The 60,948-nt window shown below is 43.9% G+C and overlaps 2 protein-coding genes across 4 annotated transcripts in view; one reads left to right on the top strand and one right to left on the bottom strand.

The window, feature by feature from the left end:
• Nucleotides 1-4,117: 4,117 nt before the first annotated feature.
• Nucleotides 4,118-40,447, top strand: LOC122925175 (oocyte zinc finger protein XlCOF22-like). 3 transcript variants are annotated; one of them, XM_044276687.1, is made up of 7 exons: nucleotides 4,118-4,154; nucleotides 10,804-10,948; nucleotides 11,069-11,248; nucleotides 36,365-36,488; nucleotides 36,567-36,631; nucleotides 37,715-38,153; nucleotides 39,085-40,447. In XM_044276687.1, the coding sequence occupies exons 2-7, from the start codon at nucleotides 10,871-10,873 to the stop codon at nucleotides 40,053-40,055; spliced, it is 1,857 nt and encodes a 618-aa protein (XP_044132622.1). In that variant the 5' UTR covers nucleotides 4,118-4,154; nucleotides 10,804-10,870; the 3' UTR covers nucleotides 40,056-40,447. The 3 variants fall into 3 exon arrangements, with proteins under 3 accessions (XP_044132622.1, XP_044132620.1, XP_044132621.1); XM_044276685.1 differs by lacking the exons at nucleotides 36,365-36,488; nucleotides 36,567-36,631; nucleotides 37,715-38,153; nucleotides 39,085-40,447 and adding exons at nucleotides 11,332-11,455; nucleotides 11,543-11,607; nucleotides 12,380-12,818; nucleotides 21,105-22,458; XM_044276686.1 differs by lacking the exons at nucleotides 4,118-4,154; nucleotides 10,804-10,948; nucleotides 11,069-11,248 and adding exons at nucleotides 30,386-30,429; nucleotides 35,827-35,974; nucleotides 36,102-36,281.
• Nucleotides 40,448-59,984: 19,537 nt separating this feature from the next.
• Nucleotides 59,985-60,948, bottom strand: part of LOC122925177 (gastrula zinc finger protein XlCGF26.1-like) — a 7,019-nt gene continuing 6,055 nt past the window's right edge. Inside the window, exon 5 of the mRNA XM_044276688.1 lies at nucleotides 59,985-60,948. This exon is cut by the window's right edge and continues 718 nt beyond it. Within this exon, the coding sequence (XP_044132623.1) occupies nucleotides 60,141-60,948 (808 nt within the window). The 3' untranslated portion in view covers nucleotides 59,985-60,140.

The following is a 60,948-nucleotide window of genomic DNA, read 5'->3' as shown; positions in this document are numbered from 1 at the left end:
GACTGGAACCCGTGCACTAGTGCTGCTGTCCACACCAACATTAAAGGACACAGCACACACCACACAGGAACCCAGGACCTCCATAGCTGCAATAGACGTGAGACAGGGGAATGTCTAGCAAACATGCTGGACACCAAACACCACCAGACATGTAACACCAAACTAGACATACAAAGACCCTGAACATAACCCACTCCATATAAATAGGGACAGGAAGGGAAGGAGACACCGGGATAACATTGATGACCACAAGGGTGGCCCTCACTGGACCGGTGGAACACCCTGGACTGGAGCAGAGCTCCAGCACCAACAACAGCTGAAGTATAACTGACTCCAGCCAGGGAACCACAGAAGATAACAGCCAAGTCAGGGAGTTAACCCTTACAGCAGCAGACAGAGGGAGACTACAACATAAAGGGGAAGTGCACACACAAGCATGCCAAACCACACGTTACCACCGGCAACAGCATGCGTGGCAACCATGTCCCGGCAATCGCCCAGAAGGCCGAGACACTGCCACCGCATGCTCTCACAGCAACACGTTGCCACGGGCAACCGCAAGTGTGGCAACAGTGTCACAGCGCAAACCAAAGGCTGTGACAGTAGCTGTGGATTAAGCTAGCTTCTGTGGTAGTGTAAATTGTTAATAAAGGGCACGGCAGATCAGATAGATGGGACTTATATTCAAAAAGTCACAATTTTATCAATTAGGCCACTTTCACACTAGCGTTATGGCTTTCCGTTTGTGAGATCCGTTCAGGGCTCTCGCACGCAGTCCAAAACGGATCAGTTTTGCCCTAATGCATTCTGAATAGAAAAGGATCCGCTCACAATGCATCAGTTCAATCACCATTCCGCTTTGGAAGCGGACACCAAAAGGCTGCTTGCAGCGTCCGCAAAAAAACCGGAACACATACGGAAATGCATCTGTATGTCTTCCGTATCCGTTCAGTTTTTTCTGAGCCATCTATTGAAGATGTTATGCCCAGCCCAATTTTTTCTATGTAATTACTGTATACTGTGCTTTACATTCAGAATAACGGAACGGAAAAACGGAACAGAAACGGAAACAAAAAACAGAAAAACGGATCCGTGAAAAATGGACCGCAAAACACTGAAAAAGCCTTACGTTCGTGTGACCTAGGCCTTAGTGTCAGGATCGGTGAAAGGTCCTCTTTAAATGTCGCATCTTGGCCTTAAAGGAGTCACAGGTTCAAAACCACTTGAGCACGGAGGCTTTGTCGCAAATAAAATTAAATGTCTCATTTTAACACTTCGTCAAATTTGTTTGTAAAATAATAGATTTTAAAAATAGCATGTATCTTTTGATCTCATCTTGTGTCCAGGCTAGAGGCCGTATTTCATCCTGTATCCAGGTTAGAGGCCATATCTCATCTTGTATCCAGGCTAGAGGCTGTATCCCATCTTGTGTCCAGGTTAGAGGCCATATCTCATCTTGTGTCCAGGCTAGAGGCTGTATCCCATCTTGTGTCCAGGTTAGAGGCCATATCTCATCTTGTGTCCAGGCTAGAGGCTGTATCCCATCTTGTGTCCAGGTTAGAGGCCATATCTCATCTTGTATCCAGGCTAGAGGCCGTATCTCATCTTGTATCCAGGCTAGAGGCCGTTTCTCATCTTGTGTCCAGGCTAGAGACCGTATCTCATCTTGTATCCAGGCTAGAGGCCGTATCTCATCTTGTATCCAGGCCAGAGGCCGTATCTCATCCTGTATCCATGCTAGAGGCCGTATCTCATCTTGTATCCAGGCTAGAGGCTGTATCCCATCTTGTGTCCAGGCTAGAGGCTGTATCTCATCTTGTATCCAGGCTAGAGACCGTATCTCATCTTGTATCCAGGCTAGAGGCCGTATCTCATCTTGTATCCAGGCTAGAGGCTGTATCCCATCTTGTGTCCAGGCTAGAGGCTGTATCTCATCTTGTATCCAGGCTAGAGACCGTATCTCATCTTGTATCCAGGCTAGAGGCCGTTTCTCATCTTGTGTCCAGGCTAGAGACCGTATCTCATCTTGTGTCCAGGTTAGAGGCCGTATCTCATCTTGTATCCAGGCCAGAGGCCGTATCTCATCCTGTATCCATGCTAGAGGCCGTATCTCATCTTGTATCCAGGCTAGAGGCTGTATCCCATCTTGTGTCCAGGCTAGAGGCTGTATCTCATCTTGTATCCAGGCTAGAGACCGTATCTCATCTTGTATCCAGGCTAGAGGCCGTATCTCATCTTGTATCCAGGCTAGAGGCTGTATCCCATCTTGTGTCCAGGCTAGAGGCTGTATCTCATCTTGTATCCAGGCTAGAGACCGTATCTCATCTTGTATCCAGGCTAGAGGCCGTTTCTCATCTTGTGTCCAGGCTAGAGACCGTATCTCATCTTGTGTCCAGGCTAGAGGCCGTATCTCATCTTGTATCCATGCTAGAGGCCGTACCTCATCTTGTATCCAGGCTAGAGACCGTATCTCATCTTGTGTCCAGGCTAGAGGCCGTATCTCATCTTGTATCCAGGCTAGAGGCCGTGTCTCATCTTGTGTCCAGGCTAGAGGCCGTATCCCATCTTGTGTCCAGGCTAGAGGCTGTATCCCATCTTGTGTCCAGGCTAGAGGCTGTATCCCATCTTGTGTCCAGGCTAGAGGCCGTATCCCATCTTGTGTCCAGGCTAGAGGCTGTATCCCATCTTGTGTCCAGGCTAGAGGCTGTATCCCATCTTGTGTCCAGGCTAGAGGCTGTATCCCATCTTGTGTCCAGGTTAGAGGCTGTATCTCATCTTGTGTCCAGGCTAGAGGCCGTATCTCATCTTGTATCCAGGCTAGAGGCCGTATCTCATCTTGTGTCCAGGCTAGAGACCGTATCTCATCTTGTATCCAGGTTAGAGACCGTATCTCATCTTGTATCCAGGCTAGAGGCTGTATCTCATCCTGTATCCATGCTAGAAGCCGTATCTCATCTTGTATCCAGGCTAGAGGCCGTATTTCATCCTGTATCCAGGCTAGAGGCCGTATCTCATCTTGTATCCAGGCTAGAGGCCGTATCTCATCTTGTATCCAGGCTAGAGACAGGATCTCATCTTGTATCCAGGCTAGAGGCCGTATCTCATCTTGTATCCATGCTAGAAGCCGTATCTCATCTTGTATCCAGGCTAGAAGCCGTATCTCATCTTGTATCCAGGCTAGAGGCCGTATTTCATCCTGTATCCAGGCTAGAGGCCGTATCTCATCTTGTATCCAGGCAAGAGGCCGTATCTCATCTTGTATCCAGGCTAGAGACCGTATCTCATCTTGTATCCAGGCTAGAGACCGTATCTCATCTTGTATCCAGGCTAGAGACCGTATCTCATCTTGTATCCAGGCTAGAGACCGTATCTCATCTTGTATCCAGGCTAGAGACCGTATCTCATCTTGTATCCAGGCTAGAGGCCGTATCTCATCTTGTATCCAGGCTAGAGGCTGTATGTCATCATTTATCCAGGCTAGAGGCCTGTATCTCATTTGTCTCCTGGTTAGAGGCCGTATCTCATTTCCACTCCTGCATTTTACACGCACACGGCTCTGCTACATTAGGAAGACACAGCTATGTTAACAGGACATTACATACATACAGCTCTGCTGCATCCACTATAACAGCTCCATATACATTAGGCAGCACTCTGCCACAGGCATAATTCAACCACACACAGCTCTAGCATTAACTGTGAATATATAGCTCTGCTATGTACACTTTACACACATGCAGCAGCAGCAGAGCTACACATATTACACAGCGTTCTGCTGCAGGCATATTACACACACACACACATACAGCTCTGCTCCTCACTAATCGCACACACAGCTCTAGCATTAACTGTGAATATATAGCTCTGTTATGTACACTTTACACACATGCAGCAGCAGAGCTACACATATTACACAGCGTTCTGCTGCAGGCATATTACACACACACACATACAGCTCTGCTCCTCACTAATCGCACACACAGCACTGCTGCATACATCCTGACACATCACTTCAGTTCAGCCTGCACAGCAGAGTCCTGTAGTCATAGAGATTGGACATGTGACCCTGACTCCTCCCACACAGATGACTGATCACATGACAGTGACATCATCCCAGGTCCTGTCACCACCACACGGCTCCTCTACAGCTGGAGGTGAGTGATTATTTTGGATGAAGTTATTTCATATCAACTTTTTCCCATCCGTTTAATGTATATGTTTAATGTATGCCATACAGTGGTGTCCGGTCACCATAGAGTTCCATTGTAAAAAAGAAAAAAAAAACAACTATACGTTTTTGTTTTTTTATACCAGACTCTGCAGGATACTAAAGTGCGTTGTGACGTGCTTGGGTATACTTTTTCCCCCCAACGTATCTGTCAAATGGATAGAAAAACGTTATGTGAACTCACCCGTAATGACACGATATGGCTGCGTTCACATGTTAGGGACGCCCCAAAAAAGGCAGAATAGAAAAGCGCAGCATGCCGCGCTGTTCTGTCCGGCAAATGCTAGTGTCACAAAGCCGGTGGACTCCATTATAGTCCATGGTGTCCTCTCATGTCCGTCATGTGATGGAATTGGCGCTCCCGTTGGCTGGTTTCTCAAAGCAGTCTATACTGGGGTAAGCCCTGTGTAGTAGTGATGTCTGATGACCCGATGGATCTTGTGGAGGAGGGGTGTCTACAAAAAATGCTAGTTTAGTTATCAATCTGGGTGCTGGTGGGGGCCGGCAGCATCGGACTCTTTTTCCAGTGGTGCCCGGGTTAAAAGGGCTGTGTGGGATCCTAAAAAAAGTAATCTACTTGTGTAAACCTCATCTGGTTTCCTACAAAGTATAGTACCGTACCTGACTCCTCTTTCCGACAACTCTTCCCGAGTCCTCTCTTCGGTCTCAATGCTTCCGTTCAGTTGTGTACAACCAGGACTTCCAGGTTGTGGGTGTAGATGAGCTGCAGCCACAACACTTCCCATAATGCAAGATCTGCCGAAAGTGTAAACGCTAACTACGCCAAAAACTCAGCCCACTACTCGCCCCCATCTTTCCCTAGCAGCTGTCCGCCTCCCCTGCGTGTGCATCAAGATCACATGACTCTGACATTACGACAATTCGGGCGGGGATTCTGACCGAGGGGATCATGAAAGACCTGGTCGTGATGTCAGAGGAAATACAACCACCACTGAGTGACCACTCGTCCGATCTCCGGAGTGAGACAGAAAAAGTTGCAGGGTCTGGCAGGTGAAAAGTATATACCCGGAAACCCCTTTATCTTTCGTTGAATTTATTGGTCATTTACTGAAGATGGTCCGACCGGGATTTTGGATTAGTTACAATGTTGGACACTCGGGAGATCTGGGACTTGAGCAGTGAGGTTTTTATGACCCTAAGATGCTGGAGCTGGAGAACAGTCATTGTCCATTACCGTCAGTAGGTTTGCTTTAAAGGTCTGGGGTCGTCCTGCTCATAAGGTCTTTCAAAACCAAGTCAGGGCTGTGGTTTCATGTGAATGGAACATGAGTTCAGGTCTGATACCATCAAGGTATGAGAACAATTCTTATGAACTGTCTAGTGGACAAGTACAAGAAATATCGTCTATGTATCTATACCAAAGATGGGAAATCGGGCAGGAAGGTTTTCACGATGCGCAAAATCTTGCCTAAAATAAACAGGCCACGTAACTATTAGGATACGGGGTGGTATGTTTAAGACTATTGCCGTCCCAGGTACCTTTACAAAAAAATCATCACCAAATTTTTTAAAAATCATAAAATACAAAGTGAAGCATTTTATGACGTCTGGAGAAAGGTTAGATTTCCTTTTTGCGGCTGTTACGCGGTGGTATACAGGTATACATTATATGCAGAGTTACTAGTATGCTATTTGGGTGTATAAGTGGCAATTTTTTTAAGTTATTAAGGACGTGATTGGTGTTCAGTAGGAATAATCTAGTGGTTTTGTTTAGTGGCATTAAAGGGGTTATCTCATCTCAAGCATTGGTTGCCCCATAGTGGCATCCATTGATTCCATTTTCTCCCCATTAGGCCTCTTGAACACAAACGTTGTGTGCCCGTGGCCCGCATACGGTGGATCCGCAATACACGGCCACCGGCCCGTGTGCACTCTGCATCACGGATGCGGAACAGAAGCACGGTTCAGAACCCCACGGAAGGACTACGGAGTGCTTCCGTGGTGTTTCTGTCCAATCCTCCGCACTGCAAAAAATAGAACTTGTTCTATTTTTTTGCTGTGCGGACGGATCACGAGCCCATTCAAGTTGCCCGTCCATTGGGGACTGCAAATTGCTCGGAACGGACCCACAACGGCCATGTGCAAGAGGTCTTATCTGTAGTGTCAGAGTTGATATTAAAGGGGTTGTGTCACCTTAGACATTGGTGGTATATGACATGGATATGCGGGTCCCACCTCTGAAACCCACACCTATCTCCATAAATGGGAACCCAGAAATCGGGAACCCCTAAAGTGAACGGAGACACCCACACATACACGTCCGGCCTCCATTCATTTCTATGGGATGTCCAAAAATAGCCCAGCACTCGCTCAGCTATTTCCAGCAGTCTTATAGAGGTGCATGGAGCGGTGGCTGCCCTTGTGCAGTGCTCGCTCAGCTATTTTTTGGATCTTCCATAGAAATTAATAGAAAGCATGCCGCGCATACATCACAAGAGCCGGTGTTCTGCCAGATTCCTATACCTTGCCAGAACGCTATACCGTAAGTGACGCGGCATCACAGAAATCAGCTGGAGGAGGGTGTGTGCGTTGCTGCGCAAGCGCACATCCACTGGATTAGCAAAAAATCATTGCAGCGCAACGGGAGATGGACTTCATGCGCGAAACCGTTCACAGCGCGTGCGCACTTAGGGGTAGGTAGATTTTCCAGCGCAAAATGTTCCATCAGATTTCCCTACCCCTGAGTGCGCACGCGCGCACAAAACATCAGGGGCAGTTCATCCTTACTGCAGAGCTGAGTGCAGAATATCGAGGTCACCACATAGCAGAGCTGAGTGCGGGATATTGGGGGACACCGCAGAGCTGAGTGCTGGATATTGGGGTACCTCGATATTGTGGTGACCTCGATATTCCGCACTCAGCTCTGCAGTAAGGATGAACTGCTCCTGATGTTTTGTGCGCGCGTGCGCACTCAGGGGTAGGGAGATCTGATGGAACATTTTGCACTGAAAAATCTACCTACCCCTAAGTGCGCATGCTTAGTGTATGGTTTGTCGCATGCGCATGAAGTTCTTCTTCCGCGCCACTGCAATGATTTTCTGCTAATCCAGTGGATGTGCGCTGCGCCGCACACACCGTCCTCCAGCTGATTCCTGTGCGGCCACGTCACTTCCGGTGTGGCCGCGTCACTTAGTAACATAGTAGTAACATGGTACATAAGGCCGAAAAAAGACATTAGTCAATCCAGTTCGGCCTGTTATCCTGCAAGTTGATCCAGAGGAAGGCAAAAGAAAAACTGTGAGGTAGAAGCCAATTTTCCCCACTTTAGGGGAGTAAAAAATTCCTTCCCGACTCCAATCAGGCATCAGAATAACTCCCTGGATCAACGACCCCTCTCTAGTAGCTATAGCCTGTAATATTATTACACTCCAGAAATACATCCAGGCCCCTCTTGAATTCCTTTATTGCACTCCCCATCACCACCTCCTCAGGCAGACAGCTCCATAGTCTCACTGCTCTTACCGTAAAGAATCCTCTTCTATGTTTGTGTACAAACCTTCTTTCCTCCAGACGCAGAGGATGTCCCCTCGTCACAGTCACAGTCCTGGATATAAATAGATGATGGGAGAGATCTCTGTACTGACCCCTGATATATTTATACATAGTAATTAGATCTCCTCTCAGTCGTCTTTTTTCTAAAGTGAATAACCCTAATGTTGATAATCTTTCAGGGTACTGTAGTCTCCCTATTCCAGTTATTACTTTAGTTGCCCTCCTCTGGACCCTCTCCAGCTCTGCTATGTCTGCCTTGTTCACAGGAGCCCAGAACTGTACACAGTACTCCATGTGTGGTCTGACTAGTGATGTGTAAAGTGGTAGGACTATGTTCTCATCCCGGGCATCTATGCCCCTTCTGATGCAACCCATTATCTTATTGGCCTTGGCAGCAGCTGCCTGACACTGGTTTTTGCAGCTTAGTTTGCTGTCTATTAAAATTCCTAGATCCTTTTCCATGTCAGTTTTACCGAGTGTTTTACCATTTAGTATGTACGGGTGACTTGCATTATTCCTTCCCATGTGCATAACCTTACATTTGTCAGTGTTAAACCTCATCTGCCACTTATCTGCCCAAGCTTCCAATCTATCCAGATCCCTCTGTAGTAGTATACTGTCCTCTTCAGTGTTAATTACTTTACACAGTTTAGTGTCATCTGCTAAAATTGATACCTTACTATGCAAGCCTTCTACAAGATCATTAATAAATATATTGAAGAGAATAGGGCCCAATACTGACCCCTGAGGTACCCCACTAGTGACAGTGACCCAATCTGAGTGTGTACCGTTAATAACCACCCTCTGTTTTCTATCACTGAGCCAGTTACTTACCCACTTACAGACGTTTTCTCCCAGTCCGAGCATTCTCATTTTATATACTAACCTTTTATGTGGTACAGTGTCAAATGCTTTGGAGAAGTCCAGATACACGACATCCATTGATTCGCCGCTGTCAAGTCTAGAACTTACCTCCTCATAGAAACTGATTAAACTAGTTTGGCATGACCGATCCCTCATGAAGCCATGCTGATATGGCGTTATTTGCTTATTTTCATTGAGGTTCTCCAAGATAGCATCTCTCAGAAAACCTTCACACAGTTTACCCACAACAGATGTTAAACTTACCGGCCTATAGTTTCCAGGCTTTGTTTTTGGACCCTTTTTGAATATTGGCACCACATTTGCCATGCGCCAATCCTGTGGGACATTCCCTGGCAGTACAGAGTCCGCAAATATCAGAAATAAGGGTCTGGCTATGACATTACTTAATTCCCTTAGGATACGGGGGTGTATGCCATCCGGTCCTGGCGATTTGTCTATTTTAATCTTTTCAAGTCGCTGTTGTACTTCTTCCTGGGTCAGACAGGACACTTTTAATGGGGAATTTATTTGTACATTCAGCATGTCATCTGACAATTTATTTTCCTCAGTGAATACATTGGAGAAAATTTTTTATAACAGCTTTGTTTTCTCATCGTCTCTCTCTTCGTCTCCCCCCTCATTACTCTTTAAAGGGCCGACACCTTCAGATTTATACTTTTTAACATTTATATAATAAAAGAACATTTTAGGGTTAGTTTTACTCTCTTTAGCAATTATTCTCTCGGTCTCTAGTTTGGCCGCATTAGTTTTTTACATGTTCTATTTTTTTCCCTATCGTTTTTCAGTGCTTCCGTGCTACCCTCCTGTTTTAGTGATTTATATGCTTTCTTTTTGTCATTTTATTGCTTTCTTTACAGTTCTATTTATCCACATTGGTTTCTTTTTGTTCCTTAACCTTTTATTCCCATACGGTATGTACCTCTCTGAGATTATAGGATGCTTTTAAAGATATCCCATTTTGTGGCTGTATTTTTATTTTTGAGGACTTTGTCCCAGTTAGTTAGGCCTATGGCCTCTCTTAGTTGGCTAAATTTAGCTTTTTTGAAGTTTTGGTATTTTTGTTCCTCCCTGTAGAAACGCTCTTTTGAATGATAATTAGAAGGTTATTACTTTATGGTCACTATTTCCCAGGTGTCCCCCAACCTGCACGTCTGTTGTTCTGTCAGGTCTATTGGTTAATACTAAGTCCAGTATGGCTGTCCCTCTAGTCGGGTCCTGAACCAGTTGGGAGAGGTAATTGTCTTTGGTTATTGCCAAGAACCTGTTTCCTTTATGGGATGTATAGGTTTCCATTTCCCAGTCTATATCTGGGTAGTTGAAGTCCCCCATAATAACCACCTCATTATGATTTGCCGCCTCGTCTATCTCGTTTAGTAGTAGATTTTCTGTGGACTCTGGTATATTAGGTAGTTTATAGTAAACTCCTATTAATAATTTATTATTGTTTTTAGCTCCATGTATTTCTACCCACAGTGACTCCACATGTTCATGTCCCTTATTTATAACTTCTCGGACTGTGGGCTTTAGACAGGACTTTACATAAAGGCAGACCCCTCCCCCTCTCCGGTTTTGACGATCCTTTCTAAACAGACTGTAACCTTGTACATTAACTGCCCAGTCATAGCTATCATCCAGCCATGTTTCTGTTATTCCCACTATGTCATAGTCCCCCTCACACATCACTAATTCAAGCTCCCCAGTTTTATTAGTCAGGTTTCTGGCATTAGTATACATACATTTGAGAGGTTTATGTATATTTTTTATCCTACATCTTTCCTTCTGAACTGTTCTAGTCCCTCCTTCCATTCCTCCCCCAGTCCCGCTACCTTGCCCCTGGTCTCTATCTGCACTGTCTTCCCCTCCTATAACGTAATTTGCCTCCCCCCAGTCCCTAGTTTAAACACTCCTCCAACCTTCTAGCCATCTTTCTCCCCAACACAGCTGCCCCTTCCTCATTGAGGTATAGCGTTCTGGCAAGGTATAGGAATCTGGCAGAACGTCGGCAGAGATTGGTCGTACTGGTCATGTGATGTTACAACTTCTTTGTGGGCAGCTTTAATTTTGAACATGGAGGAACTGATTTGACAGTATTTAGCTCATGTTCCAATCCAACCGAGACTATAATATCTGAACTGTAATATGTGGTTTATATGTTGTTTCATCTTCTTTCCATTCAGGTTTCTACAACATAGAATCCTCTGATATTTTCTTTATAAGATAATTTTCCTGATTAACCTGTCAAAGATGGATAGGAACAGAGACAAGATGGTGGAGAGGATAATAAATCTCACCCTAGAGATACTCTTCCAACTTACTGGAGAGGTGAGAGATTCTGATGATGTCACATTACATCATTCTTATCTATGGTAATAGCAGATGGATATGACTGGAGAGGTGATGGACTCAGTAGTGATATTTACTGATGTGTCTCCCCATACCCAGGATTACACAGTGGTGAAGAAGACCTCTAGTGTGCACTGTCAGGCTCCTGTGTCTGAAGGATGGGGAAGAACCCTGAGCCCAATCACGGGGCCTCCACCTCACTCCCTGATACATGAGGACATCAATGAACAGAAGATCCTAGAACTCACCCACAAGATGGTGGAGCTGCTGACTGGAGAGGTGACACTGCTGGGAATGCTGGGACATTATACAGTAACAGCACTGGAGGGGTCTGGGTGATGACAGTGTCATTGTGTTGTCAGGTTCCTATAAGGTGTCAGGATGTCACTGTCTATTTCTCCATGGAGGAGTGGGAGTATGTAGAAAGACACAAGGATCTGTACAAGGACATCTTGGTAGAGGACTATTGGCCCCTCGCATCACCAGGTAATAGACAGGACTAAATACACCCGTCCTTTAATTAATTATCTGTATGTAAAGAATGAATTCAGTCACTGTATGTGTCTCCTACAGGTAGATCCAGTAAAACAACAACACCAGAGAGATGTCCCAGTCCTCTTCTTCCACAGGATCATCAGGTAGATGGAGATATTCCCTATGATTTGTAGAAGGCTGTGAAGTCCTTGTGTTCTGTCTTGTTTTATATTTGTGTAATCACCAAGTTAGAGATGACGGGATAAAAGCTGACCATATACATAATAGGGTAGATTTACTAATACTGTCAATAAAACAGTTTAAATTTACACAAACAGTCTTAAATTTTATCAAAGTGGATGATGCTCAATGATCTTGCCCACCTTTGGACTGTGTAGTCTAACGTCAAACTGCCTATTTGTTGGCTTAGTGTTACTCCAACAACGCAACAAATATTTGGTGCAATGTTGCATTTAAGCCATGCTACTCTCCTTTGCAGCCGCGCCCCTTGTCGGACGAGGCAGAAACATTGCCTAAAAGTGTCTAAAACTGTTAAAAATTTTGCAGCCAGTTTTTGTCTAAAAGTTCTGGTGCATTTTCAATACCTCTTCCTGTCGATGTTTGGATCTCACAAGGCTCTGGCTATGCATACTGCTGGTTCAACTAAGGAACCAATAGACTGGATGTCTACCTATTTAATCCCTTATTTACCCCGAGACAAACCACATCAGATGTGTCTGGCCAAAGCTGATCTCGCTCCACTGAAACAACCTGAATCATGTCCATCTTCTAGGAGACCTGCAGCTATTTAACTCGCAACTACTGCTGTCTTGTCATTTTTGGTTATCCTGATAAGTAATGATCTCTTCTATTCCTCTAGTATATTCCATGTGATTTCTATGAGTGACGGTGACTTTTATAATGTTTATTTTGCAGCATTTTAATCAAGATAAAGATCTAAACAATTTTAAAGCTACAGAGATGTATGTGAGGGGTGATGACCAGAATAAGGTGGAAATTCCTACTGAGACCTATGTGAGAGGTGATGACCAGTATAAGGAGAACATTCTTATTGAGACCCATGTGAGAGGTGATAACCACTATAAGGAGGACATCCTAACTGACACCTATGTGAGAGGTGATGATCAGTGTAAGGAAGACATTCTTAGATACACATATGTGAAAAGTGATGACCAGTGTAAGGAAGAAATTCCTACATACACATATGTGAGAGGTGATAACCACTATAAGGAGGACATCCTTACTGAGACCTATGTGAGAGGTGATGACCAGTATAAGGAGGACATCCTTACTGAGACCTATGTGAGAGGTGATGACCAGTATAAGGAGGACATTTCTGCAGACAACTGCCCAGGTGAGTCATAACCATTAAATCAAGCAGAGAAGTGTCACAGATTCTACTTATTCATTGTCTGCAACTGTTTTGTGTTAAATTTTTAAGCTCTGCAGTTCTTTCAGTTTCTTAGCTGTATATTCCCCCATTTGGTCATAAAACATCAAAATCTGACATAGTTATAGGTGATAACACATGCTGTGCATTTAAAGTATAGAAGCAAAAATACTGCTGGAATATGGATATGAAACATACCAATGTGAACAAGGCTACTATCATTGCTAATGAGGTAAAGTCTTAATTTTGGGACAAATGAACCATTAGCTCCTATTAGACTACTATAAAGTTAATGTGTGCTAACCAAAAATAGAACATCATCAACATAGGAAAAGATTATTTACTGTAAGGAGGTTGTGATAACTCAATCACTGAAGTTCAAGCAGGTTATGGACGTCTTTCTAGATTTCTAAAGGTGGAACGTTGATCCAGGAATTGCTAGGGAAGGAATTTTTCCTTCTAACGCCTTGTAGTATGTGACATCTGAGATTCGACTTAAAATGACTTCGATGCATAAAAGTTTACTAAACTATGATAAAATATATATATATTTCCCCAGTCGTCTCCATGACAGCACATCCTGAGACTGACTTCCTCTGACAGGACAGGAAAAAACACAGAGACGTTAAAAACCCCACCCCTTCCTCTCATCGCCAATGTTTGTTTTTTCCTGTCCTGCCAGGGAATGAAGACCGGAGAGGTGCTGGGATCTCTATGGGGTTCCTGGCAGTATCGTTTTTGGCTCATCTTTGCGCATCTTCTATACAGACCAGAGGTTGGTTCCAGCGGGTTGGCTCTCCCTCCTCCTGCAAAGGTCTGTGCCCGGGCCCCTGCTGGTGTTGGTGGCCCCGGCAAAGTTCCCTCCTGTGGCGGTCCAAGGGTGTAGGGTGGCTGGAGCAAAGCTAGGATGCGCTTCCCTCCAGCCACTGGGTGATGACATCAGACGCAGAGGGGGCGTGGCTTAGCGTCATGACGTCACACCGGCACTCGTCCCTGTACATGCCTAGTGGAATAAAAAGGGCAAAATGCCGGCTGAAGATGGTGCACAGCGTTTTCACCTCTGCTTCTGCCTCTGGCGATTTTGGTGCATGGGACCTGCTGAACATGAGTGCCCCTACCACACCTGGCTCAGTATCGGAGCCTCCTTCTACCCAGGGTCCAGCGAGTAGCCTGTGTCAGGCACCCTCCTTTGTCATGTTTACCCTATGGTAGCTGACCCTTCTCTCCCTTATATGTTTCAGGGAGAAAAGGAGTCTTCCTCCTCGGTTAAGGTTAGGACCAGGAAGTGTGCTATGTGTTTTAAACGTTTGCCCTCTTCTGGTTCTAAACCTCTGTGCAAGGAATATATTGCATCTGTTGTGAAGTCCGAGTCCTTTGGCTTGTCGGAAGACATCAAGGCCATGGTTAGAGAAGAGGTTCAATCTGCCCTGGCATCCCAAAAATAGATGCGTCTCTCTCTCCCCCCAGGCCCCCTCCTCCTAGACCGAGATCTTCTAGAGATCTTATCAGTGTGGGAAGTGATTCCGATTCAGTAAATCCTGATCTGTCAGATCCTGAGATCCTGGATATACCCCAGGAATCTGATGAAGATAACGAATACAGAAGATTTGTGTTTAACCCTGCAGATATTGAAGAGTTAATTAAAGCCATAAGGGCCACAATCAGGATGGAGATTCCCAGGAAGCCCAGAACAGTTCAGGAGGAGATATTCAGGGGTCTGGGGGAAAGGCATCAGTCTGTGTTTCCAGTGCCGGATAACGTACAGAAGCTAATTAAAGCCGAATGGGATAAACCTGAAAAAGGTTCTGCCATTTCTCGCAGCATTAAGAGGAGGTATCCCTTTGACGAGTCAGATTGCACAGACTGGGAGTCCATCCCTAGAGTCGATGCTCCAGTCGCCAAAGTCGCAAAGCGCATGGTTCTTTCCTTTGAAGACGCCGCACAATTGAAAGATCTCATGGACAGGAAGGCCTTCTAAAGAAAACATGGGAAGCTACAGCAGCTCTTTTAAAACCGGGAGAAGCTGCAACATGTGTGGCCCGTACCTTAAAAGTCTGGTTGGAGCAGCTAGAGCTCCATTTAATTAATAAAACCCCCGGGAGCAAATCTTGGATAGCCTTCCCCTATTAAAGATGGCCACTAGCTTCCTAGCAGATGCCTCAGCGGAGTCCGAAAGATTATCTGCCCGTACAGCAGTCCTATCCAATACCATTAGAAGAGTCTTTTGGCTGAAGGCCTGGTCGGGTGATATGACATCCAAGAATAGGCTGCTTTCTCTTCCGCTCCATGCCTGTATGTCTTTAGCCCCGACTTGGATAGAATCATGGAACACCACCCACCGCAAAAGAGGGTTTTCCGAAGACAGATCCAAAAATAAGAGGCATTTTTTTCGGAATAGACCACAACATCAGGATTCCAAAACAGATAAAAGGAAATCAAGAAGGCTATACAAAAAGGGGCAAAGGAAGGAATTTCCTTTTCAATAGGAGATCCTCCAAACAACGATGCCATCCGGGTTGGAGGAAGCCTTATCTCTTTGATACACACCTGGTAGCAGATCATCACAGACCCCTTTATTGTCAAAATTATAAGAGAGGGTTACGTGATAGAATTGGAATCTCTTCCTCCACAAAAATTCACCTTAAAATTCACCCCATATTCACCCAGGCAGCCCCCCTGACTTGAGCATCGGAGCAGTTCATGCTCCGATGCTCTCCTTTGCCCTGCGCTAAATCGCGCAGGGCAAAGGCATTTTTAGGAGTTCCGGTGACGTCCTGGGGCTCTCCATGGGGCTGCCAGAAAGCCCGGTGACATCACCGAAGCCCGCCCATCAGAGCTGGTGACGTCACCGAACACACTGCCGGGCGGAAGCTTCTGCCCGGCAGTGTGTTATGATAAACAAAAGAGCCCGTGGGCAAGGGAGCACATCGGAGCATCAGATGCTCCGATGCTAGCCTCAGGGGGGCTGCCTGGGTGAAAATAAGGGTATGTCCGGGTTCAGCTCTGAACCCGGACAACCCCTTTAACCCGGCTCACCTTATCAAATGTCCTTTCTGTCTGACGGCATAAGAGAGTTATTATGCCTGGGAGCAGTGGAAGGTGTTCCCAACCGAGAAATAGGAAGGAGTCACTATTCGCCATTATTTTTAGTCCGGAAAGCAACTGGGAAATTCAGGACTATAATAAACCTGAAGCCACTAAACAAATTAATCACTTCTCGCAGATTCAAGATGGAGACAATAAGATCTGTCAGCGTTCTCCACGTGCTGCCGAACACCAGCCGTGCCATCCGCTCTGCTGACCATCTTCAGACTTGATAAAGGGGTCAGTGGTACCCCGAAACGCATTGTCTAAGAATAAACTGCAAACTGTTAAACAACCGGTTGTGAAAGTGTGCCTCTCACTATCCTTACGGCCGACTTACATGGTCCAGCGCCTCTTCGTTTCTACTACCCAAGTGGTGGGGTGGCTCCCACCCAAGGTGATTGGATGAGTCCAGGCTGCACCAACCAATAACCATCTTTATTTAACCTTCATTGTGGTTGCGCCCAAAGTGGTGCAACCCCAATAGGTGAACAAACCATTTCTAATTGTGGACATTCCACCTATCAGACATACTCACCCTATGAGCGCCTTTCTCTATCCTTTGGCCACTATAATTTAGACGTGAGAAGGGCCGTTCTTCATTATATTGAAGTTACTAAAGAATGGAGGATTGACAAGAACCTGTTTATACGTTTTTTTGGCCCTAACAAAGGCAAAAAAGCAGCGAAGAGCTCCATTTTGCGTTGGATAAGGAGTGCAATTACGGAGGCATATTCTGCCTCCGGTAAAGAACCTCCCCCTTCTCTTAGAGCCCATTCAGTGAGAGCAGTGTTTGCAGGGCGGCCACTTGGAAGAGGGCCCATACCTTTACTAAACATTATAGGCTGGACGTATTCGCCAATGAGGATATGGCCTTTGGACGCAAGGTCTTGGGTGCTGTAGTCCCTCCCTGAGTTGTTCACTTTGTTAGTTCTCAGGATGTGCTGTCATGGAGACGACTGGGGAAATGAGTATTACACTCACTGGTAATCCGGTTTCCTGGAAGTCTCCATGACAGCACATACAGTGGGATGCGAAAGTTTGGGCAACCTTGTTAATCGTAATGATTTTCCTGTATAAATCGTAGGTTGTTACGATAAAAAATGTCAGTTAAATATATCATATAGGAGACACACACAGTGATATTTGAGAAGTGAAATGAAGTTTATTGGATTTACAGAAAGTGCGCTATAATTGTTTAAACAAAATTAGGCAGGTGCATAAATTTGGGCACCACAAAATAGAAATGAAATCAATATTTAGTAGATCCTTCTTTTGCAGAAATCACAGCCTCTAAACGCTTCCTGTAGGTTCCAATGAGAGTCTGGATTCTGGTTGAGGGTATTTTGGACCATTCCTCTTTACAAAACATCTTTAGTTCATTCAGGTTTGATGGCTTCCGAGAATGTATAGAAAGAGTGAGGGGCAGTAACGTTTTAAAACTGAAGAGTTTATTTGAACTATTTTAAGAATAAGCCCCTACCAAACAAACAAGACAAACGACAATTAACAGTGTGGGATCCACATTAGTGAATCACCGTTGTACGAAACCGCTGGTAATATTACAGTACCGCGGGACCGAACAAAAAAAGGCAGCACCATATGCAGTCTTTTGGTGGGGTACCGCAGACTAATGAAAATGCCAGAGGCAAATAAAAGGGTGGATCTTACCGGTGGTGCCAGTTGGGACTTTGTAGTCCAAAATCCTGGAGGATGAGGGGCTTCTCGGGTCCGAAAAACACGTCCTCTTTTTGATTTCACCTGGTGCCAGGGGCTGCAGGGAGAAACTATCCCTGTTTTTGCCCTACTTGGCCTGTAAATCCCTAGGTGCCTCCTAATACGGGGTCCTTTCCCCGCAAGGGGTGGCCTCGTCCGGAACCTAACCCTAATAAGTGAACCCTAATTGGCCCTATAGGGACAGCGTAAATTGGCCCCAAAGGGTGATGATGGCTGGTAGGGTAGAAAGATAACTAAATTCTGATAGATTTATTCTGCGTCCCTACGCGTTTCATCTAATAGAGAATAAATCAGAACAAAAAAATAATAAAAAAATGTGCCTCCACTTCATAAAGAATGAGGACCCCCCGACTCATCAGGGGACAGGGGTCGTGGGTGGAGGATTAGGTCTATACCCTTGTCCTATTGTGATAAATAATGGGAAAGGGGTCAGCCAAAAAAGAATTGCGCAGACCTGACTAGACCAGTGTGGTCCCAAATCAGTCCGGATACTATTAAGGTCATGGAAACCGTGTTGCTGGTGCCATGAGAAGCGGGAGTGTGGTCTGACGCCCGCATGTGATGTCAGCGTCTGTCAGCCAGACGCTGACATCCGATGGCTTCCGAGCATGGACAGCTCTCTTTAAGTCACACCACAGATTTTCAATTATATTAAGGTCTGGGGACTGAGATGGCCATTCCAGAACGTTGTACTTGTTCCTCTGCATAAATGCCTTAGAAGATTTTGAGCAGTGTTTAGGGTCATTGTCTTGTTTAAAGATCCAGCCCCGGCGCAGCTTCAGCTTTGTCACTGATTCCTGGACATTGGTCTCCAGAATCTGCTGATACTGAGTGGAATCCATGCGTCCCTCAACATTGACAAGATTCCCAGTCCCTGCACTGGCCACACAGCCCCACAGCATGATGGAACCACCACCATATTTTACTGTAGGTAGCAGGTGTTTTTCTTGAAATGCTGTGTTCTTTTTCCTCCATGCATAACGCCCCTTGTTATGGCCAAATAACTCAATTTTAGTTTCATCAGTCCACAGCACCTTATTCCAAAATGAAGCTGGCTTGTCCAAATGTGCTTTAGCCCACCTCAAGCCGCACTTTTTGTGTTGTGGGCGGAGAAAAGGCTTCCTCTGCATCCCTCTCGCATACAGCATCTCCTTGTGTAAAGTGCGCCGAATGGTTGAACGATGCACAGTGACTCCATCTGCAGCAAGATGATGTTGTAGGTCTTTGGTGCTGGTCTGTGGGTTGACTCTGACTGTTCTCACCATTCGTCGCTTCTGTCTATCCGAGATTTTTCTTGGTCTGCCACTTTGAGCCGTAACTTGAGCTGAGCCTGTGGTCTTCCATTTCCTCAATATGTTCCTAACTGTGGAAACAGACGGCGGAAATCTCTGAGACAGCTTTCTGTATCCTTCCCCGAAACCATGATGGTGAACAATCTTTGTCTTCAGGTCATTTGAGAGTTGTTTTGAGACCCCTATGTTGCTACTCTTCAGAGAAAATTAAAAGAGGAGGGAAACTTACAATTGACCCCTTTAAATACTTTTTCTCATAATTGGATTCACCTGTGTATGTAGGTCAGGGGTCACTGAGCTTACCAAGCCAATTTGAGTTCCAATAATTAGTTCTAAAGGTTTTGGAATCAATAAAATGACAACAACAGCGACCACATGTCTGCACCTGCCTAATTTTGTTTAAACAATTATAGCACTTTCTGTAAATCCAATAAACTTCATTTCACTTCTCAGATATCACTGTGTGTGTCTCCTATATGATAGATTTATCTGACATTTTTTTATCGTAACAACCAACGATTTATACAGGAAAATCATGACGATTAACAAGGTTGCCCAAACTTTCGCATCCCACTGTATTTTCCACCCATTTTATTATTTTCAAAATTCTTAAGTTCTACCCCTTATCCTGGTTTCTGTTAAAATACACTGGCGATGAGGGGAAGGTGTGGGGTTTTTCACCTCTCTGTGTTTTTTCCTGTCCAATCAAAGGAAGTCAGTCTTAGGATGTGCTTCCAGGAAACCGGATTACCCGTGAGTGTAATACTCCTATACTCATATGCAGGTCTCATACACACGACCCTGTCTATTTTGCATTCCACAAATCCTGAAAACATGACAGGTTGAGGAACTCTGGTCTATTGCACAACTACACCCTGCTGCTGCAACAGAGCAATGGTTAACGTTTCCTGTTTTTGAGCTCTATTTTCATGCATCCATTTTCTCTTCTTAAATGTTCGTTTTGTACTCCCTGCCTTCCAGGAGCCATAGCTTTTTTATTTTTTACCTTCACGTCGCCGTATCATGGCTTGTTTTTTTGTGGGAAGTTGTTCTGTATAATGGCACCATTTAATATCTCATATGATGATGTGGGAACCTGGGAATTCATTTTTACGGTGATCACTATAAATTAAAAATGACATGTTAATTTCATTCTGGGGTTCAGTACAATTACAGTAATACCAAATTGTAATAGTTTTTCTTATGTTTTAGTACTGAAAAAATGTTTTTGGTTTTTTTAAATTTACATTGCCATCTCTGACATCCATAACTTTTTTATATTTAGATCTACAGTGCAAGCTGTAGTTGCAGAACGAGCTGTAGTTTCGATACCATTTTGGGCTGTGAATTTTTTTTATCACTTTTTATTCAGCTTTTTGGGAGGGGAAGTTACTAGAAACAATGATTCGGCCATACATGATACAGTTTAATAATTTGTGCATTTTCCAACATGGCAATGATCATTGTGATCATTCATTCCCATACAGAACAATTTTTTGCCACCAACAGATCCTTTTTACACAGTATGATCTGCTTCCATCAATTAAAGATTCTATGTGCTGCATAAAAGATCTGATAATTGCCCCAATCATTGGCCCATGTAAAAAGGCCTTTACAGTTTTACTTTTTATGTAAAAAGGATACAGATTATATAGATATACTTTTTAAAGGGAACCTGTCACCAGTTTTATGGTGTCCTAACTAAGGGCAACATAAATAAGTGACTGATTCTCTTAGCAAAATGCTATTGAAAAGCTCCAGCTGATAATGATGAGTCATGAATATTTATGAGCTCCTGACTCTCCCCGCCCACCTACTGCTGATTGACAGTTTTTTTTTCCAAATGAATCAGCAGCAGGTGGGCAGGGGAGTGGCTATATCTCTGAATTAAAAAAACGATGGACTCACTGACATCACGCTGGACTCAAATCAGCTCATTAGCATGCGGCATGTGGCATCTTTGTGTGTATATTATGAGGTAACCATCTGTCACACCAGTAAGTGAATACATCTAAGGTACTTTTTAGTAGTTAATGATTGTATATAAATAGTTAGATTATAATCAAATATCCACATGACAGGTTCCCTTTAAATTTATACTATTCTTAAATAATACAACATTTTTTTTTCTTGGCAGATGATAGTACTTGGAGCTCAGAGGGACATCTGATATCTTCATATTTTACAGCTGATGATTGTGGTATCAAACAAGACACATATGAAGATCGTGCCATTATCTCAGATATAATCTCAGCTCTATCATCTGACCCTCTTCAACATCCTCAATCTTATGATTCATCACAGACTGTTAAGAAGAATATAACTCACAGAAGATGTTTTGTACGTCAAAGTGCACACACAGGGGAGAAGCCATATTCATGTCCAGTATGTGAGAAATGTTTTACTCGGAAATCAGCTCTTGTTGAACATCAAAAAACTCACACAGGGGAGAAGCCATATTCATGTCCAGTATGTAAGAAATGTTTTACTCGGAAAGCAGCTCTTGTTGAACATCAAAAAACTCACACAGGGGAGAAGCCATATTCATGTTCAGAATGCGGGAAATGTTTTACTCGGAAAGCAGCTCTTCTCGAACATAAAAAAACTCACACGGGAGAGAAACCATTTTTATGTTCAGAATGCGGAAAAAGTTTTACTATGAAATCACATCTTGCTGAACATCAAAAAACTCACACAGGAGAGAAGCCATTTTCTTGTCCAGAATGTGGGAAATGTTTTCGCATCAAATCAATTCTTGTTACACATAAGAGAACTCACACAGGGGAGAAGCCATTTTCATGTTCCGAATGTGGGAAATGTTTTACGCAGAGATCAAATTTTTTCCAACATAAAAAAACTCACACGGGAGAGAAGCCGTTTTTATGTTCAGAGTGCGGGATGTGTTATTCTCAGAAAGCACATCTTATTGAACATCAGAAAATTCACACAGGAGAGAAGCCGTTTTCATGTCCAGAATGTGGAAAATGTTTTAGTCGGAAATCACATCTTATTGTACATCAAAGAACTCACATAGTGAAGATGCAATTTTCGTGTCCCGTATGTGGAAAGTTTTTTAGCCGCAAGTCGGCTCTAATCGCACATGAGAGAACTCATACAGAAAAAACATTTTTATGTATAGAATGTGGGAAATATTTTACCAACAAAGCATATCTTCTGAACCATCAAAGAGCTCACACAATGGAGTAGACATTTTATATTTTACTCATTTTATAGAGGAGTATAACAAAAAAATACAACAGTTAAAGTATGAATTGATGATTATGAATAGAGATGAGCGAAGTTCATAAAGATTCGATTTCGCCGCTTTGCCAAACTTTCCCAAATAATTTGCTGCATGATGAAAAACTTTGTCTCGAAGAGCATCTCTTTGTAAATAGCGGGAGCAATCAAATCCTATCATCAGGATTAGTGATGGACGACAAGTTGGCGGTGGGCCCCATTCACTTTAATGGCAGGCGAACCTGAAAAACCTTCAGCTCATATTTGCAGGCACCAAATACTTACAAGAAGTGCACAAATAGTCCCACAACATGGACAGTGACATACCAGAGGGGGATCAATGGCAAAAATTCCCACAAAAAATATGTATTTTAATCAGGGGCCATTTTTATCCATCTTAAATTGAAACTCTCAAAAATGTGCCATGCTGGAGCCTAGAACATTTTTATTTTAGGCCATGGGAGTACAGGCACTGGCATTCACCGGACAGAAAACATCAAGTGATTATGTGGCTGGAGGTATATTAGAAGATCATTAGATATCAATTTTACTGCAGGCCAGTGGAGTACAGGCCCCAAAAATTATTCATTCAATATACAGAAAAGAACAAGCTTTGTCTTCTCATTGTCTGTCGCTAGTAGAGGCCTAAGCATGGCAGGCAGGATCCCCCAGAAGTATCTTGCTGGATGAGCAGCCAATACCGCACTTGCATCAATCTTGACAGGATTCGGCTCCAGGTGTAGATAAATTGTTTTTTTGGAATGCTTTCTCCATCGCAACTCCCTCCACGTCGTTGAATAAACTGAAGACTGGCTAATTCTCTCCTAAGAAAAAAATGATATGCTATTATTAAATTTATTAAACATTTTATTATTAAATTAATTCCATATATTTTATAAAATTCGGGGTCTCCATGATCAATCTGCAGCGTAGGGGTCCCACACGGGTTCTACACACTTCCAAAATAAAGTGGGGTGAATAGATGACGGATGATCGACGCTCCATGATCTTCCCAGGAGCTGCGAAGGTTCATTTCTGAGACGTCTGTGTGGGAATCCGAAGACCATCTCCGTGCACCACAGGATGTCGTCCTCCTCCTGTGTTAGGAAAATGTAATTTTTATTATAACATTTATTAAAAAATTTATTATTAAAGGGGTTGTCCAAGTTATATTTATTGATGACCTATTCTCAGGATAGGTCATCAATATCAGATCGGCTGGGGTCCGACACCCGGCACCCCCGCCGATCAGCTGTTTGAAGAGAAGGTGCGCACTGTGCCAGCGCTGCCTCCTCTTCATTGTTTACCTGCTCGCCGTTGCATCTGCAGAGGTGAGCAGGTGTAATTACACCCAAGCCGTCCCATTCATTTCAATGGGACGGATCGCTTCTATACACTTGTATAGGAGTGATCCGTCCTATTGAAATGAATGGGACGGCTTGAGTGTAATTACACCTGCTCACCGCTGCAGATGCAATGGCGAGCAGGTAAACAATGAAGAGGACGCAGCGCTGGCACAGGGTGGTGCCGGGTATCTGACCCCAGCCGATCTGATGTTGATGACCTATCTTGAGGATAGGTCATCAATAAATATAACTTGGACAACCCCTTTACATGTATTAAATATAATAAGGTTGCTCTTCTTTCCATTCCATGATGACTGGAAACCCCTAACGAAGAGACTGGGCCCTGGTTGATTTGAATCGCGATTAGATTCGCAACTCTTCCGGGCTCCAAGCAATCTTGAAGCTTTGTCTTCTCATTGTCTGTCGCTAGTAGAGGCCTAAGCATTCCAGGCAGGTTCCCCCAGAAGTATCTTGCTGGATGAGCAGGTAATACTTCACTTGCATCAATCCTGACAGGATTCGGCTCCAGGTGGAGAGTAATATATATATTTTTTTTAATGCTTTCTCCATCGCAACACCGCGTCATTGAATAAACAGAAGACTGTCCGATTCTCTCTTGTCTTACGCAACATTTAATTTTTATTATTAAATTTATTAAATATTTTAACATTAATTTTATTAAACCAAAACTTGATTAAAATTATAAGAAAGTATACATAAATTTGCCAAACCTGGCCTAATAACTCTGTATGAACTCTGCCTTATAGGTCGATGTTAGTGTCAAGAAGAAGCGCACTCCTTTAACACCGTCGTCAGCTGATTCCACATAGATGTCTACAGACCCTGTTCTATTAAACGCTTATACAAGTATAGCCCCCCGACAGAGTGGAGAGGGTGTCAGCAGTAAGTTTGTGTTGACGTCACTGATTAATTTTCCCTTCCTCTGATCCGTCAGAACAATAACCCCCAAAAAACTAATCCTGTCTTTGGAGCATACTCCTTCACTCGGTCAGCATTTGCTCAGTATTGCTAATGCCAATAAAAACAGGAGTGGATCTAAAACAGAGATGACACGTGAATGGAATATTTGCATGTATTCTGTGTTTTGTACCCACTCCTGCTTTTGGCTACCAAATCATAAGCCAATTCTGATGGGACCATACAGGCCTTACAGCTGCTACACAGAGAGAATCTGTTGTGCGTCTCATTTTTTCCTTCCTTCTGACAGATCAGAAGAAAGGTCAAATAAATGATGATGTCAGCCAGGCCAAAAGCCCAAATAGTGGCCCAGTCATAAAGTGGGGAGGGTGTGAACAGCATGTGAAGGCCACAGAGTGGCACAATGACAGTGTGGAGGTGGCAGCAGTATGAGGAGGGCACCAAGTGGCACAATCACAGAGTATGTAGTTGGCAGCAGTATGTGGAGGCCAGCGAGTGGCCAGGTTACATAGTGTGGAGATGGCAGCAGCATGATACAACCCAGAACCACATTTTTGTGCAGGGTTAGTGCATAGTGTATTCACCTGTATTGGTGCGCCGCTCTTATGGACGTCGTCACGTAAGTGCGCAGTGTGTGAAACGTAAATACAAAATAATTCAGCCCATACTGCAAAAGGACTTTCCCACATATAACTGCAGCGCTGAACGCTGAATATAGCTTGATTTTTGTACAGAAATACGCCACTAAAGGCTTTACTTCATAATAACTGCAACAGTGAAAGCTAAATATACTGATATACGTCAATAAATGTTTTTCAAGATGTAAGTGCAGCAGCGAATGGCGAATGTATATTTCTTTTTCTACTGCAATATGCCAGTAAAGGCTTTACCAGATATAACTGCAACAGTGAACTGAGAATATATTTTTCTTGTAGTACTGAAATACGCCCCAAATGCTTTCACCAGAAATAACTGCAGAAGTGACCTGAGAATATATATTTCTTGTTGGACTCAAATAGGCCACTATACGCTTTCAACATAAATAACTGCAGAAGTGAACTGAGAATATATTTTTCTTTGTTTACTGAGATACGTCCCTATACGCTTTCAACAGAATTAACTGCAAAAGTTAACTGAAAATATATATTTCTTCTTGGACTGAAATAGGCCACTATACGCTTTCACCAGCAGTGCATATGTATTTTTTTTTTTTTTTATAAAATAAGCCCCTATACTCTTTCACCAGAAATTAATGCTACCGTGCAGTGCGTTCTAATGTTTTGTGTATTACTGAAATACCGCCCTATGCTCTTTCACAAGAAATGACTGCAAATGATTTTAGCGCAAATAACACCCCTGCTTCAATCAATTTTTTTTGGGGGGGGGGGCAACTGGTTTATCACACTAGTAGAAATGATTTGTTCCAATGGCGTTTGTCACTCTGTGTAGCTGAGGTAACGCAGCTAAACCACAAACAAATGCTGCACTACCTAAATGCACTATATAGAAAGTATATTATTGGTAAATAACACCCCTGCTTCAGTCAGTTTTTTTTTTTTGGGGGGGGGGGGGCAACTGGTTAATCACACCAGTAGCAATTATTTGTTCCAATAGCATTTGGCACTCTGGCTGCGGTATCGCAGCAGAACTGCACACAACTGCTGCACAATACACTATAATATATTTTCTATGTTAGAAAGTATATTATAAGTATATCACACCCCTCAGTATGTCACAGCTAGCGTTTTGTGTCTCTAACAGTCTGTCCCTGATCCACACAGCAACCTCTCCCTACACTGGCAAAAGACTGAATGTAAAATCGTGCCCAGATCAGGTTTATTTATAAGGTAGGGGGTATGTCCATGTGCTGAAACATCTCAATTGGCTTTCCTGTACCACCTGATGGATGTGTCATGGGTAAAAGTTCTTCACAATGTAAAAAAATATGGCGGGCACGAATATCGTTCGTATATGTTCACCCGTTCAGCGAATGAGCAAAGTTCGCCGCGAAACAAGCGCCGGGTAAACTGCAAAGCCATCTCTAATCAGGATAGATCATCAGCATCTGATTGTCGGGCGTCCAACACCAGTGACCCTTACTGATCAGATATTTGAGGAGAGCGTAACGCTCCAGTGAGTACTGCTGCCTCCTCACAGTTTACAAGCACTGTATATTGTATAATGGCTATACTTGGTACGGAGCTCAGCCCCTTTCACTTGAATGAGACTGAGCTGTGCCTAGGTCACGTGACCGTTGAACGTGATGTCACTGACCTATCATAAGCTGAGACCTTCTCAGACAGTTAACGCAAACTAGGGTGAAGTAAGGGAGAAGGTGCAGGTGAAGTGCAATGTCCGCCTTCAGACTCCTCAACTACAGTATGTTAACCTGCTCCCAACTTTTTCTCCTCGTTATAATGTTACGGAGAAAAGAAGAGCCAGCAATGACACACTACTGAAGTAATACTTGAAAAAGTGCTAGAAAAATACTGAAACGATAATACTGCAAGTTCTGCCAAAGACTTCAATGAATAAAAAGAAAAAAAAAGTATTACAACCCATGTGCTTTAAATCCCGGTCTTGTGACTTGCCTATGGCTTCTTGTGCTTTACAATAGGAAATAAATCCATCAAACAGATAGAATAAATAACAATAAATCTTTATTAGATTGCTTTTTAAACTTCATTCCAAGATTGGCAGACACTGCAAGTGAGGTTCTGCTAAGTCAAGTGAGGTTTGCAAGTGTGCAGATAGGTTATGATTTCTAACAATCTGTTTTCCCTTAGTCCTAACAATAGCACAGTAATGGGGAGTTTCTGGGCCTGTGGGCTGGTAGGACAGATGGAATTTTTCATTAAATTACAAACTAAAGTCCCTTTTCCTACATTTTAAAAGATGGACTAGCCTGTCCTATATTTTTATTTATTTATTTAGAAAGAATAAACAAAACTGTGTGGGAATCGTGTGTTGCCTAAATAAAAACTTAAGTTAAATTAGAAATCACAACTTTCCTACGTGCTACCAGCAGCACAATAATGAGGTCCTCTTGACAAACTGATAACATGGCTACCTAACTGTCCCCTCATGATTCACAAATCTACATCTACCCAAGTACCACTACCACCATCACCACAACCATGTCTACAAATGTCACTGCTACTACCAACACACCTATACATTTCACTCATGATGTCCTTCTCCTCTGCCTTAATCTTCATAGCAGTCCAAACACTGACTGTTCTCATGCAACTCATCAACAGCAACAGTATCTGGAATATCCTTCTTAGCAGTCGGAGTGTTGTCTTTTATAAGATGAGAGGGCACCCTACTAAGGTAACATCAACATCATTCTGCTGGACTATCGGAGGCAAAGAATAATGGAGACAGGGTCCATTACCAAATAGATACATTTGTGTGTTGTTATAGAAGTGATACTGAAAGCCATGGGACTCTATGAGCTGTCTCAGTCTGAAGGTATAGATGGAGAAGAGCAGAGGCCCTAGAACAGAGGTGTTGTGTAAGTGAAAGACACTAAGGCGGTCTTCGTCTCTCCTTCTCTGGTGGTTCATTCGCCTAAGTTATGTAGAGGCGCCAGCCTCTACTTAACTTTGGTGGACTTTACACTTGTCTAAATCTATGCCAGCTCACTTGCTGGTGTAGATTAAGACAGTTTTTTATGCCCAAAACAGGCATAGAAGATGATAAATGAGATGGGCCGGCCCACCCACACTACACTCCCTTTTTTAGACCTGGCATGAGTGACGGAAAAGGGGGGGGGGGAATCGCAGATTGCTGCACAAATAACCTTTTAGATGAAAAGGTCATGAATGTTGGGAAGTTTGTTGCAGACAGAATAAACATTCTATAATATTCCTGCAAAAGGAACAGGTGGAGCAGGGACCAGATGAACTGTGTTCTAAAAGTTTGTGGAAGGAGATAGATAGTGGGAGGGATTCATCCAAGACCTTCCAGACCCTTGAGGGAATGATTCCAGAATGCTTCTAAGAATTGTACACAGTTATGTGGTAGTGGATGATTGTGTTCCCACAGTGAACATGTGCAGGCCAAAGCTTGAGATGATAATGATTAAAGTCACTTTAGCTTTCTCACAGGTGAAATTATCAGGAAGTAGCTCAAAATAGATTGAATATTGACAGTAATTATCTGCAGTTTTTGGGGTCTCCATTGAACTAGAGAGAGTTTGAGATATAGAGATGGAAATTCACGTGTAGAGAAGGTAGAGAAACTGCGGGGCTCAGGGAAGAACAGCAGAGGGATGTGTGTTCTCTGCTCAGAACACACAGAGTCACAACCAGAGACAGAGATGTCCGACAAGCTGAGGGTGAAGTGTATGGGCTCCTTGGGGGGTCTGATGTCATGCTCCTCTGACTGCTTTTCTGCTCATGTTGTGCAAGTTAATGAAGGAGAAAAAAAAGCAAAAAGTCAAAACCAAAAGTGATGCACAATGGGGCGGATTTATTATGGGCGGTGTTTCATAAGCCAGCCTTCACCCACCTTTCTTTATAAAGAGGTGAAGAAAGTCACACATTTGAGTGCAAATATGCTGTGCGCATCAGCCCTGTACCTCACATGGATCCAGAGATCTCCAAATGTATTGCTCTGCTAGATTTATATCAAGCTGGCAGCTCAGGGGGAGTGTCTTCTCTGCTGCAGCTAAGGGGGCGTGTCTCAGCTCTCCCTATCACAGCTCAGGGGGAGTGTCTTCTCTGCTGCAGCTCAGAAGGCAGTTTAAAGATGATACTGAGCATGTGCGGCCTTCTTCATGAGCAGGTCAAATAAATAAGAAATGAAGTGGCTCTATAAAGATACATTTTATTGAACAACTTAGTAGCTATGCAACATTTTTAATTAAATGCAATTAGAAAAGTATTCAGACCCAGGTGCTGGTTTGAAAACTGTAGAATATTTTTCGTGGGACAGCCCCTTTAATACATTTCCTCTTAATATATATTTTAAAATGAATCAGTTCCAGAACGTTCTTATCTGTATCTTAAAGATACAGCTTACATTAATTCATTAGACACACGTAAGGGGAAGACATGGGGCCAGATTTATCATTAGCTCAGGTCAGAATAATGGAGTGAAAAAGTCCCCCAAAAATGCGCAAATGCTAAAACTGCGCACAAATTTCTGCTCTGCACTATGCTCGCCAGTTTTCTGAAAGTGGGCGTGTTTTCTTATGTAAATGAATCTCTAGACAGATTTACTATTGGGACTATTTAAAAAGTCGCAAAATAGTCGCAATTTCACTCCAGTGAGGACCATGCTTATCTTGAGACTTTTTAATAGAACATGCGACTTTTTTATAAAAACTTGCAACTTTTTTATAAAAACGTGCGACTTTTTCATAAAGCTGCTTACTGACGGATAAACTGCTACCGTCAAACCACATTTATTACAGTCTTAAAGGGCCGATCATAAATCTGACTTGGCTAAAACTGACTTTAGCCATATGTGAAAGTGGAGTCAGCTGTCAGAGTCATGATAAATCCGGCCCATGGACTGTAAACTGCTTTATGGACTGTAAATGTGTTTAATGTAATTGAAAAAGAATATGCGCCCCCATATTGGGGGGCTGAAGGATGTACACGTGTTGTCCACGAGACTTGAAGTATTTATTATGTTTTTAAAAGTTTTAAATGTCTCTATCAGCCTGCAGTTTACACGTACGCAGCTCTGCTACATTAGGAAGACACTTGGGCATTACACATCTGCACACGTCCAGCTCTCTCCATGCACATTACACACAGGCATACTTCATGCACACAACTTCAGCTCATTCAGCGCAGAGTCCAGCCCTTTATGCACAGAGACCTGGCCATGTGACACCTGACTCCACCCACACACATGTGACTGATCACATGACTGTGACATCATCACAGGTCCTGTAAGCACACAGCTCCTCTACAGCTGGAGGTAAGGGTGTATTTTGGTCCACGATTATGAAGCTTTATTCCATAACGTATTCACCCATCAGTGTTGTTGTACGAGGGCTTGTTGTATTTGCCGAACAAATTATATTCCTTAAAGGGGTTATCTGGAAAATAATATTGATGACCTATCCACAGGATAGAGTAGAAATATCACATCGCCGGGGTCCGAGTCCTGGCACCCCCACTGTTTAGCTGTTTCGGGAAGCCACTGCGCTCACTGGAGCTCTGGGGTGTGCGGCGGTCTTCTGGGGCTCACGAAGCACATCCTTCATAAAGCGGCTATGCTTGGTATTGCAGCTCAAGCCCATTAAAGGTGAAACAGTGAAAGTATAGTAAGTAATGGTCCCTTCACACGGGACGACCATCTAGCAGATTGTCGGGCAGGAAGCGTTCCTTCCCGACAATCTGCTAATCGGTAGCTGAGGTCACCGGTGCATTTATATCCAGTTCCTCACTCGTCCTCCAGCTCTTCACTCGTTCATCAGGTAATCGGTGGTGCGTTTACACTGCCAGATCATCGCTAACAAGCGTTACTAGTAAAGCTGGTTAGCGATGATCTGTTCAGTTGTCGGGCCATGTAAAGTGCCCTTAATGGAAGGGTAAGCCCGGTTGAGTTTATACAACCCTGCCTTTAGGGGAAAAAGAGAAAGGTCTATAGTTAGATAATTTCAGGGTCAAGTAAACCATGAAAACATAAAAAGAGATAACAAGTAATAACACTAGACTATATAGGGAAATTGTACAGAAAAGTGATCCTAAGAGAGAATATGACATTCACAATTCATTCTCCCCTTTGGGTTAATGGTCTGCAAAGTTGGAATCCAAAAGGTTATTGCTATCTGAGTAGGAGGCTGTTACCCCCTGTCCCGAGAGTCGAGACCAGCATGATTATTTTGAATTTGAGTCGAAAATAATGTTTGGCTATGATAAATTGGTCCAGAACGGAGGCCACATTTTTACTGCACCTTGCGGTCGATATATGACTAAAAAACTGTATTGTGGATATGTTACATAGCTTCCCCTACATATATGAGTCCACATGGGCATGAAGTGCTAAAGATCAGATTGTTGGATTCACATGTGAAGAAGCCCCTGACTGGGTCAGTGCTCCAGACTAAAAAAAATAACCAGGTGCCATTGGCTCCTAAACTGAAAAATTTAGGAGCCAAATAAAATTTTTAGTCGCCAAATTTAAAATGCATATAATTATTTTTAGTCGCCAAATTTAAAATGCATATAAACACGCGCGTTTGTGTGATTGACTGCAGTGTTGTCCAATGAGTCTATAGGCCAAAACGTGCGACAAACGCCCAAGAAAAAGCTCAAGAACTTGTTTATGCGTCGGGCGTTTTACAGCGCGTTCAAACGCGCTGTAAAACGCTCAAGTGTGAACCAGGGCCAAAAGGAAGCATTGGTTTTCACGTGTTGAGCGTTTTACAGCGCGTTTGAACGCGCTGTAAAACGCTCAGGTGTGAACTTAGGGTTATTCTTTCAGCCGCATCTCATCTCTACACAGTTACGTTAGATTTCCCAATTTTCCATCAACATCCCCATCCTGGTGCCCCGACAGTGTCATCTTGCTGCCACTCCGAATACTGTGCTCATTGTGCTCCCCAATGCCCTAGGTAGTATACTGCTGAAAAAATAGTGGCCCCAGTCGAAAAAATTTCCCTATAGTGTCTACAGATATTATAAATGCCCCCTAGAGTGCCCCCACTAATAATAATAAAACCATAGATTGTGCTCCAGGTAATAATGCCTGTATAGTGTCCCCAAAAATAATGTCCCCTAATATGTCCCTGTAATAAAAATGTCCCTACAGTGCCTTCCCAATAGTAATTTCCCCCCACATTGCCCCCACAGTAGTAACTTCCCCCTTCACTGCCCAACAGTAGTAATATGCCCCACACTGCCTCCACAGTAGTAACTTCCCCCTTCACTGCCCAACAGTAGTAATATGCCCCACACTGCCTGCACATAGTAATTTTCTCCCACACTGCCTCCACAGTAGTAATATGCCCCAAAGTTGTAATTTCCACCCACACTGTCCTCCATTGCCCTTCTTCTGGCCAGTAAAGTCCGCCAGTGCCACCCCTCTGCCAGTAATGTCCCCCAGTGCCCCCCCCCTCTGGCCAGTAATGTCCGCTAGTGTCAACCTTCTGGCCAGTAATGTCAGCCAGTGTCAACCTTCTGGCCAGTGATGTCTGCCAGTGCCACCATTCTGGCCAGTAAGGTCCCCCAATGCCCCCTTTCCGGACAGTAATGTTTCCCAGTGTCACCCTTCTGGCTAGTAATGTCCCCCAGTGCCACCCTTCTGGCCAGTAATGTCCCCCATGCCCCCCTTCTGGCCAGTAATGTCCCTCATGCCCCCCCTTTCTGGCTGGTAATGTCCCCCATGCCCCCCTTCTGGCCAGTAATGTACCACAGTGCCCCATTCTGGCCATTAATGTCCCCCAGTGCCCCCCTCTGGCCAGTAATGTGCCCCCCTTCCCCTTCCTTTTACTTACCTGTGTCCTTTCTCTGGCGCTCACTTGCTGCTGGTACAGCCCGGGATGGTGCGACACAGATGCGCACACGTCAGTGCTCTGCGTCCCGGCACAGGCGGGCACGATGATGCCATCGTGCCCGTCTGCTCTGGGCTTTTACTACCACATAGTCCTTAGGCCTTCTAGGCTTGAAGCCTACGACGGCGTCGGAGCAAGGAATTATGGGCTCCTATGCTCCGCCGCAATATTCAGCTGCAGCGCTGCGGTCCACTCGCAAATGGCGACAAGACTAAAAAGTCGCCATCTGGAGCGCTGTGGGTATGAGTATTATGTAGTCTAACTTGGTAGTTTCCTGCAAAGTTGCTACAGTTTTTGTTTGTCTGGCCGTGTACCATCTCTGCCTGTTTTACGGATATGACCCTTTGCTGCCTGATCTTACTTCTGCCTGACCTTCATATTGACTGGATGCTGCCTGCCCTGATCTTGGATTCATTATCGTATTGCACATACTCTGGCTGCTCTGACCTCAGCCTGTCCTTGATTACGGTTTTGCCTGATCCCTCAGCGCTCCGCACAGGTTTCTCTTCACCCCCATGGGTCAGCATTTGACCAAACAGAGACTACTCCAGGAGGTAAGAACTCCTGAACATAGATGCCCAATGGCATAGGTAGGTTTAACATAGGACCTGCCTGACCTGAGACCACTTTGGAGGGGGTAGGTGGGCACAGATGTGTTTTGATCAAAATATATTGGCTAAGAGTCTCAGATTTTATTACATCAGTATGAGGGCTTAGTCCATATATAATTCTTGCATCTATTTTGTTAGTGCATTATTATCATTTTTTTCAGTGATTTTTTTTCATAAATGTAGCCATGGACATCGGCATATTTACTTATCATATCGTGCAGGATGTTTTTATCTTTGTTTTTTATCCTTTTTCTGTGATTTTTGTTTATGTTGTAGTATATGCTTGAGGGAGTCGCACCTTCAAGTGTGAATGCGCTCCTATTTTATCTTGGGAGTAGCATTCCTCTGCACTTCCTATCAAACAGACCGCCTTCATTAAGTGGTACATATAGCTGTGCTTGCTTCTCCTCTCATCGGTTGCTGGATGCACATAGAGGTGACCAGGAGCAGCACACTATATGTGCAGAGTCTGCGCTCCTTTAACTATAATGCCCTTTGTCCAGGAGACTTCTTATTTTCTGTCATGATTGGTGTAGGGTCAGCATTAACTTAAAGGAATTGTCCTAGAATTACACTGTATTATTTTTTTACCTAATGACCTATCTTCTGGATAAGTCACCAATATCAGATCAGTAGGGGCCTGACTCCGAGGACCCCAGGTGATCATCTGTTAAAAGAGGCTGGGCCCTGCATGAGTGCCATGACCTATTTCTAGGCCATGTGACATCACGATACATAAGTCACACCGCCTAGTTACAGCTCATCCCCATTCAAGTCAATTGGGCTGAGCTGCAATGCTAATCACAGCCGCTATATGATCTTTGGCGCTGTGCTTGGAAAGCTGCTGGGAGTCTACAGCGCTCATCAGAGCTCTGGTGAGCAAAGTGTCTCCCTGACAGAGATGATCGGCAGGGGTGCCAGGACTTGGACCTCTGCTGATATGATAATGATGACATATCCTGAGGATAGGTTATTATTATCTTTACCCAGATAACCCCTTTAATATATGTGGAGAAATCCGCAAGTTGTTGCTAGAGTCCCTCCATGTAGTGTTTCTGGTCTATGAACACAATAGCCCTTCTTTTTGTCTGTAGGCTTGATTATGATGTCTTGGGATTTGAGGCTGGAAGGACAATAATCTATCAAGGAATTTACACGGCTAGACGTTCTGGCCGTTTATAGCTTACCTATGAATTCTCGTTCTTGATAATCGCCCTGTCTAAAGATGGCGCAGATCACCCGATGAACGAGCAAAATAGTCATTTATCGGGTGAAACAGTTGTTCATTCAGACAGCTACCGGTAAATGATCATTCCTGGACGGCAGATCGTGTTTGTGCCATTGCTTGTCCTCATACTGTGGAGGTGATTGATGCAGCTCTTCATTTCCACTAACGAGCAGGCAGTTACCGGGAAGGAACACTTCCTTTCTAATGCCAGGGCCTGTTTTATATATGAAGTCCAAATGGTGGGGCTAATTAGATAAACAAGGCAATTAATGTCAAGGAGATCATGAAATGAACTGTCCAGCATCTTCTGTAGCTCAGAGATGAGTGGCTTCCTGTGATGCAGAAGTTTAATTGGTTCAAACAGGTAATCTTCAGTGTTATGGAGGAACTTCTCTCTCTTGCGCCAATTTGTGATATTCCGACAGGACCTTTACAGTGTTCAGTCCTTCCAAATATCAAGCTGTGGTGTTGATCAAAGTTGTGACTCAATATCTACTATTTTCTGTTTGATCTCTTTGATAGATTTTTTTTTAAAGAAAAATCAATGGTTAGTACAATTAGGACCAAGTAGCACTTAGAAGGCTTTGGAATTTATCGCAGTATTCCAAATTGTTGCTGAACAGTGTAGGTTTTTGGGTACATCATAGTCCTCTTAGGATCCATTTCAGTTGTTGATATTGAGGAGGTGTTGTACGATAAGGTTTGAGTTTCAGGTATTTGTTGGATTCTTCATCACAGTCTTGAGTATGTGGTTCCTGATATGGGATATACAGAAAATCTCCGGAGGTAGTTTCTTGTTGATAAGATGTTAGATGCTGCTTTGACATCATACGAGAACATACAATGAAATATAACAATAACATGCAGTAGTTCAGAAACTGACCTGGCAGCGTGCCTACAGTATTTACCTCATTCATAAAATGTTGTACATCAGATTTTGTGTTCTCTTCACGTCGTTTCATCTTCTTTCCATTTAGGTTTCTGCATCATAGAATCCTCTATTGATATCTTCTGCATAAGATAATTTTCCTGATTGATCTGTCAAAGATGAAAAGGGATGTAGACAAGATGGTGGAGAGAATATTAAATCTCACTCTAGAGATACTGTATTGGCTTACGGGAGAGGTGAGAGATTCTGATGTCACATTACATGATTCATATCTATGGTTTTATCAGATGGATATGACTGGAAAGGTGATGGACTTTTGAAATTTCAGTAGTGATATTTATTACTGTGTCTCCCTATAAATAGGATTACACAGTGGTGAAGAAGACCTCTAGTGAGCGCTGTCAGGGTCCTGTGTCTGAAGGATGGGAAAGAACCCTGAGCCCAATCACAGGGCCTCCAACTAATTCCCTAAAACATGAAGACATCAATGAACAGAAGATCCTAGAACTCACCCACAAGATGATGGAGCTGCTGACTGGAGAGGTGACACTGCTGGGAATGCTGGGACATTATACAGTAACAGCACTGGAGGGGTCTGGGTGATGACTGTGTCATTGTGTTGTCAGGTTCCTATAAGGTGTCAGGATGTCGCTGTCTATTTCTCCATGGAGGAGTGGGAGTATTTAGAAGGGCACCAGGATCTGTACAAGGACATCCTGATGGAGGACCACCAGCCCCTCACATCACCAGGTGATAGACAGGACTAAATACTCATGCCCTTTAAGTATTTGTATATAAAGAAAAAGTCACTGCATATGTCTCCTACAGATAGATCCAGTAAGAAAACAACACCAAAGAGATATCCCAGTCCTCTTCATCCACAAGATCATCAGGTAGATCTGTAGAAGGCTATGAAGTTATTGTGTTCGATCTTGGTTTATTTTTGTATAATCAGAAAGGTGGAGATGGCTGGATTAAAGCTGACCATGGACATAATGATTTACTAATAATAAGACAGTGTAAATCTTCCATATCCGTAGACTGTCTAGTCTTACTTTACACAACCAATTTTTTAGCTTAGTTTCACTCCAAAAACGCACCAACTTTTTGGTGCATTGTTTGCATTTAAGTCACACCAGTTTTCTGTGAAGTTGCCTGTAGATGTTGTCTGGATCTCACAGTGCTCTGATTATGGAGACTGCTGGTTGGAAGGCCGACCCCTGAAAACCACTCCATAGCATTATCCCACCTCCACCAGACTCTTCAGCTGGCACAATGCAGTCAGGCAGGCAGCTTTCTCCTGGCATTTCCCACACCCAGACCTGACCATCAGACTGCCAGATAGAGAAGTGTGATCCCTCACTCCAAAGAAGACGGTTCCCTTCTCCAGTGTCCAGTGGAGGCCCCACTCAATCCCATGCCTGACATTGTGCTTGGTGATGTAAGGCTTACATGCAGCTGCCCGGCACAGTGCTGTGGTTCTTTCCATTCTACAATAATACCGCTGATGGTGGAATGTTTAGGAGGGATGACATTTTTCCATCTGGTAGTCCGATTTCAGGAAGTGACTTATGTCAGGGGTGGCATCCATTTACAGGACCATGCTGGTATTTAGAGAGCACTTTAAAGTGAGCCATTATTTCACAAATGTTTGTGAAGGTGACTGCGTGGCCAGGGGCTGGATGTTATACAGACGTGGCAATGGCACTGAGTGAAATACCTGAATTCAATGATTGAGGTGTAGCTCAATACTTTTGTCCATATAGTTTCCATATTTATGAGGCTCTTGTCACTGAGTCTTCTTCTAATATCTATCCATCCTCTTGGAGACCAGGAGCCATTTAGCTCAGATAACTACCTCTGTCATGTTGCCATGTCATTTTTGTTCATCATGATGACAGATGATTGTTTTTCTGCTATGACATTTGCTGTGGCTTCTCCAACTGTCCGTGACTTTTACTATATTTGTTTCACAGGTTTTTAATCAGGATAAAGATCTGAATGATATTACTTCTTCAAATACATATGTGAGGAGTGATGACCAGTATAAGAAAGGCATTTCTACAAAGACATATGTTAGAGATGATGTCCAGTGTAAGGAGGAAATTACTACAGAGACATACGTGAGAGGTGATGACCAGTGTAAGGAGGAAATTACTACAGAGACATATGTGAGGGGTAATAACCAGTGTAAAGAAGAAATTACTACAGAGACATATGTGAGAGGTGATGACCAATGTAAGGAGAACATTTCTACAGAGTCATATGTTATAGACGATGACCAGTGTGAGGAGGAAATTCCTACAGAGACATATGTGAGGGGCGATAACCAGTGTAAGATGGACATTTCTAAAGATACATATATGTGGGGTAATGAACAGCATGAGGAGGACATTCCTACAGATAATCAGTCAGGTGAGTGTTAACCACCAATAAAGTAGAGAAGAGTCACATATTCTATTTATTCACTGCCTACAACTGTTTTGTGTAAATTTTTAAAGCCCTATTGTGTATATTCCTGCTTTCTGCCATAAAACTAATTCAATATAAATGAAAATATGATACGATTATGGCCTCATGCACACGACCGTTGTTGTGTTCCGTGTTCGTTGTGCCGTTTTTCGTGATTTTCTGCAGACCCATTGACTTTCAATGGGTCCATTGAAAACTCGGCTAATGCACCGTTTGCCATCCGCGTCCGTGATCCGTGGTTCCAGTCCGGCAAAAAAATATAACCTGTCATTATTTTCGCGGAAAACAGTTTGCGGACCCATTCAAGTCAATGGGACCGTTAAAAAATGCGGAGGCACACAAAATTGTCGTCCGCGTCCGTTTTTTTCCTATCATTTGCATGGCAAACCTGTCTTAGACTTTTTTTCACTTTCCGTTATGTCTGGTGATCCTCCATAAATAAAGGAAGACACACGGAAACAAAAATGGAAATGGCTCACGGAACAACGGAACCCCATTTTGCGGAACGGAACACAACAACGATCGTGTGCATGAGGCCTAAAGGTGATAACACATGCTATGTATTATGGATAAATATGGATACAAAAAATACACATGGACATGAAATATACCAGTGTGAATGGTGATTTCTTTGTGATCTACTGTCTGTGCTGATGAGGCTAAAGTCCCTTTTATCCAGTTACTCTGTAATATGGATCCTTTACTTTAAAAGGGTATTCCCATCTTGGACATTGGGGCCATATCTCTAGGATGTATGGGTATCGGAACCCCACCGATCAGATGCGATTCAAAGGATAGATCATAAGTAAGAAAAATGTGGAAACCCCCTTTAAGGTTATAATTTCCTAAAATTAAACATTTTTTTTCTTCACAGATGACTATACCGAGAGCACAGAGGGTCATGAGATATGTTCAGATTTTAAAGAAGGTGATTGTGGTACTGCACAAGATACATATGAAGAGCATGCCATTATCCCAGATATACCCTCAGACCTTCACAGCCAAGATCTATCATCTGATCCTTTTCAACATGTCCTATTGTCTGATAAATCAAATACTGTTAATCAGAATAAAAATCACACAGGGGAGAAGCTCTTTTCATGCTCTGAATGTGGCAAATGTTTTTTCCGCAAATCGTGTCTCCATAGACATCAGGAAATTCATACAGGGGAGAAGCCATTTTCATGTTCAGAATGTGGGAAATGTTTTACTCGGAAATCACATGTTGTTGAACACCAAAAAATTCACACAGGAGAGAAGCCGTTTGTCTGTTCAGAATGCGGGAAGTGTTTTTCCATGAAGTCACATCTTGTTGAACATCAAAAAACCCATACAGGAGAGAAGCCATTTTCATGTCCAGAATGTGGGAAATGTTTTACTCGGAAATCATATCTTGTTATACATAAGAAAATTCACACAGGGGAGAAGCCATATTCATGTTCAGAATGTGGGAAATGTTTTACTCAAAAATCAAATCTTCTTAAGCATCAAAGAATTCACACAGGGGAGAAGCCCTTTTTATGTTCAGAGTGCGGAACGTGTTGCTTTCAGAGAGCACATCTCATTGATCACCAGAGAATTCACACAGGGGAGAAACCATTTTCATGTCCAGAATGTGGCAAATGTTTTAGTCGGAAATCATATGTTGTTGACCATCAAAGAATTCACACAGGGGAGAAACCATTTTCATGTCCTGTATGTGGAAAGTGTTTTAACTACAAGTCAGCTCTAATGGCACATCAGAGAACACATGGAGAAAAAAGATTTTCATGTCCAGAGTGTGGGAAATATTTTTCCAGCAAAGCATATCTTCTGAAACATCAAAGAATCCACACAGGGAAGTAGACATTTGGGGGGATATTTATCAAACTGGTGTAAAGAAGAACTGGCTTAGTTGCCCATAGCAACCAATCAGATTCCTCCTTTCATTTTTCTCAGCTCCTTTGGACACACAGGGAACGGCAAAACGTATAGGTAAACGAGACTTCCTGGACATTGACAGCTGATTGCCAGCTACTTTTAAACTAGGGTGAAGTAAGGCAGAAAGTGCAGGTGAGGTGCATTGTGCGCCTTCAGACTCCTCAACTACAGTATGTTAATCTGCTCCCAACTTTCTCTACTCGTTATGACGTTATGGAGGAAAGAAGAGCCAGCAATGGCACACTACGGAAGAGATACTTGAGAAAGTGCTGGAAAACTAGTGAAACAATGACGCTTGAGTAAGTTCTGCCAAAGACTTTAATAAAAGAATAAGAAAAAACAGCTTATCACAATCCATCTGTTTTACATTTTCCTAACTTGCCTATGACTTGGTGTTTTAAGTGATGGCTTATTCTCAGGATAGGCTAGAACTAGCTGAAAGGTAGGGGTCCAACCACCCCCTGCCAATCAGCTGGTCTGAGTAGCTCCATCAATGGAAGTCAAAGCTGTAGCTACAAAGTACCAGCAATATTGTAGTGGTGGGAGCTCACTACTACAGCAAGGCTCCCTATGGCCATCGCATAAAACACCCTGGACAACCATAACTTTCCTCACATCTTACTGACAGCACAATAGTGGTGTCCTCTTGGCAAACTAATTCAGAATAGAACGCCCAGGGGTTGTCCTTCTAAAAAATCTGTCTGCCCAACCTATAGTAGTTGACAAACGTATTATGCAGTCTCCAAGAAGCTGCATTATAGATTGAAAGAGCTGTTTACAAATACCAGTAGCATGGAACCCTAGGACATCCTACTGGCCACCTCCTTGCAATGCATGGCTTCACAGCTTTGATTCTCAACCTTTTTGACTGACTTATTTCTAGACAAATAGATTTTAATGTATCTAGAAATGTATAGATTACATTCACTGGAATCTTCCTTTAAAGGATGGGTTGGGACAAAGCACCAGAAGTGAGAGAACCTGATCAGTATTTTGAAACAAATTGACCCTAGGCAAGAAAGAGAAGCACCCCGTCTCAAAGAAAAATGAGAAAAGGGTCCTTTTAGGAGATGTTCTGCATCTCACCGATTCTTTTGCCAGTTGTAATGGCCAACATGAAAAAGACTGTTGGGCTGCACTCTATGTCCCTTTAGTGAGGTGCAAAGTGGAGTGGGTATAATCCCAAGTCCAATAATAAACAAGATACCACTGCACTGTCAAATTTGCATGCAAGTAAAATATTTCTTTATTCTTTTCAATATCCTCCAAATAAATTGGCAAAAAGGATGTGACAAATGCGTCTCAGATGTGTTCTTTATTTCTCCCAATAGTGACTCTGTGACCAAGGTCACATTTGTCACATATATCCTAGACATCCTTTTTTGCCAATTTATTTGGAGGATATTGAAAACAATCTCTCCTGGTGTTGTGGAAATTTTATTATATGGAATTATGCAGACATTTTATCTTAGGAACACTCTAGCAGAGGGTACTTGGGTTGAATCGGGACCAGCGGTAAAACCGTCAGTATGAAAACCTTTTCATGGGCTTGGAGATGTGTTCTCAGTGTGTAGGGAGACATTTGCCAGTTTGTGAGCACTAAGTGCAATGCACTGGGCTTCTTCCCTTCAAATGTCTATACACATTAGAGAAGTGAAGTCTGCATAATGAGAGATACATTTTATACATCTGCTGTGGCTTTGCTATCCCTTTTATAGATACATATCTGCTTTTAAGACATGCATATCTGCCTTGTCGGTATACTCGTACCGTATACTGACAATAGCCATAGCAATGTTCCGCTGATAGTCCCAAATCTATAAGAACCAGTAGAATGATTTTCACTAGATACTTGTCACTTTGAGCAGTATTAAATGGGGTCCATGCTGACAGTGATGGGGGATGGGCGGCCACCTGGCTGATCAGACAATGGATATGACTCATCCTTCTTTATACAGGTATGAGGTGTGTGCATTGCACTGTTCGGCCATGTTGATGCCCTCCCCTGTCCTTTGATATGTACCTGTACTTTCTCGGCTGACTGGTGAAATTGTAAAGCCATCTCCTACTGGGCGTCGTTCTATTGCCTTAATAAAGAAGGAGTCTGGAGCCGATTGGGGAGCTTTTTTACACGGACTCCTCCAGCTTGAACCAGCATTCTGTCTGACTCTTCCTGGGCTAGAGAAGTACTTCATCCCTTATACAGAAAGAACTGAATAATAGCTACGGAATTGTTTGTGCTGGGCGCACTTTAATACTGAAGTGCATCAGAGATTTTTGCGCAAAGTTCAACCAAATTATCCATATCATCGGGCACCGCTCCATTAGCTCCTGAAACGTATCAGAGGCATTACTCAGTCCGAAAGGCATTCTCAGAAACTTATCCAATCCCATAGGTGTGATAAATGCTGTCTTCTCCCTGTCCTTTTCTGCAACTGGCACTTGCCAATACCCACTGGCCAGATTAAGGGTGGAGACGTAGTGGGCCTGTCCCAATGCTGCCAAGGACTCTTTGATTCAGGGAAGTGGATATGCATCCTGCATGGTACAAGCATTCAGGTGCTGATAATCAACACAAAATCGTATAGTCACATCCTTCTTCTTCACCAATATAATCAGAGACGCCCAAGGACTTTTACTGGGCCAAACCACTTAACTCTCCTGCACCTGCTTGGGTAGAGTTTTCACTTCTTGATATAGCATCGGTGGGATCTGCTGATAGTGTTGTCAGATAGGTGTTGACTCCCCTGATGGGATTTCATTCTCCAGTGTCACCCCAAAATCAGCTTTATGCTGGGAGAAGGCATTAGCGTGCGCATCTAGAACCCAAGCCAACTGTTTCCATTCTTTCAGAGACATTTGGGTTTCTTCCATGCACACTTTTTCCAACAGCTGCTTATCGGTCATTGGCATCACAATCCTCTACTCGACACAGTGTGAGGGTGACCACATTACATTAGCTTCAGTAGATTCGCTACAGACCAGCATGGTTCCTGGGCATCCGGCACCTCCTGGATAGAATATATGTTAGCAATCAGTTCCCTAGGGGCCAGAGTCACATAAAAACTATTAAGATTCATACATCTCACCAGGCCCCCACCCCCCCTGAGATTGTGCACAGCGTTTGACCTACTTCTACCCCCTGGCAACATTGGTTTGAGCATAACGTCAGCACCCTGTATCTCAAAGGTAGTACCTACCGGGAGGGGTATTAAAACTTTATGGCCTGTACTACTAAGGATACGGAGGGAGGAACATTTACTGAGCCCACTATCCCCATCAGTCCCGAAAGGATGGCCTGCACTCTATGCTGTTCTGCAGGGCTATCTGTCGGGGTTTCTGGTTTGGGACCCTCTTCCAGTACTTGGGTCCCAGCTCTTGCACGATCAACCCATCGAGCTCCCGCAACAAGTTCATGCCCAAGATTACAGGTACATCTTTCATGGTCCTTCCCCAAACCTCAATGTCTGCACACATAACCCCAGTTTGTCGAATGGAAAGGTTATTGGCACCCTTTAACCTCAACCAGTGCGCATTCCCTTAACAAACAGCAGCTGGGAAATGGACCTCAAAAGGCGGGCCGAGTAATAGTGGTGACCTGAGACCCAGTATCAATCAAACATTGCAGTTCAACTCCATTTAACTTAGCTTTTATGGCTGGGCACTCTCCTACCAAATCCATAGCTTCGATGTTGGGGCACATATAGCAACATAGTTTATAAGGCTGAAAAAAGACATCTGTCCATCCAGTTCAGCCTGTTATCCTGCTTAGTTGATCCAGAGTAAGGCAAACAAAAAAACAAAAAAAACTGTGAGGTAGAAGCCAATTTTCCTCACTTTAGGGGAAAAAAATTCCTTCCCGACTCCATTCAGGCAATCAGAATAACTCGCTGGATCAACGACCCCCCTCTAGTAGCTATAGCCTGTAATATTATTACACTCCAGAAATACATCCAGGCCCCTCTTGAACTCTTTTAGTGAATTCACCATCACCACCTCCTCAGGCAGAGAGCTCCATAGTCTCACTGCTCTTACCGCAAAGAATCCTCTTCTAAGTTGGTGTAAAAACCTTCTTAGATGATGGGAGAGATCTCTGTACTGACCCCTGATATATTTATACATAGTTATTAGATCTCCCTTTAGTCATCTTTTTCCACTAGATTTCATCATGTTAGTCCTTGAGTCAATTGTGCTTTCTACGATTCGCCCGTCAATCAAAGGCGATGTGACTTTAAATCCTCCTGATGTGTTACAGAAACCCAGTGCAGACAGTTTCTAGCTCGGTGACCTTCCTGGTGGCAAATCCAACATCCTCTCTCTGAAGATCGAGGTCTCCAGCTGAACTGTTGTCTTCTCAGTCTGCGTGGCTCGTTGTTTTGGATCTAACCACCTGTTCCGATTATTTACTCAATGTGACAAGTATCCCTTTTACTGCTTCCTCTAGTGAAGCCATCCTAACCTCTAAGTTGCTCCTTTTATCAGGAGCGGTCTCTGTCCGCAAGGCCGCCATCAATGTTTCAGTCTGCTCCTCCTTTTCTAGGATAATGGCCTCTCTATTCCATGTAAGGTCAGCTGCTGCTCCAATTTCAGTCTTTCTCTAAGGGTCCTTCTCAATGGATGGCTTCTGAGACTCAGAATAAATTGATCACTGTTTCAGCATTGGTGAAGGACACAACCTGCTGTTCTTCCTTTTTCTGTAGTGAAGCCATCAGCTCCTGCAGTCCATTTGCATATTGTGCTAAAGTCTCATCCTCTTTCTGCAGCCTGGTAAAGAACTTCTTTCTTAACACTGCTTCAGAAGATATATAACCATAATCATCCTCTAGTAAACCGAGAATCTGTTCAAAGGTCTGTCTATGTCTGGGCGGCTGTAATATCAAAGTTTTCCTAGCGTCACCTTCTAGCGAGTTCCGTCTTTAAAGGAGTTGTCTCATCATGGACAATGAGGGCATATCACTAGGATCCGCACCTATAAGGCCCCTTGCAGACGAGCGTGTCCGGATTATGTCAGGATGCGTTGCGTCTGCGATCAGGTAAAATCGTGCTAGTTTTGACTGCGATTGCGTTCCGATGTTCAGTTTTTATTGCGCGTTTTGCTCGTGCGTGATAAAAAACTCACTTTGGTACCCAGACCCGAACCCGGACTTCTTCACTGAAGTTCGGGTTTGGGTAAGGTGTTCTGTATATTTTATTATTTTCCCTTATAGCATGGTTATAAGGGAAAATAATAGCTTTCTTAATACAGAATGCTTACTAAAATGTGGCTTTAGGGGTTAAAAAATAGGTCCTAAAGAATGAAGAAAGAAATCTTCTATCTTCATTCAGCAGGACCTGCGCTGACGTCACCACACTCACCACGTCGTGAGCGCAATTACGTCATCAAAGGTCCTTGGGCAGGTCCTGAAAGAAGAAGAAAGAAGACTATGCCGCCTGCGCGAACAACAGGAAGAGGTGAGTTATTTTTTAACCCCTAAAGCCACATCTTAGTAAGCAATCTGTATTCAGAATGCTATTATTTTCCCTTATAACCATGTTATAAGGGAAAATAATACAGTAAATTGACTTTTATCAATTTACTTACATCATCTCCTAGCAACCATGCGTGAAAATTGCACCGCATCAGCACTTGCTTGTGGATGCTTGACCCACACAGACCCATTCATTTCTATGGGGCCTGCGTTGCGTGAAAAACGCAGAATATAGAGCATGCTGTGATTTTCACGCAACGCACAAGTGATGCGTGAAAATCACCGTTCATCTGAACAGACCAGACCATTGAAGTGAATGGGTCCGGATTCAGTGCGGGTGCTATGCGTTCACCTCAGTGAGAAGCTAGTTCCTTCACCAGAGAAGGAACTGGTTGTCTCTGCCCTGTCATTATCTTTAGAAACATAGAATTTGTCGGCAGAAAAGAACCATTTGGCCCATCTAGTCTGCCCAATATACTGAATACTATGAATAGCCCCTGGCCCTATCTTATATGAAGGATGGCCTTATGCCTATCCCATGCATGCTTAAACTTCTTCAAACTCCTTTAGGGCACCTGAGGGTTACCAGAGTTTTCCAGGTTCCTGTGTATGGGCATCTCTACCATAGAGAGGTGCCCATACGGATAGAAGTTAGGGCCAGGAGCAGGGTTTTATAGGCAGTGGCGTCTCTATCTTTCAAATTTTGGGGGGGCACACTGGGGGCCAGGACAAAAGTAGGGGGGGCAGCTATAACAACGATACATTTACACAAGTACGCTTAGAAATGCTGCGATACTTTACCCAATACCTAAAACCGCAACAGGGAAGAAAAGTCCAGCTGTCTGTGGATGACACTTTTATAGAGAGGGGGATCTGTGGATGACACTGCTATGGGGGGGGGATCTGTGAATGCCACATACCGTGTATAGCATCTTATGTGTCATCCACAGATCCACCCCATGACAGTGTCATCCCCATTTCCCCCTCCATAACAGTGTCATCCACAGATCCTCCTCCCTATAACAGTGTCATCCACAGATCCTCCTCCCTATAACAGTGTCATCCACAGATCCCCCTCCCCGCCTCTCACAGGAGTGTACATTTGACATTTCTAAACCGTAATCCATATCCTGCAGTAACTTTAACTTTAAATCAGGATTAAGCGGCTGTTCATCTCTACTAGTACCTTAACCTTACACCACTCGGCTAACTTCGGTAACAGGGCCAGGCTACAGCCTACAGGTCCTGCCTGTTAGTTGTTACCGAGCGAGTGCTGATTTCTGCAGGTCAGAGGATACGGATTACAGTTTAGAAGAAATGTACACTCCTGGGAGCGGTCCAGACCAGTGGCGGATCCAGAGCCTGGTCTCGGGAGGGGCACTTCCAGATTATTTTCTGTCCGCCGCCACAGAACAAGGGTGCTTATAGAACAGACTACACAGTGTAGAGGTATACTGTGTGGCACAGTGTAGAGGTATACTGTGTGGCACAGTGTAGAGGTATACTGTGTGGCACAGTGTAGAGGTATACTGTGTGACACAGTGTAGAGGTATACTGTGTGGCACAGTGTAGAGGTATACTGTGTGGCACAGTGTAGAGGTATACTGTGTGGCACAGTGTAGAGGTATACTGTATATTGTGGGGCACAGTGTAGAGGTATACTGTATATTGTGGGGCACAGTGTAGCGGTATACTGTATATTGTGTGGCAGAGTGTAGCGGTATACTGTATATTGTGGGGCACAGTGTATGCTATATGTCTATAACATAAACATATTCCACATGAACACTTACAGTTACTTGGCTTGGCCCTTGGGGGTCTCGGAGAAGGAGCAGAGGGATAGCAGAGCAGGGAGAGGCTGGTGCTGCTACTAGGGGGGGTCATCCAATGGGGGAGTAATAAAGCCCACCATAATGCCCCCCCAGTAGAAATTATTCTCCTTATAATGTGACAATGCAAAAAATACCCCCTTATGCCCCCAGTTGAGCTAATGTCCCCCATAATGTGCCAGTATAAAATACCCCTATATAGTGCCCCAGTAAATGCCCCCATAGTGCTCCTCTCCCCCTTCTTCCTAGTGCCCCCCATAATGTACCAGTATAAAATGCCCCAGTAGATGCCCTCAGTGTCCCCCATAATTTTGCAAGTATAAATTACCCCTTCTCAGTGCCCCAGTAGATGACTCCATAGTGCTCCTCTCCCCCCTTCCCCATAGTACCCACCATAATGTGTCCCAGTATAAAATGCTACTGTACAGAGCTCCCCATATAAAACACCCCTTCTTTGTGTTGCCTCAGTAGATGCCCCTATAGTGCCCACCAATGTGCCAGTAATAAGACCCCCATTACGTGCCAGTAATAAGACCCCCCATTACGTGCCAGTAATAAGCCCCCCATTACGTGCCAGTAATAAGCCCCCCCATCATGTGCCAGTATTAGGTCCCCCCCATCATGTGCCATTATTAAGTAAGTCCCCCCCATCATGTGCCATTATTAAGTAAGTCCCCCCCATCATGTGCCATTATTAAGTAAGTCCCTCCCCATCATGTGCCATTATTAAGTAAGTCCCCCCCATCATGTGCCATTATTAAGTAAGCCCCTCCCCATCATGTGCCATTATTAAGTAAGTCCCCCCCATCATGTGCCATTATTAAGTAAGTCCCCCCCCATCATGTGCCATTATTAAGTAAGTCCCCCCCCTCATCATGTGCCATTATTAAGTAAGTCCCCCCCCATCATGTGCCCTTATTAAGTAAGCCCCCCCCATCATGTGCCCTTATTAAGTAAGTCCCCCCCATCATGTGCCCTTATTAAGTAAGTCCCCCCCATCATGTGCCATTATTAAGTAAGTCCCCCCCCCATCATGTGCCATTATTAAGTAAGCCCCCCCATCATGTGCCATTATTAAGTAAGTCCCCCCCCCCCCAGTATCACTATTGTAAAAAAAAAATATAGAACACTTATACTTACCTCAGTGTCAGCGATGCGATGCAGGCCTCTTCTGGCCTGTGTCCCACGCTGTATGGCTCAGGCGGCGCGATGACGTCATCGCACCGCCTGCGCCGGCCTCTGATAGGCTGCAGGCACTAGGCCAGCAGCCTATCAGAGCAAGGGGAAGGGACACACCTCTCCCTCCCCTGCACCGCCGCTGGCACAGGCAGAGTACTAAGGAGATGAGCGCAATGGAAGCGCTCATCTCCCTGTGCCCGGCGGCGGCGGCGGCTCACTTGGGGGGAAGGGGCGCATTTTAGTTGGGGGGGCACAGCATGATGTAGGGGGGGCCGTGGCCCCCTCTGGCCCCCCCCTGGCGACGCCACTGTTTATAGGTGGGTACCCTTTTCCTTCCCTAGCGGCGAGGCCTAGTGTCTTTCTTCTTCCTTCTTGTTGTCCTTTGGTGTTCTCCCCTACTACATCCGTGACAATACCACCACCATGGCTACAAGTGTCACTACTACCACCACCTACCCAGCTATACATTTCAGTCACCATGTCTTCCTCCTCCTCCACCTGAACCTACTCATAGCAGTCCATATGCTGACTGTTCTCTTACTACTTATAAACAGGAAAAAAACTATTTTAGCGTTTAGAGCAAAGTCATAGCTAGTGGAGGGCAGAGGGGGTGGCCGCCACAGGTCCACTGGGAAGGGGGGGGAAGGGGGCCACCATGGACACAGATGCCAATGCTGGGCTCCCTGCAAGGCAGGTCCTAGGGATGCAGATACAGGTATGGAAAAATAGGGAACCACTGTATTATCTGTGTTTATGTTACATAGGACTGCTGGTGATATTTTCTACACTATTCTCAGATAGTTATCATTGTGTTAACACAGGACTGCAGCTGGCATATTGTACATTATCTGTACAGAGAATGATCACTGTGTTATCTTTGGTGTTACATAGGACTGTAGGTGACATTTACTATATGCTGTTAAATAGTCCACAGCACCCAGCCTCTTATTTGGCACCATCAAAAAATTGTAAGTTCTCTATAGTGGTCTGGGAAATAGGACCTGGAAAATGTCTGCTCTTATGGGAACAGGCACTTCTTGGCAGCTACCATTTGACTGAAGCCTCCTTTCCTGAGTCAGGTGGTTGGCATGAAAACTGACCATGGTCTTCTACTAGGCTTCTGGTGTTTGTGTAGACCAGATCTTCAAGGGACCCCAGCAAACTCCTCACAAACCATCTTAGGTAGGTCAGTGAGGGCCAAAGTGGTGTTTTATATGGAGTGTCCCACTAATCAGAGGGCTTTTGTTAGTTTTTTGCAATATTCTAAATTGGGTGCCAGATTTATGTGCCTATGTTTTGCTCAGTGTCCAGGCCAGCACCATGGTGCACCTTTAAAACTACCATTACAGGGAACTTCATTAAACAATCATTCTATGATAATAAAAAAAAAAAGTTTAGACAATATGCAGGTCTATAAGATGCATTTGTAATTGGATTTGCTTAGTTTGTACAAGCTATTGTACTTCCCTGATAGGCTAGAGAAATTTCCCACGTGCATGTCCAGCTTCATGTGCCAAATACATACAAACACAATCTAAGGGCCCATTTAGACGGCCGTAGTGCTTTGCGTATCCGCAATTGCAGACAAGAATAGGACTTGTTCTATCTTTTCCACGGAGCCGTGTGCTGTCCGCATCTTTTGCGGCCACATTGAAATGAATGGGTCTGCACCCGTTCGGCAAAATTGGGGAACGGATGCGGACTCATTCATACAGCCGTCTGAATGAGCCATTATTATGAGAAGACAAACTCACTTACTATTGTAATAGCAAAAAATGTAGGCTCCTAGTAGCAGCTTAAAACGGTTTTCTGATATTTAAATACTGATGACCTATCCTCTGGATAGGTCATCAGTATCTGATCGGTGGGGGTCTGACACCCGGGAACCCCTGCCGATCAGCTGTTTGAGAAGGCAGCGGCGCTCCTGTGAGCACAGCCTGGTACATAGTATAGCGGCTGGCCTTGGTGTCACAGCTCAGCCCTTTTCAGTTCTATGGGGCTCAGCTACACTCAGGCCATGTGACTATTGAACGTTTCTAGGGGTGCTTTTAGAGGTGCCATTTTGGGTCTGTATTTTATTGTTCTGTAATATTTACTCCGGGGGTGCCATTTGACAGAGGATTTCTATGTTTTAACCATTTCCCCAATTCAATGGATTTCGGGTTTGCTTGTGTACATCTGACCCTAATGTGACACAATCTATATGTACGGCATACATATTAGGACATCGTCAGACATCATCCACAACTCCATCCTCCGTCAGGCAAAACTCAATCAGCCCTCAGACATCACACAAAACTCCGTCCTCCGTCACCCAAAACTCCATCAGACCTCAGACATCAGACAAAACTCTGTCCTCCCTAACTCAAAATACGCCCTACTACACTCACTCTTCACCTGACGGAGCTGCTCGAGTCACGTGTGTGGGAGGGGTCAGATGTGCACAGCAGCTGGTAGAGTGTACAGAACAGTAGCCATCAAATAGAGCTCTGTACTAGAGATGTGTGTGTAACCTGCATGTAGCAGAGCTGTGTACTGTGTTACAGAGATGTATGTGTAACCTGCATGTAGCAGAGCTGTGTACTGTGTTACAGAGATGTATGTGTAACCTGCATGTAGCAGAGCTGTGTACTGTGTTACAGAGATGTGTGTGTAACCTGCATGTAGCAGAGCTGTGTACTGTGTTACAGAGATGTATGTGTAACCTGCATGTAGCAGAGCTGTGTACTGTGTTACAGAGATGTATGTGTAACCTGCATGTAGCAGAGCTGTGTACTGTGTTACAGAGATGTATGTGTAACCTGCATGTAGCAGAGCTGTGTACTGTGTTACAGAGATGTGTGTGTAACCTGCATGTAGCAGAGCTGTGTACTGTGTTACAGAGATGTATGTGTAACCTGCATGTAGCAGAGCTGTGTACTGTGTTACAGAGATGTATGTGTAACCTGCATGTAGCAGAGCTGTGTACTGTGTTACAGAGATGTATGTGTAACCTGCAGGTAGCAGATCTGTATGTGTAACCTGCATGTAGCAGAGCTGTGTACTGTGTTACAGAGATGTATGTGTAACCTGCATGTAGCAGAGCTGTGTACTGTGTTACAGAGATGTATGTGTAACCTGAATGTAGCAGAGCTGTGTACTGTGTTACAGAGATGTATGTGTAACCTGCATGTAGCAGAGCTGTGTACTGTGTTACAGAGATGTATGTGTAACCTGCATGTAGCAGAGCTGTGTACTGTGTTACAGAGATGTATGTGTAACCTGCATGTAGCAGAGCTGTGTACTGTGTTACAGAGATGTATGTGTAACCTGCAGGTAGCAGATCTGTATGTGTAACCTGCAGGTAGCAGAGCTGTGTACTGTGTAGCAGATCTGTATGTGTAACCTGCAGGTAGCAGAGCTGTGTACTGTGTTGCAGATCTGTATGTGTAACCTGCATGTAGCAGAGCTGTGTACTGTGTTACAGAGATGTATGTGTAACCTGCAGGTAGCAGATCTGTATGTGTAACCTGCAGGTAGCAGAGCTGTGTACTGTGTAGCAGATCTGTATGTGTAACCTGCAGGTAGCAGAGCTGTGTACTGTGTAGTAGATCTGTATGTGAAACCTGCATGTAGCAGAGCTGTGTACTGTGTTACAGAGATGTATGTGTAACCTGCAGGTAGCAGAGCTGTGTACTGTGTAGCAGATCTGTATGTGTAACCTGCAGGTAGCAGAGCTGTGTACTCTGTAGCAGATCTGTATGTGTAACCTGCATGTAGCAGAGCTGTGTACTGTGTAGCAGAGCTGTATGTGTAACCTGCATGTAGCAGAGCTGTGTACTGTGTTACAGAGATGTATGTGTAACCTGCATGTAGCAGAGCTGTGTACTGTGTAGCAGAGCTGTATGTGTAACCTGCATGTAGCAGAGCTGTGTACTGTGTAGCAGTGCTGTATGTGTAACCTGCATGTAGCAGAGCTGTGTACTGTGTAGCAGAGCTGTATGTGTAACCTGCATGTAGCAGAGATGTGTACTGTGTAGCAGAGCTGTATGTGTAACCTGCATGTAGCAGAGCTGTGTACTGTGTTACAGAGATGTATGTGTAACCTGCATGTAGCAGAGCTGTGTACTGTGTTACAGAGATGTATGTGTAACCTGGATGTAGCAGAGCTGTGTACTGTGTTACAGAGATGTATGTGTAACCTGCAGGTAGCAGAGCTGTGTACTGTGTAGCAGAACTGTATGTGTAACCTGCAGGTAGCAGAGCTGTGTACTGTGTTGCAGATCTGTATGTGTAACCTGCATGTAGCAGAGATGTGTACTGTGTAGCAGAGATGTATGTGTAACCTGCAGGTAGCAGATCTGTATGTGTAACCTGCAGGTAGCAGAGCTGTGTACTGTGTAGCAGATCTGTATGTGTAACCTGCAGGTAGCAGAGCTGTGTACTGTGTAGTAGATCTGTATGTGAAACCTGCATGTAGCAGAGCTGTGTACTGTGTTACAGAGATGTATGTGTAACCTGTAGGTAGCAGAGCTGTGTACTGTGTAGCAGATCTGTATGTGTAACCTGCAGGTAGCAGAGCTGTATGTGTAACCTGCAGGTAGCAGAGCTGTGTACTGTGTAGCAGATCTGTATGTGTAACCTGCAGGTAGCAGAGCTGTGTACTGTGTAGTAGATCTGTATGTGAAACCTGCATGTAGCAGAGCTGTGTACTGTGTTACAGAGATGTATGTGTAACCTGTAGGTAGCAGAGCTGTGTACTGTGTAGCAGATCTGTATGTGTAACCTGCAGGTAGCAGAGCTGTGTACTGTGTAGCAGATCTGTATGTGTAACCTGCATGTAGCAGAGCTGTGTACTGTGTAGCAGAGCTGTATGTGTAACCTGCATGTAGCAGAGCTGTGTACTGTGTTACAGAGATGTATGTGTAACCTGCAGGTAGCAGAGCTGTGTACTGTGTAGCAGATCTGTATGTGTAACCTGCATGTAGCAGAGCTGTGTACTGTGTAGCAGAGCTGTATGTGTAACCTGCATGTAGCAGAGCTGTGTACTGTGTAGCAGTGCTGTATGTGTAACCTGCATGTAGCAGAGCTGTGTACTGTGTAGCAGAGCTGTATGTGTAACCTGCATGTAGCAGAGCTGTGTACTGTGTAGCAGAGCTGTATGTGTAACCTGCATGTAGCAGTGCTGTGTACTGTGTAGCAGAGCTGTATTTGTAACCTGAATGTAGCAGAGCTGTGTACTGTGTAGCAGAGCTGTATGTGTAATCTGCATGTATCAGAGCTGTGTGCTGTGTAGCGGAGCTGTATGTGTAACCTGCATGTAGCAGGCTGTGTACTGTGTTACAGGGATGTATGTGCAACCTGCATGTAGCAGTGCTGTGTACTGTGTTACAGAGATGTGTGTGTAACCGCATGTAGCAGAGCTTTTTACTGTGTAACAGAGATGTGTGTGTAACCTGGGAACTATAAAAAAGTGTAAAATAAAACATAAAAATTCAGATCACCCCCCTTTTCCCAAAATGAAAATAAAAGAACTAAAAAAATACACATCATGGGTGTCGCAATGTGTAAAAACACCCATTGTATAAAAATATATTCCCCATACGGCAAACGGCAAAACAGAAGAAAAAAAAGAGTCCAAATGTCCGATTCGCCGTTTTTGGTCGCTTCATTTGCTACAAAAATGTAAATAAAAAGTGATCAAAAAGTCTTAAACACCCCAGAATGGTATCAGTAAAAAGTTTAGATTGCCCCGCAAAAAATGAGCCCCGACCCAGCTCTGTACACATAATTCCCAAAAAGTTATAGAGCTCAAAATCTGACGACAAAAAAAAAAAATCTGATTCTGTAAATCTCCTGTCACTCCGAGTTACTCAGAATTGGTAGCCCTAATTAATAAATACATGCAACATGAATGCATATATGCCGCTTCACACAGATCACAAGTGTTAGGCCTCTTGCACATGAACGTTGTTGGTCCATTCCGTGCATTGGGGACAGCAATTTGCAGTCCCCAATGCACGGGCAACGTGCGTGCAGCGGCCGGGACAGATCCAGACCCATTCAACTTGAATGGGTCCGTGAATATGTTCTACTTTTTTGCTGTGCGGAGGGATGGCCAGAAACACCACAGAAGCACTCTGTAGTGCTTCTGTGGGGATCCGATCCGTGTTTCTGTTCTGTTCAAGTGAATGGGTCGACATCACGGATGCGGGATGCACACGGCTGGTGCCCTGTGTATTGCGGAACCGCAGTATGTGGTCCACAATACGACCACAGGCACACAGCGGCCATGTGCAAGAGGCCTTACAAAGATGGGATTTATGGTGCACATCCTCTTGTGCTTCCCATATTCCACAGATTTATATCACAGAGCTACTTACAGTTGTGCTGATAAGTTTACATACCCTTGCAGAATTTATGATTTCTTAAAGGGGTATTCTCATCTTCCCTTTTTCATACTTGCCTTCCTTGAGCGTGACGTTCACTTCCTGTATTCTTCTCCCGGCCGGGCCGCGCTTGCGCAAAAGACTGAAGATTCTCTCCCGGCTGGGCCGCGCAATGTCCTGAACGCGCACAGCGCCGCGCATGTGCCATGGTGACTAATTCCTGGCCTGTATAGTACAGAGTCGGCGTGCGCATTCGCGGCTCTGTACTATACTGGCCAGGAAGAAGTCATCATGGCGCATGCGCGGCTGCATGCGCGTTCAGGACATTGCGCGGCCCAGCCGGGAGAGAATTTTCCGTCTTCTGCGCAAGCGTGGCCTGGCTGGATTCGACAGGAGAGGTGGCCGTGACCAGGGGAGACCAAAGACAACATCAGGTAAGAGGGGACTTATTTTCTAAAAAAGGATGGGAATTGGGTAATAAAATGTATTTAGAAAAATTATCACTGTCAAATCATTAACAGATGTAACAGTGATCATTAAGATGAGGATACCCCTTTACCATTGTTCAGAGAATATGAATGATAACACGGACACTTTTCTCTCGCTCATGGTTAGTGGTCGGCTGAAGCCATTTATGGTGTTTACTCTTTATAAATCATAATCACAACACAAACTCCCCAAATGACCCTGGTCAGAAGTTTACACACCCCAGTTATTAATACCATGTATTGCCCCCTTTAACATCAATGACAGCTTGAAGTCTTTTGTGGTAGTTGTGGATGAGGCTCTTTATTTTCTCAGATGGTAAAACTGCCCATTCTTCCTGTTGAAAAAAAAAAAGCAATTCCACCACAGTTTTACGTGATTTTTATTTACAACATTCGATGTGCGATAAAACTGACTGGTTACTTTTATTCTACAGGTCAGATCGAATCCGGCAATACCTTATATGTATAGTTTTTCTTGCGTTTTAATAGTGATAAAAAATTTAAAATATCAGATTTTTTTTGTCGCCATATTTTGAGCCCCATAACTTTTTTGTAATTATGTGTACAGAGCTGGGTCGGGGCTCATTTTTTGCGGGGCAATCTAAACTTTTTACTGATACCATTCTGGGGTGTTTAAGACTTTTTGATCACTTTTTATTTACATTTTTGTAGCAAATGAAGTGACCAAAAACGGCGAATCGGACATTTGGACTCTTTTTTTTTTTTCTGTTTTGCTGTTTGCCGTATGGGGAATATATTTTTATACAATGGGCGTTTTTACACATTGCGAAACCCATGATGTGTCTTTTATTTTAATTTTGGGAAAAGGGGGGTGATCTGAATATTTATGGGGTTTTTTTTACACTTTTTTATAGTTCCCAGGTTGCACACACACATCTCTGTAACACAGTACACAGCTCTGCTACCTGCAGGTTGCACATACATCCCTGTAACACAGTACACAGCTCTGCTACATGCAGGTTACACATACAGCTCTGCTACACAGTACACAGCACTTCTACATGCAGGTTACACACACATCTCTGTAACACAGTACACAGCTCTGCTACATGCTGTTACACACACTGCTCTATATACACAGTACACAGCTCTGCTACATGCAGGTTACACACACATCTCTGTAACACAGTACACATCTCTGCTACACAGTACACAGCACTGCTACCTGCAGGTTGCACATACATCCCTGTAACACAGTACACAGCTCTGCTACATGCAGGTTACACATACAGCTCTGCTACACAGTACACAGCACTGCTACATGCAGGTTACACGTACAGCTCTGCTACACAGTACACAGCACTGCTACCTGCAGGTTGCACATACATTCCTGTAACACAGTACACAGCTCTGCTACATGCAGGTTACACATACAGCTCTGCTACACAGTTCAAAGCTCTGCTACATGCAGGTTACACATACAGCTCTGCTACACAGTTCACAGCTCTGCTACATGCAGGTTACACATACAGCTCTGCTACACAGTACACAGCTCTGCTACATGCAGGTTACACATACAGATCTGCTACACAGTACACAGCTCTGCTACCTGCAGGTTACACGTACATCTCTGTAACACAGTACACAGCTCTGCTACCTGCAGGTTACACATACAGATCTGCTACACAGTACACAGCTCTGCTACCTGCAGGTTACACATACAGATCTGCTACCTGCAGGTTACACATACATCTCTGTAACACAGTACACAGCTCTGCTACATGCAGGTTACACATACATTTCTGTAACACAGTACACAGCTCTGCTACATGCAGGTTACACATACATCTCTGTAACACAGTACACAGCTCTGCTACATGCAGGTTACACACACATCTCTAGTGCAGAGCTCTATTTGATGGCTACTGTTCTGTACACTCTACCAGCTGCTGTGCACATCTGACCCCTCCCACACACGTGACTCGTCACATGGTCATGACGTCATCACAGGTCCTTTGCTTCTCCAGCAGCTAGCAGCTCCGTCAGGTGAAGAGTGAGTGTAGTAGGGCGTATTTTGAGTTAGGGAGGACGGAGTTTTGGCTGATGTCTGAGGGAGGACAGAGTTTTGTCTGAGGTCTGATGGAGTTTTGCCTGACGGAGGACGGAGTTTTGTCTGATGTCTGATGGAGTTTTGGGTGACGGAGGACGGAGTTTTGTCTGATGTCTGAGGTCTGATGGAGTTTTGCCTGATGGAGGACGGAGTTTTGTCTGATGTCTGAGGTCTGATGGAGTTTTGCCTGACGGAGGACGGAGTTTTGTCTGATGTCTGAGGTCTGATGGAGTTTTGGGTGACGGAGGACGGAGTTTTGTCTGATGTCTGAGGGCTGATGGAGTTTTGCCTGACGGAGGATGGAGTTGTGGATGATGTCTGACGATGTCCTAATATGTATGCCGTATATATGTGGTTTATTATACTCAAACTCTAATAAACATTACATTTTTTTAACATCTTCTATATCTGTGTTTACATGGTTCCTATATCTGTGTTTACATGGTTCTTTAGGTATTTCATATAGGTGGTATTCATATTTTCAGCACCTGTAGTTTAATTCTTGGTGTCTAATTTTGCCCATATTTTTATAGGTGTTGTATTTCTAGGGAAAGCAGGTTGTGGCACTACTGCGAGCGTCGCTGTCTTTTTGAAAATCTAATCGATTTGTCGGACCCCCACCAATCCAATAATGATGACCTATCCGAAGGACAGTATAAAGGCAAAGGTGTAGAGCATCACCAACGGACCTCACCGACCAATACCGGAATGCATCAGTCACAACATGACCGCAGAACCGCAGCAGTCCACCATCAGAAAGAAAAGAGGTTACAGCAACATCTCCGGTGTATCCTTTATTGAAGCCTTGAGTGCGTACAAAAAGAAAAAAATACAACGTTTCGGCTACATAAAGCTACTATGTAGCCGAAACTTCGTATTTTTGCTTTTTTGTACGCACTCAAGGCTTCAATAAAGGATACACCGGAGATGCTGCTGTAACCTCTTTTCTTTTTGCTATCCGAAGGACAGGTCATCAGTTAAGTCTTGTAAAACCCTTTTACGGTGGCTAAATCTAGAATACCTTAGAGCTCTTTTACACGAGCGGATCCTATGCGTGGAATCCTCTCTGTGACCTTTTTACTACAAAATCACAGTGACAATTTTATCTCACTGTGATTTTGTAGTAAAAAGATCACAGAGAGGCAAAGAGCATTATTAATCATGTTAATGTTCCGTGTCTCTGCTGTCTGGAACGGGGCTTAGCACTCTTTCACGCAGCAGATTACCCATACGGCATCTGCTCATGTGAAAGAGGCCTTATTTCTTCACCAAAATAATTCCAAGATCATGGAGCCTCGAGGAGGTGTGAATCCTTTTGTGGCATACTATTCTTTTTTTTACATTTTTAAATCTCTACTCACCAACCAGACGTTACCTTATATTGCAAAATATTGGCCACCCAATAATCTGACATACTTCTGACATTAATTAGTAAGGATCTGATTATTTTTTGCTGAATGATGCCAAACATTGGATGGCACCCACCATTTCCACAGGAGATAATGATGACTGGGGCATCAAATCGGTTCGACAGTGGGACGTGAGTGAAGTATCTACATCACAATGTTATAGATGCCAGGAGATCGATGCTAATTGTATGTATCTAATATGGTCCTGTCCAAGTATTCACACCTTTTGGACTGAAATAACTAACCTTCTTTTTGACATGGTCCGATCTCCGGTACGAGATACCCCTGGGCATGCCTGTTGGATCTCCTTGATGAGGAGCAGGTGCTTATCATAACTGCCTATAGCTATGCAGGACTTCTACCACACAAAACTACATTAATGAGATAGATGGATAGGACGCCGTCTTGCCTGGCTCCATAGTGAAATGTAGTTAATATGAATACTCTCTATGAACAGTTCATTTTCAAAAACAAAGTGTCCTTACAAATTCCACAAAGTGTAGGGATCCATGGTGTGATTATAGCCTCATTATTTATACACAGACTGCATACCAGCAACGTGTTACAGTTGTTCTGCTCACTCGACCTTATCTCATGCATGGATCTGCCTCCCGCTCTCCTCTTTTTCTTGGTGGGCTCGGCTACCAGGGCAGTTCTGTCCCTCTATGCAGGCTGTCAAATTTCTGCTTGCTGGCTCAGCCTCTCATCCTCTGCCTGTAGGGCGTGCACACACCCTCCAGCTCTGAGAGGGCCAGGGTGCCTGTGGGTCAGCAGTTGACCAAACAAAGACTACTTCAGAAAGCTGTGGCAAAGTGGTTTCCCTGCAGCAAAGTCCAAATCCCTGTACAGGGGTAAGGCAATGTATTTTCCCTGCAGCGAAGTCCAGATCCCTGTATAGAGGTTAAAGGGTGAAAACCACGGGACTACCAGGAAAATTCCCTTAAAAGTAGCCCTAAATAAAATCTGTTTAGTTGACACAGTGATTCCACACCCTTTACATAACCAGCGTCCTAAAGGACAAAGAAAGATCAGCACAAACATAAGCATAGAAGCAAACATTTATTAATGTTAGCCACACTTTTTGAGAAAGTTATATATATGTTCATGGAAAAATCTTTCTGCACGTGCCTGATAGATCGGTGGATTATATGGATTCTATTTGCTGTTTGGATTGGTAATTGCATACAGTTCATCATCATCATTTAGAACTATTATTAGCTTGTGCTTTATCTTGTATGTCACTTGACTTTGGCTGTAAATGTAGTTTTTTCTTGAAATATTTATCCAGAAAACAAGTAACTGTGTGGGTTCGTTCATGCTTAACAAGATCTGATTTCTGGATAAAACACTTCCCACATTCTGGGCAGGAAAACATGTCCCCTGTGTGAATTCTCTGATGCGCAGTAAGAGCTGACTTGTGGTTAAAACACTTTCCACATACAGTACATGAAAATGGCTTCTCCCCTCTGTGAATATTTTGATGTACAACAAAATTTGATTTCTGAGTAAAACATTTCCCACATTCTGGACATGAGTATGGCTTCTCACCTGTGTGAATTCTCTGATGTTGAACAAGATGTGATTTCTGAACAAAACATTTCCCACATTCTGAACATGAAAATGGCTTCTCTTCTGTGTGACTCCTCAGATGTTGAGCAAGATGTGATTTCACAGCATAACATTTCCCACATTTTGAACATGAAAATGGCTTCACACCTGTGTGAATTTTTTGATGGTCTACAAGTGTTGATTTGGCACTGTAACACTTGCCACATTCTGGACATGAAAATGGCTTCTCCCCTGTGTGAATTCTCTGATGTTTAACAAGAACTGATTTCTGGCTAAAGCATTTGCCACATTCTGAACATGAAAATGACTTTTCCTTCTTTCCTGTGTGAATTGACTGATGTTTAACAAGATTTACTTCTTGAGTAAAACATTTCCCACATTCTTGGCATGAAAATGGCATTTCTCCTGTGTGAATTCTTTGATGTCTAACAAGAATT

This window comes from Bufo gargarizans, chromosome 1 (genome assembly GCF_014858855.1).
Source record: "Bufo gargarizans isolate SCDJY-AF-19 chromosome 1, ASM1485885v1, whole genome shotgun sequence".
In the NCBI taxonomy this organism is placed as follows: Eukaryota; Metazoa; Chordata; class Amphibia; order Anura; family Bufonidae; genus Bufo; species Bufo gargarizans.
Note: the sequence above shows the minus strand (reverse complement) of the source record. Positions and strands in the feature narration are given on the sequence as shown.

Coding starts and splice junctions, on each gene's coding strand:
- LOC122925175 (XM_044276685.1), top strand. CDS start 10,871: ATGGATAGGAACAGAGACAAGATGGTGGAGAGGATAATAAATCTCACC. Junction 11,249..11,331: donor TGGAGCTGCTGACTGGAGAG/GTGACACTGCTG, acceptor TTGTGTTGTCAG/GTTCCTATAAGGTGTCAGGA. Junction 12,819..21,104: donor TTCTGCAGACAACTGCCCAG/GTGAGTCATAAC, acceptor TTTTCTTGGCAG/ATGATAGTACTTGGAGCTCA.